The sequence below is a fragment of the Mytilus galloprovincialis genome, chromosome 12 (assembly GCF_965363235.1).
Source record: "Mytilus galloprovincialis chromosome 12, xbMytGall1.hap1.1, whole genome shotgun sequence".
Taxonomy (NCBI): Eukaryota; Metazoa; Mollusca; class Bivalvia; order Mytilida; family Mytilidae; genus Mytilus; species Mytilus galloprovincialis.
The window spans coordinates 34,615,814-34,687,902 of NC_134849.1; the positions used below are offsets into that span (position 1 = coordinate 34,615,814).

Consider the following 72,089-nt stretch of genomic DNA (forward strand, 5'->3'; position numbering starts at 1 on the left):
GATTTCGGATTAATACTAAACAGTTGCATCGGAACACGAGAAAACCCGAGACGGATAAATACTATATCAGGTATAATAACAGGAGTTGCAGTGGTGTTATCAATTCCAGCGTTTGTATTTTATGGTTTGAATGAAAAGGAAACCACCATTTTTGGTTTGACAGGTAGAGACTGCACTATTTTATCGGAGTATCAAAATTTACTCACTGCTGTTTCATACTCCGGCGTAGTTATTCTTCTCAGTACTATTTGCGTCATTGTATCTGTAGTGATATATGGAAACATATTGAACGTGATATGTACTCAAATGAAGAAAGAGAAAAAACGAAAAGAAAAACCAAATCACTACCATATCAATCAGTCAACGTCCGACCTGAAATAATTTAATACGCAGGCTATCTCAACAATTAATAATAATGAGGTGGAACTGAGTAATGTTCAAACGGAAGTGACTGGCAAATCGAAAGATAAGTCGTCAAAAAACCGGCAGCAAATACGAAAAGGGGAGACGAGACGACTTACTATAAGCCTAATAGTGGCAACTGCAGTTTCGTACACAGGATATTTAATTGATGTGTTCACAATATTGGTTAAAATAACGAATCCTAGATTGTACGAAAATAGTCTCCGACCAGCAACTGCGATCCTTCTACGTCCGTATTTTATAAACAATGCATCTAATCCTATTGTCTTTTGTCTCATTGACAAAACTTTCCGAAAGGAATGCTTGAAATTGTACAAGAAAACAATATGTGCTAAGAAATTATACCAAATGTATTAATGACAACATGAACAAGATAATGCATATAATTTGTTGACAGTCTATAAAAGCCAGACTGTATTTTACGTTTATGCTTAGATAAAAATGGAAAACTGCAGGCTATATTCAAGTGGACCTAATCTTGGAAAAGGATAGGGCTTACCCCGGAGCTGTACAACAAACTTAAACACTAAAAAGCCAATGGCCCATGTTTAAATACCACATTTGAAAAAAAACCCAACTAAAGTGTACCAACTTTATTGTTAATGCCAAAATAGATTATATATCGCTTCTCCAAAAACAATAAAAAATTAATCAGCATGAATTTGTATCCTGAAGCTACCATACACGTTGTAGTTTAATTGTTATGATCATGTTTAATTGCTATGTTTGGAATATCTGGGAAATCGCTCATCAGCAAACCTCGAGTGAATCCGCTTCTCTCCATACATACGGATTCGGTCGGGTTCTGACGAATGCCGATAGTGCAATTGATTTGCAGCATATTTCTTTAGAACACTGAATGCGAATAATAAAAAAAAAAAATAAATAAATTTAAACTTTAGTGTACTATGTTCAAAATTATACAAAACTTAATGAGCTCTAATACGTATATATATGATATTTTATAGTGTGTCTTTCTATGTTGTGATGTTTCACTATTGTTTGAGGTAAAGGTGAAGGTTTGGTACCATTAAAACATTTAAACCCACTGCAAATGTTTGCCTCTGTTTTCAATCAGGAATCTGATATTCAGTAGTTGTCATTTGTTGGTATGGTTCACAAATGTTTCTCGGTTTTTTTTAATATAGATTAGAACGTTGGTTTTACACTAGTAACTTTTGAGGCCCTTTATATCTTGCTGTGTGGTGTAGCCAAGGCTCTGTGTTGAAGATCGTATTTTGACCCATATTAGTTTACTTTTTGACTTGGATGGAGAGTTGTCTCATTGGCACTCATACCACATCTTCTTTTATGTATCTAACTCTTTAAATATTGAAAAAAATATGTTGAGGAGGACTTTAATTCACTGTAACAGCTTCTGATGTACTCAGTTTGACATTATCTAACTTGAAAACTAGAGGCTCTAAAGAGCCTGTGTCGCTCACCTTGGTATATGTGCATATCATAAACGAAGGACACAGATGGATTCATGACAAAATTGTGTTTTGGTGATGGTGATGCATTTGTAGATCTTACTTTACTGAACATTCTTGCGGCTTACAATTATCTATATCTATAATGATCTTGGCCCAGTAGTTTCAGGGGAAAATGTTAGTAAAAATTTACAAATTTTATGAAAATTGTTAAAAATTGACTATAAAGGACAGTAACTCCTTAGGGGGTCAATTGACCATTTTGGTCATGTTGACTTATTTTTAGGTCTTACTTTACTCTACATTATTGCTGTTTACAGTTTATCTCTATCTATAATAATATTCAAGATAATAACAAAAAACGGCAAAATTTCCTTAAAATTACCAATTTAGGGGCAGCAACCCAACAACCGGTTGTCGGATCCATCTGAAAATTATAGGGCAGATAGATCTTGACATGATAAAACAATTTTAACTCCTTCAGATTTGCTCTAAATGCTTTGATTTTTGAGTTATAAGCCAAAAACTGCATTTTACCACTATGTTCTATATTTAGCCGTGGCGGCCATCTTGGTTGGATGGCTGGGTCACCGGACACATTATTCAAAATACATACCCCAAAGATGATTGTTGCCAAGTTTTGATTAATTTAGCCTAGTAGTTTCAGAGGAGAAGATTTTTGTAAAAGTTAACGACGACGGACGACGGACGACGCCGGACGAAGCCGGACGCCGGACGACGCCGGACGCCGGACGCCAAGTGATGGGAAAAGCTCACTTGGCCCTTCGGGGCAGGTGAGATAAAAAAAAGGGGGGGGGGGAAGATACCAGAGGAACAGTCAAACTCATAAATCGAAAACAAAGTGACAACGCCATGGTTAAAAATGAAGAAGACAAACAGACAAATAATAGTACAAAAGAAACAACATAGAAAACTAAAGACTGAGCAACACGAACCCCACCAAACACGGGGAATGATATCCGGTGCTCCTGAAGGGTAAGCAGATCATGCTCCACATGTCATGTTGCTCATGTTATTTACAAATCAGCTATATAGTTTAATTCGGTAGGTCAAATTCATGAAAAGGGAAGGGGACCATAGTTACGACGTAAGAAACATATCCGATATCATCCTTGTGAGCAGCAACCCTCTATCACGGAAATCAATGATAGGAAATACAAGCGCGGGAAAATCGTATCAATTTGGAGATATATATTCCGTATGCAGGCGCTGCATGCTGGAATATTGCTACATAGAAATTAAAAGTTCACAATTTGGAAGCTGAAATCATCTCTTCTGTCGTAAAGTTTTGTTTTCAACCGACCCTCATTGTCAATTTCTAGATGTAAATATAAAAAAGTAGATGTGGTATGATTGCCAATGAGACAACCGTCCACAAGAGACCAAAATGACACAGACATTAACAATTATAGGTCACAGTACGGCCTTCAACAATGAACAAAGCCCATACCACATAGTCTGCTATAAAAGTACCCGAAATGACAATGTAAAACAATTCAAACGAGAAATCTAACGGCCTTATTTATATAACAAAATGAACGAAAAACAAGTATGTTACACATAAACAAACGACAACCACTGAATTACAGGCTCCTGACTTGGGATAGGCACATACATACATAATTTAGCGGGATCCCAACCCTCCCCGTAACCTGGGACAGTGGTATAACAGTACAACATAAGAACGAACTATAAAAATCAGTTGAAAAAGGCTTAATTCATCAGATGGACAAAAATACAAGTGGACGTGGCTGGGTACTTGTACATCCATACAACAAAAAGACACTAGGAAAAGATCTGAGAGTACTCGCAGTTATCTGACAGCCAGTTCAAAGCCACTAACAACTAAAGAAAAAAAATCATGCATCTAAGACTAAATTATCAATCCGTACACATCCAACATCCAATGGATTTAGTGTAAAGACGTCATAAACAGTCAGAGTAAAACATAACCTTGTGCAATACCAAGTTACAGGTATCGACAGATTGTAGATCCACGAATGTGTATGATGTCCACCTGTCCTAATTCAGGAATCTGATGTTCAGTAGTTGTCGTTTATTTATGTAATTTATACGTGTTTCTTGTTTCTCGTTTTTTTATATAGATTACACCGTTGGTTTTCCCGTTTGAATGGTTTTACACTAGTAACTTTGGGCCCTTTATATCTTGTTGTTCGGTGTGAGCCAAGGCTCCGTGTTGAATGCCTTACTTTGACCTATAATGCTTTACTTTTATAAATTGTTATTTGGATGGAGAGTCGTCTCATTGGCACTCACACCACATCTTTCTATATCTAGTAATATTTAGTCTGCTTTTAATTTACTAATAACAAAATAAATATTTATACCAATAAAAACAATATTCAATGATCTTATTACAGTGTTAAATTGGTAGCCTTTTAGAACGATTTTATTTGAAGGAGCGATAAGTTTACAAGGATCATTTCTAAATTTCCGCGTACGGTTAACAACGTTTCCGTAAAAATGAGGATGTGCTACCCCGTTTGAAATTCGGTACAACAAAACTTCAAAACCAAATCTTTATATCTTTTGCAAAATTTATTACCGTTTAAATTTGATTTATTTAAAGTAAGTTTTTTTGGGTAAATTTCAGCAGTATATTGAGAAAATTCTAGATTATTTAACGAAAAAATATGATCAAGATAACGATAAGTTTTGTTAAATATATCAATTAAATGCAATTTCGACGGGTCTTTACTGAGTTAAGTCAAAAACTGTGATTCGTAACAGTATAAAAAACAAGTCTGTTATTAAAGGGACACAAGTAGTGCCCATAGGGATACCTACAACCTGTCGATAAACTTTGTTGCCGAAACGTACTTACATATTATCAAGGAGAATTTTTTTTTTTTTTAACTACATAATAATTTTATTCATCAAATATTGCTTGTTACATAAACCATCAAGATTCCAAGCTTCTCTTGACGTACCCTGTTACAATCCACTGACTACCCAGGGAATAATCAGCTGATTAAATTAATTGATAAATAAATTATCAAGGAGAAAATTAACAGCTTCAACCATCTCATCACACCTTCTGTAAATATATCTATCATATTTACCTTTCTCATTAACGAAGAAGGCTTTAAATGAGTTGCAGCAAATATATTTGCATTTATTTGTCTATACCTCTAGCCAAAGTAGAACAAGCAAATGCACAGCAATACGTACATTTAACCTACGTTTAAAAGAAGTCTGAGTCCGATGAAATGATAATAAAAATAAGCAAAATGACAATGATGCATTTATTAAAGGACTGCTAGCAGTTACTGACACACCAGCCCCAGACCTCAATTAAACTGATTGGAAGATTATATCTTCATCATATGAAAATCAAGCACAATTCCTCCCGTTTAGTATTACAATTATGGACCCCACATTAAACCTTACAAAATACAAAAATACCCTGATAGAGACAGAAAATGTAATTTACACATGCATGCTAGTGAATTGTGATTATACAATAAAGAATTTGGTCTCAGTGATAATTCTGAAAGTATTATAGAAATTGGTCCAAATGATAATCAGGATGATGCTGACGTTGACATACCAATTATACTTACCAGGAAGTGTACGTTGTCTTGACAACAGATTATATCCGAATTTCTTACCAAAAAAAGCATGGGAAATTAGCAGAACTTGCTGTGGGAGATAATATCTATGTACCTTTCACTCAGTTTGATCATGCACCAAATGATCCTCAAAAAAATCTTATCAACATTGCCATAAAAGCACGAGGTTCGGCTAGCTACAAAACCAGGTTCAACCCACCATTTTCCCCCTTACATGTCCTGTACCAAGCCAGGAAAATTGAAAATTTAGTTCGTTTCTGCGTGTGTTACATTGTCGTTTGTTTTTTGTTGCAATTTAGTGTATTTGTTGTTTCGTTGTTTTCTTCTTATAGTTGATATTATGTTTCTGTCGGTTTTTGTTTGAAACCCGGATTTGTTTTCTCTAGATCAATTTATGACTTTCGAACAGCGGTATACTACTTTTGCCTTTATTTATGGGTATTTATTGAATCTGAAGAATTTGGGTACCTCATTTGAACCGCTGTAGAAATTTCAATAGGACATTTGTTGAGAAATCAATTTGAAGCTATTAAAGACAATTCTTTATTCGCAGCAACGGTTCCTGAGCTTGAAATGTTTAAACCTTCCGTTGCCTTAACCAAATGTAACAAAACTTATACACAATACACAAAACAATCTTAAATTCTTGAATGCTTCTTCTGTATGTAGAAGTTGATATATTTACAATTGGTGCAATGGTAGAAGGTCAATGGTGCTATGGTGTATGGTGTAAGGGGAATTGTGTAATGGTGTAACGTGTATGGCAGCACCATCTCTGTTAAAAAAAGGGACAAAAGATACCAGAGGGACTGTCAAACTCATAAATCGAAAATATGGCTAAAAATGAAAAAGACAAACAGTCAAACAATAGTACACATGACACAACATAGAAAACTAAAGAATAAGCAACACGAACCCCACCAAAAACTTGGGATGATCTCAGGTGGTCCGGAAGGGTAAGCAGATCCTGCTCCACATGTGACACCCGTGGTGTTGCTTATGTGATTACAAATCCGGTAAATAGTCTCATTCGGTAGGTCACACTCATGAAAGGGCAGGGGATTGTATTGAGGACGCAAGGAACATATCCTGTATCATTTATGAAACGGTTATTCCATAACGCTCAACCAACTCTTGATTGGTGTCCGGAAAATTTACGAAGGGATGATTTCAACTTCACCATTTGAACTCTTTGTTTAAAAGCTTCATTTTGAGCAGTAACCCTCTATCTAGAAAATCATGACAGGAAATGCAAGCACGGGAATATCGTATCAATTAGGAGATACATTCCCCGTATGCAGGTGCTGCTGGAATGTTGCTACTTAGAAATGGAAAGTTGAAATAATCTCTTTTGTCGTAAAGCTTTGTTTTCAACCGACCCTCATTATAAATTTCTAGATGTAAGTCAAGATATGAGGCAGACTTAACTGTATCTGTAGTATCCTTTATCTGTAGTTCGATAGGATAGATGCTCTCAACATAGTCCCCAAATTTTGAATTATTTAGTAAAAGAACATCATCTATTTAGCGGAAAGTAGAGTTAAAGGATATTGCTAACGTCTTACCTTTCTTCCTAAAAGTTCCTGTATGAAGTCAGCCTCTTAATAATAAAGAAACAAGTCGGCAAGAAGAGGGTCACAATTGGTTCTCATTGGAATGCCGACATTCTGTTGAAAAACATGTCCTCCGAACGTAACAAATATGTTTTCAATCAAACATATTGATAATGTCATTTACAGAGATTTTTTTGTTTGAATCAGAGTGATCCTTTACAAAGTAGGATTTATCCCTCCATAAGACAAGATACTTGTATCTACTTTGGCCATTCTTTTTATGAAACAAAGCAATACCAACTCTTTCAATTTGTCTTTTAGTTTGAAATGTGGAATACTTGTGTAAAGTGTAGAAAAGTCAAATGTTTTAATACTATAACAAGATGAAAGAGAGTTAGATAACATCTAACAGATCTTTGGAATTTTTAAGTATCCACATCTGATTCACGCCACCTCTAGGATAGGCATTTTCACAATAAATTTGAAACCCGTATTTGATTGCTGATAAAATAGATGTTATTAATTTAGAAAGAAGTTTCGTGGATTAACAAATCAGTGTAAAATGTTAGGTGTATGGTGCAAAGGTATAACGTGTATGGTGTAATGACACAGGGTGGTTGGTGTAATGGTGTATGGTGAATGGTGTAAGGTGTAAGCGGGAAGTTTACATCATCCAAGGACTGTACTGTAGACAACTTCTTCATTTATTCTATAACAAAATCCATACTATGAATTATTGTACAAGTTAAAAGTGAAAGTTCGTCCAATTCTGTATAAATTTTAATTTCTACAACCACTTTATGTACACATTTATAATTTGCACAAAGTAAAAATACAAATTATATTTTTGTACAAAATGGTAACTTGTACACATCACATCTTTATAAATATGTGAATTATTTTTCAAAAAAAAAAAATAAAATAAAACCGGTTTAAAAAAAACCTGTAACAAGTAAGGAATACGACAGTTGTTATTCATTCGTTTAATGTGTTAGAGCTTTCGATTTTGGAATTTGATTATGGTCGTTCCGTTTTGAATTTTCCTCTGAGTTCACTATATTTGCTATTTGTCCTTTCCCTCCAACTCATTTTCTTCTATTTCTTTAATACAATATGTTTCAATACTAATTAAAGAAGGTGTATATGGTTTCAATTAGACAAGTTTATACCAGAGTTTAATGAAGTCGCCGTACAATGTACGCTATCAAAAGGCCATAAAAAAGCAAAGGAAATGTAAACCATTTCAAGTCAGAAAATGAATGGCTTGATTTATATACAAATTTGAAGAAAAACAACACTATTCCTGAATTGCGACTACTGACTTTGAACAAGAAGTTACCGAATGTTGGGAGTTCTACATGATTTCAAGCGCTCTGCATCCTAAATAACCTGAAACATTGTTGCACCAATACAATCAAGAACCCTTTTAATAACAGTGATAAAACTCTTGATTGAACACACTGACATAGGTAAAGTGTGAAAGTTTTTGTTCATAATCATTACAGTTTTTCGTGTTTTTTTTTCTCTGAAAATGAACTCAAATGTGTTATCATATCGTATTCGTAATCATCCATTAAAGTAGGTAATGTTAATCATGTGAAAGACAAATTTAGATTTTTGTTAGAAAAAGATTATACATCATTGAGACAGCAAATATTCAACTTTAAAAATATCTAAAAAATCATCATTATTCAGCTAACAGTCTTCACCTTCTTTTGCAAAAGGCTAAGACGTACGTGTCAATGGTTTTTAACTTTGTAATTGTTTTGGCTTTATAACTTTTGTAATCTGAGCGTCACTGATGAGTCTTGTGTTGACGAAACGCGCATCTGGCGTATCAATTTATAAGCCTGGAACCATTGATAACTATTGTCACATTTAATGCCTGTTTCGGTAAGCATTGGTTGAATAGAATGAATTTGGAAACAACAAGATTCATTCAAAGTTACAGATCAAATAAAATATTAATGAATTTATTAAATGTGGTTACCAATATATATATAGATAATTTCGAAGGTCGGTGGAACACCGTCTTCCTCCGCCGATGAAAACTGACTGCCGCAAAATAGACCAAAAGTGGCGTTAAAACACTAAAAATCAATCAATCAATTAATCAATCAATCAATCAATCTATTTCCCAATGTTCGTTCCCGTCAACCAACTCGGAGTTATAGCAATTTTTCTGTTTTTTCATGAGGAAGAAAATGACAGAAATCATTAACTAACTACAAGCCATAATATAAGCAAACGAAAACCTACCATAAAGTTTTAGAAATAAGAAAAATGACCTGAGTCTAATGTAATTATGTCCATGCTAGATGATATAAAACTATTTGTACTTTATCACTTGACAACATGAATTAATACGCACAACATCAAAATCTTACAATCCGCCAATAAATCTGACACGATTTCATGTTAATAGTCACATTATATTGCATTTTAAAGTTTACTTTTTTCAGAGATCCTTGCTGAACTTGAGTTGAGGTAATAGTTATTTTATTTACGGTAGTTGAAATGAAACGTAAAAACAAATTTAAATAGGAGAGTCACGTATTAAATGGCAAAATCAAGAGCCAAAACACATCAAACGAATGAAAAACAACTGTTTACTTGTTAGTAATAAAATATATGATAATTCAATCATTTTGTTTTCGAAATCCCCTCCTTCACGATTTAAATTACCATATGAGGAAACACATGCATAGAAAAACATGTATCTTTCTTTAGATAATAACATGGCGAAATAATTCATACAAGAAATATGTAAATATCTTTTATTATATCTAGATCTTCCGTATCATCATCACCGACTTCTTTGCGTAACGACCACTCATATAATTCCAGTCGCATTGGTCTATTGTTGGGTTGTTTAGAGCACTGTAAGAACAGGCTTTAAACCACCATGGTCCATTACTTTTGGCGCAGTTGGAACTGTGTAAATCATTATCCTTGTCAACAGTAGAGAATTTCATTCCATTGCTGTAGTTCAACGCATCTCCTTGAATTGAAATATATATTACGTTTATATTCCAAGAATCACACATAAAAACTTTAAAGTCAACGACATCATTTGCACTAAAAATGCTCACATTTTGTAATTTATGTTACAGTAAGTGTAGTTGTATCTTCAAGTTCATCGGAGTATGTGTATATATATAGAAAGGTGTGGTATGAGTGCCAATGAGACAACTCTCCATTCAAGTAACAAATTGTAAAAGTAAACCATTATAGGTCAAAGCACGGTATTCAACACGGAGCCTTGGCTCACACAGAAGAGCAAGCCATAAAGAGCCTAAAAAAATGACTAGTGTAAAACAATCCAAAAGGGAAAACCAACGGTCTATATAAAAAAAAAACAAGAAACACTTCTGAACCACATCTAAAAACGACAACTACTGAACATCAGATTCATGACTTTAAACAGGTGCAAACAAATGAAGCGAGTTTAAACGTTAAAAAAAGGAATCAACCTTAACCTTTATCTGAAACAAAGACTAATATCACATCATAGAAAGATACACTATAAAACATCAATTGCAATTGCTTAACTCATTCAAATGACATATTAACACAAATGAACATACACTGAAAGGATAAATTTGATCATTTGATCTATGACACAATTTGAATACAAAATCATTAAACTTAGGGATTAGTTGATAAATAAATTCAGAAAAACCTTGAACAAAAAATGCCGTTTTTTAGAAAATGAAATGAACATAGGGAAATGAAACAATTTTGTTGTAAGGTATTCAGTACTAGTATAACTGGAGAAAGGAAATATTATTTACAAAATGAATAGTTTTGTTCTTCATAATACGAAAAAAGTAGTGAACATTTATACTAATTCTATAGGTATACCAAACATTTATCAAAGCTGGAACATACTAAAACATAGACAAGATATAACATTAAATAAGTAAACATTAAATAACAATTTTACCAACATTTCAAATTAATAAGAAAGTACGATTTGATAAGAGTTTATTCACTTCTTTTAGAAACTGCTTTTGGTTAAAACACTGTCAGTGATGACAATTTATTCAATTGCAAAATTGCTTTATAGAATTTTGCGACATTGAATCTCTAACAACATATTGTCTAAAATACATCACCACTATAACTTCCAAACTTCAGCTAGTATGTTGACGTTGAATCTCTAACAACAGTTTTCTCACCTGCATCATAACTTTAACACCGATCAAAAGCTTGTTTTGTTATGGTACATCTCTATTTTTTTTATCTAAGCTATATCCCTGATAAAACCCTCGATCGTCAACTTACCTTGTGATCGCGAATCCTTAACAACAATTGTCTTACCTGCATCACCGCTATAACCTCCAATCTTCAGCTTGTACTGAGATGATGCATCTCCAACAACAAATGTCTTATATTTAGCATAATACTTCTTGTTGCTTTTATTAGTGAGGTCTATTCTCAGTTCGTATGTACCACTTGACGTCAGACGGTGAATAAATGTGTTGCCTAAATAGAGACGTACACATATAACTTATAAGCAAGATGTTTTTATTTTACGATTAAAACATGTTTTTGAGTACTAGTATATGACATGCGTTAACGTTAGACGAATTGATGAAGTTTATAGGTAATTTTTAATTAATTGGTTAGGATAGTTTTACTGGTAACATTTAAAAAAAAGTGAATCAGAACATGTCACCTGTCGAAAGAAACAAGATTGCTACATGTATGGCTATCTATTTTTCACACAGTTAAAAGAGTTTGTTTGCAAATTAAAGAAATAAACTTTTTTCTACCAGAAACACAACAAGTCTATCAAACTATTATAACCGCTTATTACAAATTAAAAGTTGGTCGGGAGAATTGGCTTCGTAGACGCTTTTATCATTTGGTGTAATACTTATTGGTTATATGTTTTAAATATACATACCAAGCCAATATTCTCCGTTGACGTTACCGAATCCGTTTTCGTATTCTGTCCAAGTTCTCTTGAATTTAACAGAACCGTCATATCTTTTCTGGATAACCTTTAATGAAGTAGAAAAATGTAGTAAGATAAGATATTAAGCTAGAATATCCAGCAAAAGCAAAGAATTGAATATGTTATGAAACTAATTCCTATCGACATTTTGATAACAACCACAATTCACAAAATGTAACAGAATGAAGAAAATCAGAATATTTAGCTATATTTAAATTCTAATGTCGTTTGAAAGATCTTATTGTGTGCTGTCTTTTTGAATGTTGTGATACTAGTAAACAAATCGCCAGTGAACTGAGAGCTAATGTGTATTGGCCACTTACATGACTAATGATAATAATTTCGTTTCACTACAATAAATGAGTGTCTCATTTGAAAGATCTTGTTGTGTGTTTATCGGACAAACAATTATCATAGTTGACTTAGTTTTTCAGATTTACTTTGTATAGTTTTATGATTTATGAATCACAGTATTTCAATGTTCACTAGTATGTCGAATCTTCACTGTAAAATCTTGTTTTAAATCGCTGGTACTTAAGTTATGCTGCGTTTTATTGTTTAATTCATACTCATAACACAATACAAAATTCATAGTATAGAAACATACTTCATTGTAAGCCTGATGAGAACAAATTTGACATACATTGATTTAAGAATTGAATGCTTCATTTTTCATTTGGTTGTAAAAGTGTTGACCGAACTTCATTTTCTATGAAGCGCGGAAGCGCATCATTCTAAAAATGGACGCATGGTCAACGCTTTTACAACCCTATGAAATTACTAAAAAAAGCATTCAATACTTATCATTACATTTTTTCGCTATGATCATGAAAACACGACTCCTATATATCCTATTTTTCCTTGTATTGTCATATGCACTTTATTGTGGAAACGTGTGTCATCATGTATGTTTCAATTCAAGCAATTCATTTTAAAATGAAGAATGACGCGAGATTGCTACTATCCAATCAAAATAACGCATAATAATGAAACATACATCTAATGTAATTATATTATATTTGAAAAAGAACGTACTGTCCATCCTCCACCGTCTGTATCCATGTCACAATAAGCTTTTACTCCTTCTGTTTTCGTAGGGAATATTTGGTAGACACCAGAGGTTGCTTTATATTTCTTAATCTCAGCGCAGTCCTTTGCAGACCCTTCACATATCCCTGCAATTTATAGTCCCGACAGTTTTACATATTTGATAGAAACAAACATCTCTATTGAACTTAACAACATTTATTTTCATATTTAAATAGCTATCAAAGGTACCAGAATAAGCAATTGAATAATCTGAATTTTCCTTATCTGTATTCTCCTATCTTTCTTTTAACATGCACTGTAATAAAAAATACATATTGACACAATACATATCAATGTTTTCTATTTACCTTTGACTTCATGTTTTAACATCCTGACTATCCTTGAAATTTCCTTTTCGCCACGAGACTCTATAAAATTAATATATAAAATGTTAGCCAAATCTGTTGATTAATTATTACTCAATTTAAGCATGCTTTTTTATGCCTTTTGTTGAGAAGTAAATTTACATAAACACATTGCATTGCCTTTTTTTGAACAAATTCCTGATATAAAGCCTCTACATCAACGACTTGAGTATATTCAGTCCTGTCTACTGAAATGTTTAAAATATTTTTATATTGTTCCCATTGTTGTTACCACAATTCCGTCCTCTATTCACAACGACGGGAGACACTTTTGGAGTTGAATGCTGTATTGTTAGTGTTATATTTTCTTACTGTGATATTTCCAGTTTGTTTTACCTCTGAACTTAAATAACCTTTTGTGTCATTCGATCCTCCGGGAAAGTTCTTTTTTATATTTTGGTATCTTTCCCCTCTGTTTTAAACCGTCAACCTTTTCTCTAACTTACATTCGCAGCTAAATATTAATATGGTGTCTGATGAATAACACTAACACTACCGATGGTTTACACCGGATGCTAGCATATTATTTCATAAGATATTAGCTTGAAATTATATGAACACGTCGAAGAGCTGTTTACATGTATACGCAGGATGGAGCTAATCCCAAACTGTTTTTAACAATAAAAAATATATTTGTGAAAGTATGGAATGATTTGCTACAAGACTTCTGATACATTTCGGGTTATAATAAAAATTGTTACTATTTCAATTAATGGGTCGTCAGTGGTGTTCGTTATAACATTTTTTTTTTATCATCCACAGGCTAACTCTGTTTCTATTTCTAGTGCAAAGACTTCTTTACGTTTGCTCTGATGCAATATTTCAATTTGTTGATCTACTTTTCTTATGTATAAACCTCTAAGAAAAATATGTTTATAGTATATATATATATATATATGTATATGTAACGCTTACAAAATTAAACTGACCTTCTAGGATCCATTTTATATCATTCTTCAACTGTTTGTTCATCTTTACTACATCTTTATACACCGCCATATCTATTAAAAAGACAGTATTTGAATATGACACAAATACAGTTATCCCTTTTAATCTGATAAAATTTGTTTTACATAAGTGATTTTTTATCAAGGCATTGCTCTACTTGTTTAGTATCAATCAGGTCGTGAGTAGATTTTAAGTGTTTTTGTTTTGGTATTACAGAGTTTTTGTATGGTTGTTTGTCAAAGAGAGCGAATATACAACCATGGCAAAGGGATCAATTGAAAATCAGGAGGCGTCAGACAAACAACTATAATGTATGACAGTGCTTGTTAAAGTTAATTTGTAACTTAAACGCACGTCTTGTGCACACAATTTTAACTCTGGTATTTTTTTATGAGCACGGTATTAACGATCATAAACCGGGTTAAACTCCTGTACTACAAGGGGTAATTAGTACCTAGTCAAAATATGCACTCATTGTGCTGCTCTGGTTTTTTTTTTATTAGCGATAAACACTCTGAGGCTGACCTTATGAGCCGAATATATCTCTGACTTTAGTCGGTTGACTTAATGTACTTTTGTTCGCCAGTGTCAGTCTATTCGGAAAGACTCCATGTTTTCCTTTAAATGCCTTGTGTTAAATGTTGTCGTTATGTTGCATACGTTTTGATCGTATGCTCAAATTTTATTTTATTGATCCTTTCTCATTTTCAAAATCTCTTAATTTGGCGCTTTCGACAAGATATTTTAAAGTAAAACAATAAATTAAAACATATACACATACAAAAATATCATATACTTACTTTTGAGTATAGATTGTGTATCTTTCTTAAGTTGTGTAACGTCTCTGTCTTCATTTTCATGCAGACATATTCCTATCAATTAAAGTAGTTATGATATTTCAATATGAAATCAAGCTTAAAGCGTTTATTTTGATTTAAATAAAATGATGGAAACAAAATTTTAGTATTTTGAATATTTTTGTTTTTTATATATATAATACTTTGTAATCTTATTTAAACAACCTCCGTTAATGTAATTATATTTGTGACAATTTTTTTAGAGAAGAACTTTTTGTTTGTCACCCTAAGTGTAATAAGTCAATGATTTAAAAAGCAACATTAAACGCAAGCCTAGGATATCAGATGGAAAATATAAAGCTCAAACATATCAAACGAATTGAAAACACTTGTAATATTTCCGACTTGGCATTCAAAATTGTAGGAATAGACCCCAAATCTAATATAATTACATGTACGTCATGATGGATCAATTAAGCGAAAATAAAAACATAAAATAGTAATGTTTTTTCTTCTGTCACGTGTTTTAAGATAAAAAATTAAACATCTGTACAGATGTTCAAAAATAAAGATTAACTTTAAAAATTAGAATATAGTTATATTTGCAAAGCAAAGGAGTTTCTGCATGTTTCAGGTTTGACGCAATGTTGTTTAAACTTTGATAAAATCCATGATGCTTGAGCTGTACAATATGCATGCTTCACATTGGAATAAACATTAGAGGGTTTCTCGAAAGATGTACCACTAGTTATGAACATACAAAAGGATCCAAAAACGGTAATTGTACCTTGTAATTCGTGTAAAATATCATCAACTCTAGTCTTCTCCTCTGATTCTCTATATGTTCTCAAACCTGAAATTAAATTTGATATCTAAAAGTGTGTTTTGTATTTAAGTTATCTTCACGTGCCATGGATATGCCATATCGGAAACGTTTTTAATCAATCCAAATCAGATTCGTTTACTTATGTTACTGCCTAATTCAAAATGTTGTCAATATTTATTTTCCTTTATATTTTTATCTATTATTGACCTGTTGCACCCATAACAAGATACCGTTTAAAATTATTTTTAATCATTGTTGTTAAATTTGTTAAGCCCTAGCTACAAATGTTCACATAACTTTAAATTTTTTTTCATCCGTCTAATTACAAATAAGCATTTGCACATGTTGTAATACACCCCATACAAGTTATCGCACCACCCTGACTTTTCTAACATATGCATATTTTATCAAAGGCTGTAGTTGATACTGAAGATAGAAAATAATGAACTTTCGATGCTTATAAATAGAATAGATCCATCGCTTCTTCCCAAATGACAAATACTGAAATAAGCAAATGTAAAAAAAAAAACAAGGCTTTGAGCTTAAGTAGTAAAAACAGTTACAAAAGCTGAATTTAAACACGAAGGAATTAAATGACAGTTGTAAATAACTGCAGTTTATTGATTTTGCCTGTTTAAGATGTATCGATACTTATTACTAAAAATGGCGAAACCAAAGTATTTAATGTTATTTGATATCATATTTTTACTTTTGTATCTTTTACTTCCCATTTGGTATTTTTATTCATCGTCTTGTAATATACCATAATAAAAACTGTAATCAAAACAAATTCGTGAAATTTAAACAAAAAATAAAATTACCAAGTGACGTTGCTCAACTACAAAATGTATGTGCATTCTTATTATATGATAACAAATATAATTATCCTACCTTCTCTGTCTTTTGATTCCAAGGAAAAAGTTACGACGAACAGAAGTGACAACACGATAGGCATCTTGAACATATTGAGAAAATGATGTTCCTCAACAAACGAGACAGTGAAATTGTTGTATTCAAATAAAGAAAAATATCATTTGATTTAAAATGATTTTGTTGCATGTTAACTTTTTTCAAAACGTTTTAAATTTCACATGTATCCAGATGGTGCATTCTTTTTTACATTTACTCAGCAAAAAAAAAATCGATTATTTGAAAGTTTTGATTGCAGAAATAACATTACAAATAATTTTTCATGATTTTTAAATAATATAAAAATTAAGGAATAAAAGTACAAATTGTCGGAAGCATTTAAGTTTCATTAATAATTCTTGCACAATCGCCTTCGTTCATATCTTTTAAGCACAATAGTCAACACTTCTGTGTTGTAATGAAGTATAATCAACTGTTTATAAAACTTCCAAAAATCAAAAATAGAAAACTGTTTTGATAAGCGAATACTCATTATCGCTTTTCTTTAAAGTTATATTGGAGTGGCTTTCGTGTCGTTGACAAACCTCTGAATACCATATAATGTTGACAAGGACGAGAAAAAAAAACCCAGAAAAAAACTTCATAAGAAAACCTCATAATAGTAGAGACTAAATATAAATATACAACACAAAAATGCAATGTAGACAATTCTAACATGACGTCCTCCAAACGCTTTGAGTACACATCCGTGGTAAAATATGAATATATTATATTGATCGAGCTGTTCCGATCGTACTCATATGCTAATTTATGAATGAGCTTCACGACGTCATAGAACAATGACGTAAGAATATAAGCATTATACGTGAAAATACACGCTTGTGAAACCGAAAATCATCACAACAAGGAAACGTAAACACGCGATGCTTAAATTTGTTATAAGCCATATCTTTTTAATACATTTAAGACATACAAGTACATTATCATTTAAATTCAGCAAAAACTATCTGAATACGTTATTGTAAATAGTTTAAGCATGTCACTAACTCAGTTTGCTCCGTTCTTTTACCGCCAATTTTATAGTGTGTTTATTTATTTGAACGGCTTTTTCAAAATTTTCCTATTAATTCTGCTCATATGAGTATACACATAAATCATCCAGAAAAACGAAATAATGTTAATCAAGAGAACAGGATAGGATTTTGATAATAAGATCATTGGTGTATTGGAAATTAGAATGAGTGTCTTTTTCCAAATTTTCATTTTTTTTTAAATCCTATCAAAACAATAAACAAGCCAGTTTAAGGAGTTTGTAACTTCAATTCCCAGTTTTATTCAAAACACTTTGTTTCTTGAGACGATGTGGTCATTTTTAAATTGATAATTGTGAAAAATTAGAATAACAACTTACCAAAAGGACTACGCTGGTTTTATCTACATCTAACCCATAATCAAAACAATTTACATGATAATGTAAAATTTTAAATTAAAAGCGTTAACCTGATTATCATTAAACATCGAAAAGTCTAAAGTTTTGATATATAACTACTAAATAAGGATGATTGTGGTTGCATATTTTGGAGAACATCTTTAATAGTTTGCAAGAATCCCCAACTGAATGACACCATTGGTTGGATATACAATGAATTTTAGAAAGAATGGCGGTAGGTCGAAGATCTTGATGTCCAGGTAATTTTTTTTAAAAGTATAACTAGCGAATATTAAGATGGGAGATCTTTATTGTTCTCTTTTAATATTAATAACAAAATAAAAATGTTCAGATTTTAAAAAATCTCCTCTTTTCGAAACAGATAAAGGGTTTATATGACATATCTAATAAACATACATAGTGCATTTGTAATAGTTTTTTTTATGTAGTTTTTGAAAAAAAACCACGTACCAATATTTTTTTTGTGAAATTTCTGGAGAGAATCATTACGGCCAAATTATAATGGCTTATATGTTTTATATGGTACACGGGAGATAATCAAATATGAATCCTAATTGATCGTCTATTAATAATAATAATTGAAATGCGTTATATCTAGGAAACAAACGTTAAATTAACGGTTAAGTATGAATCAAATATTATTATATCGGACGTTCGATCGTCCGAAATATTCAAATAGTTTTCCTTTTCATCTAGAAATCCAACCACAAAGCACCTACTGGTTAGGAAAGATATGTTAGGGATTAAGCACTACAAAGCTAACATGGCTAATGAATGAACTGTTCTTACACGTAATTTTCTACTTTCTGCAGCTTTAAACACCTACATGTATGTGACCCATATTTATTAGATATATTTTCATAAAAGCATGACTTAAACTTTATTTATAGAAAAATATCGAAGGAATTTTATCGACTTTAATTAAGGTCCCCAATGACCTTAAAAAAATTTCTGGACTTAATATTTCAACTATGTTTTATTTATATTCTTTAGAAAATAAGACTTCTTTAAATTTCACGTGTTAAACTTGGTTGTCAATGATGAGAATTTACGTTATTTAAGAATTGTACTGAGATCTAAATGATTTAAAAAAAAAGCAATCGGTATGATCGCTGGTTCTCATGAAGGATTATCAGATCAAGGGCCACATATTTTGACCCGTTGTGTTACTCCTGAAAATCGATTATTAATATCACGTGATGAGCGATACGCAATATATGAATGATAATAAGCTCATATTTAACAATAGGCATTCAAACGTAGAACAAACAAAAGTTCAAATATAATTTACTCATAGAAAAGTGAAAAAATGCATGTACATGTAGCATTTAAATGCAGAAAACAAATATTTGTAAGTCGCTTTCTCCGAAAATATAGGTAGTATTCAATTCCAAAAAGCAATCCTTCTTTCGCTATGGAAACATAAGAAATAAAATCGATTTAAAAGTAAATTTACATGGATCTTTTAATTTGTTTTTTATATATATATATTTTAATAACGTTTTGGCTTCATCAATTCAAAATGGAAGCCTTTTCAAAGTATGTTATAAGTCCGCTTCGAATATCAATTAAAGTTCTAAATTATCCTTTTAGATTCGAAATCATTCTTATTTCCTATGCTCTTTGGTAATTTTAAACTGGGTAGGCATTATAGTTGTCAACATTTTAAACCTAGCATATGCTATATTCCAAGGTCTTTAGATTAGTTAGTCATTCCATGAAAAAATCCAATCAGTTCTTGCTATTCCTGATAAACACTTGAGCGCATGTAAGTTCGGACAAGCATAAAACAGTTATTTCAGATCTGAATAACAGACAACATATTTTCGCCTGTTTAATCTCCATACATCGATTTGGTTTATAACTATCAAAAATGAGAGCTATGCGTAGACAGTATTTTTTTTAATATATGTACTACTTTCTTTTATGTCCTTTCTTACCGTTAATGTTTCCATATTTTTTGCTTTATTGTTATCAACAATTCAATATTTATATAAAAATAAGAACATGTGGTATATAAAGACAACAGTAGTATACTGTTGTTCAAAACTCATCAATCGATTGAGAGAAAACAAATCCGGTTTACAAACTAAAACCGAGGGCTACATATCAACCATAAAAGGAAAACAACGAAAACACTAGAGTGCAACAAAAAACAAACGACAACGCAACATACATAGAAACGAACTTTTAGATAGCAACTGCTATTTTCCTCACTTGGTTCAGGACATTTTATGAAGACATAGTGGGTTGAACCTGGTTTTGTGGCTAGCCACACCTCGCGCTACATTGCAATGTTAAACGTATCGCTTAAATGACAACATTCCATGACAGGAATACAGTACAAATGAATGCAAGAACATTTAGGACAGAGAAATACATAAATAAGTATTTCGACAAGTTAACCACAGAGTATGAATAACAATGTGTCTCGTGACATAGATGATTGCATGATACGGATGCTTAATTAACGTATTGTCTGTTTTGTTAATTAAGAACGACACAAACCGTGCACATATACTCTTTCAAGTTAATGTAAAGGAATTTACGGAGAAATGACGACACACTTCTGTGCTCAAAGCTTAGTTCCAAGTTGTATGGAATTATTGAGATGTCAATTATCTGAGGTAAAAAAAATACCAAAAGGATGTAGAAAAATCCTTAAATTAGACCATTCATTTTCTCGTTTTAATTTTTTGACATTTTTCATTTCGTGGCCTATTATTGCTGAATCTGCGGAATCAACTTTGCTCATTGTCGAAGGCCGTACGGTGAACTATAGTTTTTAATTTATGTGTCTTTGGTCTATTGGGTAGAGTTGTCTCACTGGCAATCATATCATATCTTCCTTCATATCTTGACAAGCCCAAAATAAAAGAACAACACGACTTCATCAGCACATGCTCTCAGATCTGAGTAAGAGGTTAGATATTGCAAGTTGCAAGGCTTTGAATTTAGAAATAATTTCAAGATTTGATTTTTAATTGAAATTTATTACTAAAAACTTAAGGGTAATTCACTCTGATATCTACCGACTCTCTTCTACTTTTACATCGCTTATAAAGGTCAATGTTTACTGAGTCCAAAAAGGCATAGCATATCGGTGCAAGCAAATTACATTTAAAAAAGAAGTAAAACTGTTTTCATCTACGAAATGTTCCTGAAAAATATATATACCTTAACACGTACCTGACAGTAATTCTGACGTTGTTTTTAACGTAAATCGTTTTTCTACAGATTGTTGATACAATGTGGTAGTATATACTAAAATAAAATTTTGAAGCTCGTCTGGCGTTCGAAATTATTACCATCGTTTCTCTGATAACTAATACATCTTCAACATCGAAACGTTTAAATTGTAGTGCAAGATTACAGGTCACAACCACCTACAAATAATCTTTTTATGGAACGCCTGTGATAGTAGTTTTGTCCGCATTTGATAGTAGAATGATATTATGACGCAAGGTGTGTTGGTACGTCAGTTTATATCTACGTCTGTTTATTCGTTGGTGTGTCAGTTTGAAGTTTTGGGTTAAGCATTATGTTTTATTTATAGAAAGTTGATACGTAGTACAATTTATTTGTTATGATGTGAATTTGTAAATAGTGCTAAAACACGATTATCACCCCTATTTTATGATTCACTGAAAATGTGAACTTCATAAAACACATGTTAGATGTTTCGTGAAAAGAATTAATTATGACGTTGAAGTCATATCATTTTAGAATTTTCTATATATGAGTAAGATTTGATCTACTCCGTATAAATGCAAAATTAAGAGATTGACCACATTTTCAAATTTCGCCGACGAAAACAATATAGTGCAAGTGGGGGTATGTCGACATATGGAAACACATGCTTATATTTAACTGATGCTTAAACCTTAAATATTGAGATTTCATTTTTACTGTGTAGGGAAAATTTCTAGTCGTTTTTAAAATTCTGCTCAATAGAAACTGATTCATTCTTATACTTACTTTATAACATTATATAAAAAAGAGAAATCCCGAAAATACTGAAATCTGAGGAAAATTCAAAATGAAAAGTCTCTAATCAAATTACAAAATAAAAAGCTCAGTCACATCAAACGAATGTCATATTCCTGACATGGACAGACATTTTCCCATGTAGAAAATGGTGGATTAAACTTGGTTTTATAGCTAGCTTAAACCTCTCACCCGTATGACAGTCGCATAAAATTCCATTATATCATGTATATATTTACAACGATATTTGAACAAAACAAACAGATATGAATAATACTGTTGATTTTACAGAAAAATAAGATTGTGCCACAAAAAAAAATGCTATTAAACAAACGAAAAATAATAGAATCATTTGTACCCGAACTCTATAACACGAAATTACCATTTTAGCTATTGTTATCAAAATGAACTACTTGAAAGCATTGTTACAACAAAGAACAGGAAAAAGGAAAATATTCTTACGTAAAAATATTATCTTTATTCAGAAAACTAGTATAAAAAACAGGCTTAGGGTGATTAGTTTTTTTAACTTTAGGAAAAATGATTGCATCCAAATTAAAAACAGCGTACAGGTTTGAAATGTTCATTGATTTCTACTATGGTTTGATTCCAATTGCATCGATGGGTTTTTGGTAGACGAACTGGCATATTCAATAACTGACATGATACCCTTCTGTTAATTAGTCGATTATTTCCTCATTGCAACCATTTTTGCTCAAGGGGTGTTAAAACTTACAAAAGAGGGGCGAAAGATACCAGAAGGACAGTCAAACTCATAGATCGAAAATAAACTGATAATGCCATGGATAGAAAAGAAAAAGACAAACAGATAAATAATAGTACAGAAGACACAGCATGAAAAAAAATAAAGACTAAGCAACACAAATTCCATCAAAAACTAATGGTGATCTAAGTGTTCCACATGTGACACCCGTCGTGTTGATCATGTTATTATAAAAATATTCAATACGAACACCGAAGTCTAGTATGCCATGTAATTATAGAACTGATGAAAGAACAGTTAATTGATAACAGTGGATGTGCAAGAGGTATGGATTAACAAAATTGTTTGCCAATGGCGAATCATTTAGGGCAAGTAATTTTCTTTATAAAAGTGTGGTAAAGTTGTCCAAATATCAGTTTGGAATCAGTCTAAAACTCTAGATTGTCTGTGAGGTATCACTGAGTTGCATTTAAAACAGTATACAGTTATATATTATTGTAATTTTATAGACTAAAAAACATGATGGAGGTGGTGGTGAGTGGAGGTGGGTTATGATTTTCCTAAAATATATTCTGATCCCGAATTCGATGAAGAAAATGTTTTGTCCAACCCCAGATGACAGTACAAATATTTTTAATCTAGATTTTCCATATAAAGTGTTAAATTAAAAAAACTTCTGACTTAGAAAAAACCCCATTTCCCCACTTCAAGTTGACTGGTTACTCTCAAAAACTATATTGTTATTGATGCACAATCTGTAGGGCGTGACGTAATATGAACAATCTTATTGCTTATTGTTGTACATGTATATAAGAACTCTCTACTTGAACAATATATCAAATAGGGATACATCATTTATCATCCGTACATCGACAACAAATATTATTCATGTATGTGATTTGTCAAATATGATTTGAACTGGTATATCATATAAAGTTATAACGTATTAGGACAATGGTGAACATTTCTTGATCTTACTAAATTAGGCTTTATTCAATTTATTTTGTAGAAAAAAATTTGTTTTAAAAAAGTAATTCAGTCTAAGACAATAAAGAGAAAGAATATGGCATGTCGTTCTGTATTTCGTGCCGTAATTATTTAAAAAATTAAAAAATTTAATTGTTATTTTCGAATCAATATAAAACCAAACGATTATTTATACGTGAGGATGATTTATTAACTATCAACTTGCATAAAAAAGCGAGGTTAAGGTCTATGGATACGAAAAGTCAACTATGATCACATTTATGTTACACAGTTTTAAACAACAGTTGATCAAATGTACCTGCAGTTAATTGTTAACCTCAGATACATCTACAAATGCACCCTAAATATGCTAATGAGATATGTTGAACACATGTGAGTGTATAATTCTATATTATGAATGTGTGTTTTTAATAACTCAATTCAGTTTGTAACGTTAATTTAGTGTATGTTTTTCAGCATTTAACCCATTTTTCAGCACTGTAAGGTTTTTTCGTGGAGGTAGTTATATTTTTATTAGGAGGTCGAATTCACACCATCAGTGTAGACAAGATAATGATATAGAAGCTGAGCAATTTTAAAAACCTCTGGAGTTTCGAGATGATGTAAAAAAGTCATTTCGCCGATTGGTCTACGGTGAAGGTTGTGTTCATACAGGGGAAATGTTCAAATCCAGCGGACAAACAGCAGTTTTGGGAGGTTGTTGATTCGATCCCAACCTGTTCAAATGTGTTGGATCAAAGTCAGAATTATGGATAGCGGTATGATATTTCGTCTTTCTGAGAACTGTTGTGAACTTCATCTTGTGAACTAGCACGTTAAATATCTGGCTAAGCATTGGTGTCTACCGTAAATCAGGGTTCTTTTTAAATTATCATTTACATGTTCCCGTCCTAAAAACATTTTATATTTCCAAGGACGTTTGTTTTACATACACAAATTTTACATTGGCTAATGATAGAGGTAATCTTGTAACAGTTTTGACAACCGCAATACATATATCTGTTGGTGATAATACTGAATCATGTAGCGTTAACTTATTTGTCATTGGATATCGATAACTGTGATTTTACTTTCACTCAGTCTGTCAGAGGCCTTCCAGTTGGGATTTATAATAAAATAGTTAAGTTCATCCATGTGCATGCGATTTCAACATTTAAATCAACACAAAAGGTTTAGTCCTCATGCTAGTTATTCGTTTTATTTGATTTTTGCGTTTAGAAGCTTTTTTTTGGCCCCACAGTTTACAATAACGAAGTGGTAATTAAGTAATTAACGTAAAATTCACCTTATCTAACCCAGTAAATTGATAATCTGAGCGTATAAAGAAATGGTCTCATCCTAACTGTTATGAAAACAATTCTATATGAATTGGAATTTTTTAGTTAAAACAAATATTATACCCCACTGAACAAACAGATATTTTTTATAAGTTGTTGAAATAAAAGGATATTAAACAGCTGCATATATTTTATCCTCTATATGAATTTCAGAATGGCTTTCAATTTTACAAACGGAACTTCTATGAAATTGAGTGAAATTGAAAACCAAAGATTCCTGGACAGAGGGATTCCAGCTACAATATTTCTGTTCTTTCTGTCAGTCGTTGGAACAATTGGCAATATTCACACAATATTGATATACATGTTTTCACCGATCATGGCTAAATATTCCGTTCGACTATTTATCATTTGTCTTGCCTCTAATTATTTAACAGCATGTTTGTTTTTTATGCCTTTTGAGATTTTCGATATAAGATACAACTACACATTTATAACTGTCGGTTCTTGCAAATTATTCAGATTTCTAAATCACATGGTAACAGTGGCCTCCGGCTGTTTATTGACTTCAATTGCTATTGAAAGATATAAGATAATTGTCAAAAACTTGCCCGTAGTTTTTGCTTATTTGCAAAGGTCGAAGTAATATCTGTCAGTCTGATAGGACTATCCACGATATTTTCAATTCAAGCAGTAATATTTTATGGTCTAAATCAAAAGGAAACAGACAGTTTTGACCTTACCGGCATGGATTGTACAGTTTTATCAGAGTATCAAAGTATACGCAAAATAGGAGTTCATTACAGTACATTTGTAGTTATATACTCAGCTAGATTTGTCATGTGCATCTTTCCTAATGAAAGAATACTTTGTAAATTTTGTAACTAAGGTTATATATACTATTTCAAATGGTGAGGAAAAAGTGCACATGAAACTTTGTTACAATAAAAAGAAATAGGCTACTGATTCATTACACAATCTTTGAAATGCGATTCAACTAACAATTAGCCTAATGATAGCAACCGCCATTTCCTATATAGGATATATATTGTATGTGTTTACAGTAATGGCCAATATGCTTAATCCTAAAATGTATCAACATATTGTCCAACCAGTTTCCCAACTGCTATTGCGCGGATATTATGTCAACAATGCAGTCAATCCTATATCATTTTGTTTTTTAGACAGAACTTTCCTGCAGGAATGCTTGAAATTGTATAAAAAAGCATTTATGAAGAAAACTTTATCGGCGGCATAACACTGATGCCACTTTCTTTCAAATTAGATTTACTAAAGTGTGTGTGTGTGTTTTTTTTTTTAATTTGTTTAAAAGAGAATAGCCAAATAATATAAAATTTTCAAAATGGAGTATTTGCGACTGACAAAGCTTGAATTTTTATGTATGCAAATTGGTAATGATAACAAAAAAAACCCCAATAATATACTTTATTTGGAAACACTCAGACACATATTTACATGTGCAACAAGAGGCAAACTACATAGTCATTATATTATGGTTACTACAAAACAATTTAACATATAATCATATATTATGTTGCAATGCATATAATTATTCACACATTACAGATTCAAATAAAACAAACTGTGACGAAGGCAACGCAATCAAACAATATAAACAAATAAAATTTTACTAGAACATTATTTGATGCCTACAAATTTGACAATCATATATGGTGTTGACGAAAACATGCTGTATGGGTAACTATATCACACCAGAATGGATAGATGTATTAGTGTAACATTAATTAAAAATAATAAATTGTTTGTGTTAATTCTTTCGTGTATATGCCCATGGTGAAAAATGTATTGAAAAAAATATAATGATTGAAAATAACCGACAATTCCTGACTCGGGCCAGGTGAGCAAAAAAGTAAAATCACAACAATACTGAACTCAGCGGAGAACTCAAAACGGAAAGTCCCTTATCAAATGACAAAACCAAAGGCTCAAACACATCAAACGAATGAATAACAACTATCATATTCCTGACTTGGTACAGGCATTTTATCATGTAGAAAATTGTGGATTAAACTTGGTTTTATAGCTAGCTGTACTTCTCACTTGTATGACAATCGCACATAATTTCATAATATTGACAACAATGTGTGAACGAAACAAACAAAAAAGACATATATAGTACTGTTTTTTACAGACGGAAGAAAAATCCTTTCGTGTATATGCCCATGGCTCATGTCTGAAAAATGTATCGACAAAAATACAAAACCTGAGGTAACTGACAAAAGTTAAGTCAATGCCACTGGACAAAACTACATCACCAAATATGATGATTGAAAATTACCGTCAATTCCTGACTTGGTACAGGAAGTTTGAGATTTAAATAAGCGTAATTTGAATGTAACAATTAGATTATCAATTCATGGATATTTTCACAACAACATACCTTCAAACATTTTTACTAAAATATTTTAAAAGTACAATTTTATTATTATAGATATAGGAAGATGTGGTGTGAGTGCCAATCAGACAACTCTCCATCCAAATAGCAATTTAAAAAAAAACCACCCCATTATAGGTCAATGTACGGCTTTCAACACGGAGCCTTGGCTCACACCGAACAACAAGCTATAAAGGGTCCCAAAATTACTAATGTAAAACCATTCAAACGAAAAAAACCAACGGTCTAATCTATATAAAAAAAAACGTGAAACGAGAAACACGTATAAATTACATAAAAAACAACAACTACTGTACATCAGATTCCTGACTTAGGACAGGTGCAATTATTTGCAGCGGGATTAAACGTTTTTATGGATCCAAACCTTCTCCCTTTTTCTGAAACAATAGCATAACATCACAACATAGAAAAACACACGATAAAATGTCAATTGGCAGGATTAACTCAATCAAAAAACGTAAATTAATGCACTATGAACGAATAAATTTGATCTGCGATATCTGTATGCAAACGCACAGTTAATAAAATATCAAGGACAAACATTCAAGGCCAAAAAGCTAACAAACAAGTCCAAACAAAGCCATGGCAAGACACCACTGCGAAATATTTCACCCTTCGAATTATTCACTTAAGAAAAAAAAGGTTTTAAAAAATACAGGCCTAGTTTATACAAATGTAGTAAGAAGAAGTGAAAATTAGAAGATATTCCAAATAATCAAAGCTGGTATATACATGTAAACAAGATCCATATGAATATAAAATAACAAAAAAAAAAGCATTATAAACAGTATCAACAGGTCGAGTTAACAAGAAAATACAATTTGAGAGTAAAAGCCAAAAACAATCAATATTAAAAAATCATGCATCAGAGACTAAAATCAACTAAAACACATTCCAGGGATTTAGTACTTTAACGTCATGAACAGTTAGAGAAGACTCTCATAGATATAAAAATTAACATGTCTGTGTCTCTATACATCCCGCCTCAAAAGCAGATACAATTTAGTTATGTTTTAATTTGGTAATGACAAAATCGATATTAGTGCCAATGTAAACTGTATTCAGATATCTAATTACAATATTGGTACGATAACCTTACTTATAATTATATTTCTTTTCGTTTTGAGATTTCTTTCTATTTCTGTTGCGCAATACTGAGTAATTCGGTTTTCGGACTTTATATACTGTTTTACGCGCCCTTTTCATTTCATCGAGAATTCACACACCAAACTTGTTCGACAACTTTATTACATTAAGATTGAAATATTATGCTTTGTATAAATCCTAATTCTTTGTATTTTCTTTTTGTAGATATTAGTAGAACATTTGAGATGAATATATAGATAATACAGTGACGCATGATATATGGACTTTAATATTCATTTGCACGGCATACATGTATTTTGAAATGTTATATTAAAACTGTTTGGTGTGTATCTCCTGCCATATTAGTCTTTTGTTGTTTCTTTATATAGCATAAGAAATAATTTATGTTCGGACGAGCAAAGCGAGGTAGAACATAAGTTTGTTTAAATATTCGATGAGTTTACACGGATTACATAGTGATTTCCTCGCTTTAAGTGCAATATTACCATAAAATTTAAGATGTAAAATACCATTTTTAATAAGTTTTCTACAGGTATAGCTAAATTTACCAATCAAATCTTTGTATCTATGAAAGAATTTAAATTAGTAAAAGTTTTAAGTAACTTATGGTATCGAAATATAATTACTGGTACGTAAACTGTAATAAATTATTTGAGTACTTTTTTTATTATTAATTTAACAGAGTAGTAAGATATCTGCAAAGAGATTTTGTTTTAAATTAAAACAAAACTAAAGAAGACTTATGGTCCTACTTCCTGTCGATATTCATCTATTGCAAAAGATCTACTTTTTAAAGTCAGGTTGTGACGTTTTTAAACTAAATTGGTTGGAAGTGTACTGACTGACACTTGCATGGAACACCATATCTAATAACTAGTTGTATTTGACTTTCAACTAGCTGACAATGATTACAAATAAAATTTCGCGGAAATCCCTTTGGTTATCTATCGACTCAAACATATTCCCCGGAATCGGCTCGAGCAGTTCACGGTTTAACTTTGATAGCATTTTAACCAGATAAGGCATATCGATACAGGTAATAAGATCATACAATAAAAATAATCAAAAACCGTTAAGCTGTTGATGAGGTAACTGCAGTAAGTCTTTTGATGAGGTAATTGCAGAGAGTCTTTCGATGAGGTAATTGCAGTAAGTCTTTTAATGAGGTAACTGCAGTAAGTCTTTTGATGAGGTTACTGCAGAAAGTCTTTTGATGAGGTAACTATAGTAAGTCTTTTGAAGTTCCAATGGAAATTTGCGTCAACAGATTGTTCATTGTTCAGGTTGGTACATATAAGAATCAAATTTGAAGGCATGCATAGAGTCTGTCAATTACTAAGAGTGGAATGGAATTACGTTTCCTTGTTAGTTGGTTCGTCATTTCATCTTTACATCGGCAATATCGTTCGCTGGTCCGTTCAACATCAGTTTGAATTGTTGATAAGTAAGGTAGTACTTAGAAACCTGATACGTTATACACATGTTAATTATGATGTGAACTTTTTAATTATTTTTTGATGGTTCACTGACCATGTTAAATTTGTACAAACTCATGTTCAATTTATTTGCAAAGGGAATTCACTATGTCGTTGTAGTCACAGCATTTCGAATCTGCATACACTTGTTTACTATAATTTGAACTACCATATATCAATTCGAAATTAAGAAATCAACATAATTTACACCCAACAAAGAAATACTGTACAAGTGGGGTTATGGTGTTATATGGAAACACATGCTGATTTTTAATTATTTCTAAAATCTTAAATGTGGATATCTTATTTTTCCTATATATTTATATAGAAACAAATTCTGCTAAACAGAAACCTTCCGCAAGCCTTTACTTACTTTATGAAAAAGTACATTACGATTGAATTTTTCTTTTGATTATACAGAAAATAAAATGTTTGTGACTAAAAATATCCCTTCTCACAAACGAAAGAGAATAGAAACATTTGTAATGTGTCAAAACAAATTGAAATTTAAAATTTAATTTGAAATCTGTTCAAAAAAAAATAATGAAGTAAACAATTATATATACATTACATTTGGCAGAAAAATAAGAATGATGTTAGGCATGTGCTTGAAATTCCTTTGTAATTATAACAAATTTAGAAGTGGTTATATTGCTGTGCACTTTCAAAACACTTGGAAAAGGAAAGACAATGATAAAGAACAGTAATAAAGGAGAATTTCTAGCGAAAAAAAACCCCAATAACTTTATATAGAATATTAGAGATAAATTTAGGTCAATTAGGTTTATTCACGTAAAGAAAAATGTCCGTATTCAAATATGGAACAAATTTCAGATTTAAAATGTTCTTTATTTTTTTTATTTGATACGGCTGATTTGATTTGAGCTGCAATATTTAGTTTTATGTAGACGAAATGCATGTTTTATAACAGTGTGAGACCTTTTATAGTTATTTTCCCTATTTAACTAGTGGCAGGTTAATTTCAAATTTAAATCAGTTTGGTATGTAAAGCATCGAGTTAAAAATGCCATCTTGCTGCAGTTATAAGTTGTGGGTGACCAATTACAATTTCTCAATCACATAACTTTATAAACTTGGTTAATTAAAGTGTTAAAAACAATGAGAATAAAAACATCTGTTTTATTGTTTACGAGTACAATGGCTGCATGTGCATATTATAAGTTATCATGCTGTGACCCAACTAACATTGTTATTTAGACGGTGTCGAAAATTGTTGAACGGTGACCGTCTAAATAATCATGCTAGTTGGGTCAAAGCATGATAACATTTTTGTGCGGTTATGCTAACCGTATTGGGTATATAATATATGAAACGTTTAATACACAAGTGTACTAGATTTCACTACGCAATATTAACATGTTAACTCCGCCCAATGACCTCACTCTTAATGTGTATCGTGTAACCTGATGATCTATTGATTTTCCATGTAGTGCAAAGTTCATGTGTTTTAATGATGGAGTCTGGTAAAAGACGATTTGTTGATACTAGTGATGAAGAAATTGAACAAAAACGTTTGAAAATGAGTGCTGACAAAACAATGAAGCAGAATATAGCAGCAGTCACTATTTTCAGGGAGTATTTAAAAGTAAAGAAAATGGATCCTGAATTTGAACAGTATGACATCTTAAAACTAGATGAAGTGTTGGGTCATTTTTATATGGATGTGCGTAAAGCTGATGGAAATCGTTACAAAAACAAATTCACTGCAATGCTTGAGATACTCATTGAATATATATTTAAAGGCTCCACCGTACAATAAAAAATTTGACATTGTGAATGATGAAAGTTTTATCGCTTCCAGAATTTTTTTTAAAGCGGCAATGCCAGAACTTAAACGCGTGGGATTAGGAGACGTCGAGCGTTATCCGTCTATTAACGAAGCTGACAGAAGGAAAATGTATACCTCAATATATTTATCACCAAATACTCCATTTGGACTTCAAAATAAAGTTCAGTTTGATATTCGCCTGTATTTTTGTAGACGGGGAATGGAAAATATGCCACAAATGACAAAATCCACGTTCTGCAAAAAAAAAAGATCCGAAGACGGGGCTTAAATATGTTGTTCAAACTTAAGATGAGTTGACAAAAAACCATCGCAGCAGTGACAAAGAAACAACTTCAGGAATAATACCAGAAAATACCGGTTCTGAATATTGCCCCGTGTCCTCCTTTGAACAGTATGTAAATAAAATAAATCCAGAGTGTGACAAACTATGGCAGAGACCAAAAGATCAGTTTTGGGAAGAGGACCTTTCATGGTATTGTAACATACCTGAGCAAGAAGTGCTACTTGTCTGAAATTTACACTAACCACTCAATCCGTGCTACCGGGGCTACTGTTGTAGCTAAAAACTCATATTGCAATGCACAGATCATGGCCGTAACTGGACATAAGTCAGTAGCATCCCTTTCTTTGTATCAGCGGGTTGATAATGATGATAAGATACGTATGGGACAGACGTTAACAGAAAGCATCACTGAACCTTTTAAAGCATTAGCCTTAATTGCTGGTGAAACATCTTCAAATATTCGTGCTTTACCAAGCTCAAGTTGTACAGTGCCTCCCAAAACTTTAGCAATTGGTCCTTCTTCTACATTTCTTCCTCTACCGAATATTACAACAACCAGCACCACACTTGTGAGCACAGAACGTAGTTCCGTTACTTATAACGTTGGACAAACGACTTTGTATTCATCTGCTAAGGAATACAAAGCGCCGCCGTTGCCATTTAGTGGTCCTTTGCCATGCAATACGCGTAAGCCAAAACATTTAAGTACAACCCAACAAGGAAACAGCACACAATCATTTAATGAATCAATGCAAGGTGTTAATCTAAATGAACTGTTTAACAATTTTACTGAAACTGCCGTAAACATAAATCGTTCTACACTTTGTCCACAAGTTTTCAACAACTGTTCCGTAACTATTGTTTATAAAAAAGAATGACTTCATTTTTTAGAAGAAGAACAGATCTGATAGTTTTAGAACATATTATTTACCGTTTGGTTTAATGTGATCTGGAGCATTTCACTTTGTTTCATTCCATCTTATATTTTTTTCTTCTTATTTATATTTTTAAGGGTTTTCTGGACGAAAAACCTTTTTTTCTAAATCTATTATTACTGTTAAGAGATGTATAATAAATATATTTTATTTGAATTTCTCTAGATTGATAAAGCCATTGATTGCGTCATGCATGTATAGATGTCAACCAGTGATAATTTCCACAAGCGGACAGGCTAACAGGTCAACTGGCCTTATGTAGGGCAACACACGAAGGTTATCACAAGACAGCGTGTAACTTACTTTGTTCTTTTTATAGCACACATGATTTCAGGTCAAGAGTTTGAGCACATTGGTTAAAGATCACTATATTACAACGCGATTTCTGATTGGCTATAGGCACATGTTTTGTAAGAAGGTTTCTTCTATTGGGACAATTTGATTGGGTTGTGTACGGCGAACATTGTTATTTAGCAGATGGCAAGGCAGCCAGTAGAATTCAAGTTTACAACTGCATAACCGCACAAAAGAACTTATCGAGTCGATATTTATTTATTAAACTCAGTTGATATTTAAATAATGTTTAACTAGTTCTATTTCAGCAAATTATATCACAAAACAAAAAAGAGAGTTTTTTTAATTTGAATTTCAATTAGGTGTTGCAATATTTTTTCCATGTGTATATTTATTTTACTATGTGTATCTATATAAGAATCGATTTTTGAATAAAATTGATATTTATAACATTTATTAATAAAGTTCACCAAAGAAATATTTGGCTAAACTTGATATATTTATTTGTTATAAGAACACTTTACATGTACGTAGCTTTATTAACCCTTTTATCAATACATTAACATCATCATTGCCGAACAAATAATTCATTTGAAAAGGTCTTCCCGAATCGATTGGAAGTACACAGAAATATTTGCCACTGGTCTTTACTCAAACAACGATTCCCTTATATATACATTGCTGAAAAAAGTGAGGTAATTTGTTTTGTTTGTCTTTTATCTCAGATCGATTATAAAAATACACTTAGAAATAATAATAAAACAACATTACCCCTCCCTTTGTGGAATACTCCTTAGAGAAAAAAAAACAACATTTGAAACAAATACAAAAGATAGAAATGTAGTGATCTTTAACATCTCAATTCCTTTTCTTCCTATAAGCACGCTGATGCAGCTTACGTTTTTAATGTGTAATCTAGACATCTCTGGTATCTTTAAACTACTGTAAATCATAAAAATGGATTTCATTAAAGACCAAAAACCAAAAAAAAGGGGGGAGGGTGTCTGAGTCAGATTTTTTTTTCGCGCGAACGTTTTTATTCATTTTTTTATGCTAGCAATCAAATTGGAAAAATCCAACCCCCCTTTTTTATGTCAAATGGTCGTTACCCAACTGCTAAAACAGTTGCGAGAAAATATGCACTCGGTTCTCTAAAAGTTGCAATTTAGAATTCATAAAATCTAGTGTAGAACGCCATACAACCATTAAAATATACTTTATATATTACTATATGATGTATATTCTTTATGACCCCCGAATACGATGAGTTGATATCAAACAATGTCAACTCGCCCCATTGGCCAATTGGCCCACACTATATCGCCACTTTATAAAAAAATCGCCCCACTCTTGTTTACCGACTTGCACCAATTTTTAAAAAGTGTACAATCAAATTCAACAATCAGTCTGACAACTGACTTAATAACGAAAAGGGTTTAAACCCCACTGAATAAAGGTCTGCCAACTCGCCTCATTTATTAAAATATCTTGCTACCGTTAAGTATGTTAATTTACTGATAATTCGTATCCAGTCGTCCTGGTGTAGTAGTGTGTGTCGTGGCTTCGTATGCTAAAGGTCTTCAGTTCGAATCCCAGCATATACCCTGGATTTTTTCTACGTGAATTTTGATAGATAGTCTTTTCCGTTTAATTAATGATAAGTTTTATAATGGATTTGACATTCCCGACAAAATGTTACAGAACAAAGGAAAGCATGCATAACAAAGAAACTCAAACTGGGGTGATCCGGCTCAGATCATCCCTGTTAGAACAAAGGAGCTGGGATATAAACGTAATGAAGATTTAAATGACATAAAGTTTGCACATGTGAACAAATCTCATGTACAGGTAATTAAACAAGTTGTATAGATGTGAACAAATTTAATGTGAAACCAGTGTACATTACATTAAACTAATTGTAAAAATGTTTACTGTACATGACGTTTGGTGTGAACATGGCCTTAGTCTCTTTTAAAATTATTGTGAAACATATTTACCGAGTTGAGAGAGGCACAAAAATTCGGCGGAGGTTTTGAAGTCCTTAAATAATAAAAAAAGAGTAAAAAATACTAAATTACAAATGAAATGCGATACTTAGAGAATAAAGAAGGACAACCAATGAACAAAAGACAAACCCTAGAACAGATAAAACAATAAAGACAAATAACACTGAAAACTATTATTAAATGAACACATTGAAACATGGATACCCAAAAAACAGAGGGTGAACAGAACTTGCTTATTGTAAGGCATTCGAAGTTAAAACAGTTTGAAATGAAGAAAAACTTTTGTTTTTGAAATTTTCTACCTTAGGCATTTGCCTCAATTTACTTACAGCCCTCTTATGAAAGTGAGATGAATGTTTCTGTGTTGATATTCAAAATGATAACTTGTTCACAACATAAAAATGATACCCATATAAAAAAACTAATTGCAGTGATACTCTGATATAAGAAAAAATAGAAAAATATAACAGGAATAACTCTTTGAAAATGAAAGTTATATTATTATAAAATCTCTATTGCTCAACAAAACAAAAGGAAACACTTATTCAATAGTTTATAAAACACAAATCAGCAATCCTTAACTTATCTGGAATGGAGAATTTTTTAATCCATGTACCGATTTATATTTTATAATAAAGGAATTATATGATATAAACCATAATGATGCTTTATGTGGTCAAGAACATGAAGTGGATTAAGTAAGTAAGTATGGTATAAACAAGAAAGCCTTAACTTATTCCTGTTTATTTTTTAAGTATCTACATTGATGTATGAAAATAAGTAGATGTGGTATAATTGCAGATGAGACAATTATCCACCAAGGAACTTTGGGCGAAAATGTACTTATTTTCAACGAAATGTGCATCGCATCCAGTCGATAGTAAGATAAACAGGTATCAAAGAAATTAAGTAACTTCTGTCGAAAATAATCAAATTGAAGAATCTGCTGTATACTCATTTGGTGCATAAAAAGTGTACTACTGTTGCTTTTTTTTATTTTTATGTATTAATAAAACAAGTTATGATGTAAATGTATTTCTATGTAAAATTAATACAGTAAACAGTCTGGATGGTGTCTTTCCATTCTTCATTATTTAATTGTTGACATATTTTTTCTCTTCTTTAATTTTGACCCAATATTCTCCATTCGTTGTATTTTAGCACCCAATTATTCTCTATTCTGGAAACCCAATCCATACTCTCATACATTTCTCATTAGAATGATTGTAAGTACCTCTATGGTGAAATAATATTTAAGAAAAAGGGAAAAGTTGAGGACAAGTAAAGTCGTGAAATTGTTTTTTTTTACTAATTCACATTGTTTTCGTCACGGTTAATTGATGACTGTGCAACGTGTGTCAAGGAAATTAATTATGTTACATCGTTGTTTTTTTGTGTTTTGGTTAAAGATTGTGTTCGGTAACCATGTTCTTTTTTTATTTCTATTCTTTCAAAGCATAATGACAATATTACATTTATTAATTTACTGACACCCTAGCTACAGACCTCAATTCAAATGAATGGAAGACATGTCTTCATCATATGAAAATCAAGCAGAATCCCTCCCGATTAGTATTACAATAATGGACCACATAATAAACCATATTTACAAAATACAAAAATACCTGGATGGAGACAGAAAATATAATTAATACATGAATGCCAGTTAATTTTGATAGTACAATAGAATTTGGTTCCAGCGATAATTCTGATAGCATGTTAGAAATTGGTCAAAATGACAATCAGGATGATGCTGACGTTGAAAAACTAATCACAATTTCCAGAAAATGTGCATTGTCTGGACAACAGATTATGTCCGAATTTCCTTCCAAGAAAAAGGTAAATCACAAATATACTGAACTCCGAAGAAAATTGAAAACGGAAGTTCCTTATCAAATGGCAAAATGAAAAGCTCAAACACATCAAACGAATGGATAACAACTGTCATATTCCTGAATTGGTACAGGCATTTTCTTATTTGGAAAATGGTGGATAAAACCTGTTTTTTAGCTAGTTAAACCGCTCACTTGTATGACAATCGCATCAAATTCCATTATATTGACAACGATATGTGAACAAAACAAACATACATAAAAGTTAAAAATACAGCAGTCAACATTGCACTATTACTAATTACTTAAAAACAGACGGGAAATTATCAGACTTTGCTGTGGGGGTAATGTCTATATACCAATTTCTCAGTTTGATCGTGCACCAACTGGTCTTCGAAATATCTCAGGGGTATTTATTGAATCTGAAGAATTTGGGTACCACATTTGAACCGCTTTAGACAATTCAACAGGATATTTGTCGAGAAATCAAATTAAACTTACTAAATACACATCTTTATTCGCATCAACGATCCCTGAGCCTGAAATGGTTAAATTAGCCGTTTCTGTTCTTTAACTAAATGTTTCCTAAACCAAATGTAATAAAACTCACAAAATACACAAAACAGTCTTAACACCTTGCATGCTGCATCTGTATGTAGAAGTTGACCTATTAAAAAAATCGGTGCATATGTGGCCTAAAGATAGACACATTCTCCATTTGTTCTATAAAAAAAATCCATTCTATGAATGTTTGTACATGTTAAACGTGAAAGTTCGTCAAACTATGTACAAACTGTAATTTGTACAACCACCTTTTATACAAATTTATAATTTGCACAGTCAAAACACTAATTACATTTGTACGACATTTTTTTGTTGTTATAAAAAGTCTATACATCATTGAGACAGCAACTTTTCAACTAAAAAACTATCTAAAAACTCATCATAATGCAAACAAACAGTCTTCAACGTTATACCTACACATTCTGTTATTCAAATGTGACGTTTTTGTTGTCCCCTTTTTTATAATTCAAATGTGACGTCACTATTTGCGTTGAGGCCTTGACTAACTCGGGTGTGTCTACTTTGTGTAGGATTATGTCGGTTTATGTAATGTATCCGGTTGTTTTCTGTAATTAGTTAATACTTCAGTTTTATCATGCATATCTTTTATATAGTCATTTTATAGCATTTACTGTTTGCAAAAGTATAAATTATTCTAATTAATAATGATGTTCTTATTCCCAAACAGAAAACCCTAGCCGTTTTTGACACAATTTCTTTGAACTTGGTCCTCAGTGCTGTTCAACTTTGTACTTGTTTTGGCGTTCGAACTTTTGTATCTGGGCGTCACTAGTAAGTCTTGTGTGGACGAATCGCACTTCTGACGTATTAAATTTTAAACCTGTAGCTTTTTGTTAGTTATTATTCGTGTCCTTCTTTGTCCGATATGTTCTCCTATTTGTTTGTATTGAGGTTCTGTAATATTGTGTTGTCATTTTAATGTTATATTTAACATGGCCATCAAAGCGGGAGGTTTGGCACGCCACAAAACCAGGTTCAACCCACCATTTTTTCCTTTAAAAAATGTCCTGTACCAAGTCAGGAATATGGTCTTGTTACATTACAGTTTGTTTCTCTGTGTGTTACATTTTAACGTTGTGTGTCTTTTGTCATGTTTGTGTCGTTTGTTTGCTCTTAAATTTGAGTGTGAATTCATATTAGTATACCGTGTCTACGGTATTTTTCTATCCCGAATTCATGAATTTAGTTTTGATGATATATTGTTATTCTCATCGGATTTTTCTAATGCTTAGTTCGTTTCTGTGTGTGTTACAGTTTAATGTTGTGTCGTCATTCTCCTCTTATATTTAATGCGTTCCCTGTTTTTCGGTGTGCTCCCCGGATTTGTTTTTTTTCTCTATCGATTTATGAGTTTTGAATATCGGTATACAACTGTTGCCTTTGTTTATTTGTATGATTGTTCCCATACATATTTTACCAAAACGCTTAAATGTATACGTTTCAATTGTTACACTAAATATCAGTTTCGGTAAGCATTGGTTTCCTAAAATCTAAAATTGGAAACAACAAGATTAATTTAAAGTATCAGATCAAATAACATATTAATGAATTTATTAAGCGTGGTAACCTATATATATATATAAATAATTTCGAATGTCGGTGGTTTTCTCCGGGAACACCGGATTCCTCCACCATTAAAAACTGACTGCCACAAAAAAAGCCCCAAAAAGTTGTGCTTATAAGAGGCGTTAACACACCAACAATTAATAAATGAATGAATGAATGAATGAATCAATCAATTTCCAAATGTTCTTCCCCATAATCCAACTCGAATTTAAAGCAATTTTTTCTATTTCAACATTTGATCGAATACGGCAGAAATATACTAGGAACATAACTATAAACCATAATATAAGCAACCGAAAACCGACCATAAGGTTTTAGAAATGAGAAAAACATGACCTAATTCTAACTCAATTATGTCCATGATAGATGAGATAAAAGTATTTGTACTTTATCACTTTACAACATGAATTAAAATAAGCAAAACAATATCAAAATTTTACAATTCACTAATAAATCTGACACGATTTCATGTTTATAGACACATTATGTTGCATTTTAAAGTTGGGTTTTTTCAGAGAACCTAGATGAATTTTAGTAGAGGTAAAATTTGAAATGAAACGAAAAATCAAAAAAAAAATCAAATCGGAGAGTCACGTTCCAGAGAAAAAACACATCAAACGAATGGAAAACAACTGTTAACTTGATAGTAATAAATTATATAATAATTCAATCATTTTGTTTTCGAAATCCCCTCCTACATTTAAACTAACATATGATGAAACGCATGCACAGAAAAATATGTATCTTTCTTTAGATAATTACATGGCGAAATAACTCATACAAGAGAAATATAAATATCTTTTATGATCTTCCGTATCATCATCACCGTCGTCTTCACGTAATGACCACTTATATGATGCCAGTACCAATGATCTCTAGATGGCCTGTTTAGAGAACTATTAGAACAGCTTTTAAACCACCATGGTCCTTCATTCTTGGCGCAGCTGAGACTGTGTAAATCATTATCCCTGTCAACAGTACTGAATTTCATTCCGTTGTGGTAGCTCAACGAATCTCCTTAAATTGAAATATATATTACGTCGTTTATATTCCAAGAATAAAACATGAAAAAATTTGCCTGACCGTTGACGATATCATTTGCACACTAAACACGTCAACATTTTTTCGTATGTAAAATATGTTACCGTAAGTGTAGTTGTATCTTCAAGTTCATCGGAGTATGTGTAGTTTATTTTTTTCTTCAAGAAACTGCTTTTGTTGAGTCAGTCAGTAATGACCATTCATTTTATTGCAATGTTGCTTTACATAGTGTGTATGCTTAGGATTGAAATTTTACTAACTATCGTGCATGTTGACAATATTAGTCTCTGCCATAATGCACGAGGACAGAACATTTAAAAATCCCAAACACAATACAAGTGATGAAGAAATGATAATAAAAAAAACTGAAATTAGAGCGAAACTCGACAAGAAAATATAAATATATAGAATCGTAATTCAATTGGAAGAAACATATTTATTAAATAACAATATTAATGTAAAGAGACAATTATTATATTCCGTTTAAATTGAGCTTGAATTATGATGTTGCATTGTTAACAACAATGGTCTTACCTGCATCACCGCTATAACCTCCAATCGTCAGCTTGTACTGTGAGGCTGCATCTCCAACAACAAATGTCGTGTATGTAGCATATTTCTTATTGTTCTTCTTATCAGTGAGATTTATTCTCAGCTCGTATGTACCACTGGACGTCAAACGGTGTACATGTTTGTTGCCTTAATAATTACATTAAATGTATGTATCATTATAATACGTTATTTTAATTGGCTAACATCAATCTCGCGTTATTTTGAAATTAACATTTATTTCTAAATGAATTATTTATAACATTCCTGATTACACACGTTTCCACAATAAAGTGCACGGGTAAATAAAAGAAGAACTTGATTGTAATCGTGTTTTCATGATCATATACATGTAGCGAAAAAAATGTAATTATAAGTATTGAATGCTTCTTTTAGTAATTTCATATGGATGTAAAATTGTTGACCGTGCACACATTTTAAGCTTCATATAAAATGTAGTTCGATCAACGCTTTTACATCCCAATGAATTTACGAAAAAGAAACATTCAATTTTTTAAAAAAGACGTATAACCATGAACAAGTTGTTTTCATACATATGTTACAATTAAAAACATCGTTTTGAGTATATGACAGGCGTTAACGTGAGACGAATTGATGAACTTTATAGGTTGTTTATAGTTATTCGATAATGATAGCCTTACTGGCAACATTTCAAACAAATAGTGAATCAGAACATGTCACCTGTTCCAAGTTACAAGATTGCTACATGTATGCATATTTATTTTTCACACTAATGATAGTAAAAAAAAGATCGTTTTCTAAAAAAAAATAATAAATCTATCCAATTATCGACATCGCTTATAATGAAATACAAAAATGTTGGTCGGGAGAACTGACATCGAAGACGCTTTAATCGTATGTTATAATACTTATTGGTTATATGTTTTAAATATACATACCAAGCCAATATTCTCCATTGACGTTACCGAAACCATTTTCACATTCAGTCCAATTTCTCTGGAAGTTAACGGAATCGTCATATCTTTTCTGGATAATCTTCAAAGAAGTTATGAGATAAGATATTTAAACTAAAATATCAAGCAAAAACAATAGATTTAAATATGTAATGAAACTCATTCCTATCGACATTTTGCCATCAACCACAATTTACAAAATGTAACAGAATTCAGAAAATCAGATTGTTAATGTTTTTTTTTTTAATTCTAATGTCGTTTGAAAGATCTTATTATGCACTGTCTTTTTGAAAGTTTTGATATGAGTAAACAACTCATCAGTAAACTGACAGATTGTGTTGTGTGTTTTCTTGTATACTAGTATACAATTTAATGATAAACTGAGAAGAGAGTTAAGGCCCCTAATGGGTGTCTTTTATATCAGTATAAAGACGTAACAATACGCATCAAAGATTTGATTTATTTAGATAAAAAATATTTGATATTCTTAATGTGATTTGTAATACATAAATATAATTTACAACCCTTAATGAACTTTGTTTGACCTTTTTATGTTATTAGAGTCATATGAAACCGCAAATTAAAAAAATGATTCAGATGTTTTTTTTATAACTAAATGGATAGTTTTCATTATAAAACTTATGTACACATACTTTTTTCTGAAGACAAATTTAGAAGAAGCAATTCACTGTCATATTTTCCGTATGCAAGTGACCTCTGCATGACACTTCTTTGTAGAAAGTTCTTTTATTTGTCCAAATTTAGAAGAAGTAATTAACTGACATATTTTCCGTATGCAAGTGACCTTTGCATGACCCTTCTCGTAAAAATCCTGTGATAGCAGTTCGCATTTGTCTGTCATTGAAATAAACTATTATCTGATTGTACATATTATACATGTTCTCAATATCCATTCTTCGTTGTTGATTGTTTACTATAAGGCGGTAATCGGTAAACTACGGCTTATAAATACGACAATTGATTAGCTGCCATATTTTCACACCATAACAGACAGAGAAAAAAAATTGACGATTATACGATATGTTTGCGTAAAAAAAGATACAATTGTGCACTGGAGACTAAGTTTATGATATATACATGTATTGTTGCAAGAATTTCATATGACTTTAATATACTTATCGGACAAACAATTATCAAATTTAATTATGTTTTCAGATTTCTTATCATTCTTTATGTAGTATATTAAACATGCAATATCGAAAGACAGTAGGAGTTTAATTTTCTTTGTTTTGAACCGCTCGCACTTATTCTATTGTTTAATATATACTCATAACATAATACAAAATTCTAGAATATATAGAAACAGACTTCAAAGTGAGCCTGGCGAGAACAGTTTGCTCTACATTGATATCATATTTGAAAAAGTACGCACTGTCCATCCCCCACCGTCTGTATCCATATCACAATAAGCTTTTACTCCTTCTGTTTTCTTAGGGAATATTTGGTAGACACCTGAGGTTGCTTTATATTTCTTAATCTCAGTGCAGTCCTTTGAAGACATTCCACATATCCCTGCAATTTATTGAACGTATTTATTTTCATTTTTATTCTTCTTTTTGTAAACAAAAATTATAGATATCTAGAGTTTCTTTATCTTTTTTTCTTATCTTTTTTTCTTCTGTCTTTCTTTTTTACCTTCATAATAATAAAAAGACATTTTGACATAATAAAAAGTCGATGTGTTTTAATTACCTTTGACTTCATGTTTTAACAGCCTGACTATCCTTGAAATTTCCTTTTCGCCACGAGACTCTATAAAATTAATATGCAAAATGTTAGCCAAATCTGTTGATTCATTATTACTCAATTTAAGCATGCTTGTGTATGCCTTTTGTTGAGAAGTAAATTTACATAAACACATTGCATTGCCTTTTTTGAACAAATTCCTGAAATAAAGCCTCTCCATCAACGACTTGAGTATATTCAGTCGTGTCTACTGAAATGTTTATTTTTTTTATATTGTTCCCATTGTTGTTACCACAATTCCGTCCTCTATTCACAACGACGGGAGACACTTTTGGAGTTGAATGCTGTATTGTTAGTCTTATATTTTCTTACTGTGATATTTCCAGTTTGTTTTACCTCTGAACTTAAATAGCCTTTTGTGTCATTCGAACATTCGGGAAAGTTCTTTTTATATTCTGGTATCTTTCCCCTCTGTTTTAAACCGTCAACCTTTTCTCTAACTTACATTCGCAACTAAATATTAATATGGTGTCTGATGAATAACACTAACACTACCGATTGTTTACACCGGATGCTAGCATATAATTTCATAAGATATTAGCTTGAAATTATATGAACACGTCGCAGAGCTGTTTACATGTATACGCAGGATGGAGCTAATCCCAAACTGTTTTTAATAATAAACATTATATTTGTGAAAGTATGGAATGATTTGCTGCAAGACTTCTGATACATTTCGGGTTATAATAAAAATTGTTACTATTTCAATTAATGGGTCGTCAGTGGTGTTCGTTATGACATTTCTTTTTATCATCCACAGCCTAACACTGTTTCTATTTCTAGTGCAAAGACTTCTTTACGTTTGCTCTGATGCAATATTTCAATTTGTTGATCTACTTTTCCTATGTATAAACCTCTAAGGAAAATATGTATATTATATATATATATATATATGTATATGTAACGCTTACACAATTATACTGACCTTCTAGTATCCATTTTATATCATTCTTCAACTGTTTGTTCATCTTTACTACATCTTTATACACCGCCATATCTATTAAGAAGACAGTATTAGAATATGACACAAATACAGTTATCCCTTTTAATCTGATACAATTTGTTTTACATAAGTGATTTTTTATCAAGGCATTGCTCTACTTGTTTAGTATCAATCAGGTCGTGAGTAGATTTTAAGTGTTTTTGTTTTGGTATTACAGAGTTTTTGTATGGTTGTTTGTCAAAGAGAGCGAATATACAATCATGGCAAAGCGATCAATTGAAAATCAGGTAGCATCAGACAAACAACTTTAATGTATGACAGTGCTTGTTATAGGAATTTTGTAACTTAAACGCACGTCTTGTGTACACAATTTTAACTCTGGTATTTTTTGATGAGCACGGTATTAACGATCATAAACCGGGTCAAACTCCTGTGCCACAAGGATCAATTAGTACCTAGTCCAAATATGCACTCACTGTGCTGCTCTGTTTTTTTTTATTAGCGGTAAACACTCTGAAGCTGACCTTATGAGCCGAATATCTCTGCCTTTAGTCGGTTGCCTTAATGTACTTTTGTTCGTCAGTGTCAGTCTATTCGGAAAGACTCCATGTTTTCCTTTAATTGCCTTGTGTTAAATGTTGTCGTTATGTTGCATACGTTTTGATCGTATGCTCAAATTTTATTTTATTGATCCTTTCTCATTTTCAAAATCTCTTAACTTGGCGCTTTCGACAAGATATTTTAAAATTAAAAAAATAAATTAAAACATAAAAATATCATATACTTACTTTTGAGTATAGATTGTGTATCTTTCTTAAGTTGTGTAACGTCTCTGTCTTCATTTTCATGCAGACATATTCCTATCAATTAAAGTAGTTATGATATTTCAATATGAAATCAATCTTAAAGCGTTTATTTTGATTTGAATAAAACGATGGAAATTTTTTTTTAGTATTTTGAATGTTTTTTTTCTACATATAATACTTTGTAATCTAATTTAAACAACCTCCGTCAATGTAATTATATTTGTGACAATTTTTTTTAAAGAAGAGCTTTTTGTTTGTCATATGACACCCTAAGTTTAATATATCAACGATTTAAAAAGCACTTTAAACGCAAGCCTTGAATATCAGATGGAAAATTTAAAGCTCAAACATATCAAACGAATTGAAAACACTTGTCATATTTCCGACTTGGCATTCAAAATTGTAGGAATAGACCCCAAATCTAATCTAATTACATGTATGTCATGATGGATCAATTAAGCGAAAATAAAAACATAAAATAGTAATGTTTTTTTTTCTTCTGTCACGTGTTTTAAGATGAAAAATAAAACATCCGTATAGATGTTCAAAAATAAAGATTAACTTTAAAAATTAGAATATAGTTATATTTGCAAAGCAGAGGAGTTTCTGCATGTTTCAGGTTGAAATATTTTTTAAAAGCGATAATCTTCTTGACATATATTTCTCCTCTTTGATCAGCAGTATATTATTTAATAAAAAAAATATTGACGCAATGTTATTCAAACTTTGATAAAATCCATGATGCTTGAGTTGTACAATATGCATGCTTCACATTTGAATAAACATTAGAGGGTTTCTCGAAAGATGTACCACTAGTTATGAACATACAAAAGGATCCAAAAACGGTAATTGTACCTTGTAATTCGTGTAAAATATCATCAACTCTAGTCTTTTCCTCTGATTCTCTATATGTTCTCAAACCTGAAATTAAATTTGATATCTAAAAGTGTGTTTTGTAATTAAGTTATCTTTACGTGCCATGGATATGCCATAGCGGAAACGTTTTTAATCAATCCAAATCAGATTCGTTTACTTATGTAACTGCCTAATTTAAAATGTTATCAATATTTATTTCCTTTATATTTTTATCTATTATTGACCTGTTGCACCCATAACAAGATACCTTTTAAAATTATTTTTAATCATTGTTGTTAAATTTGTTAAGCCCTAGCAACAAATGTTCACATCACCTTACATTTTTTTTTCATCCGTCCAATTACAAATAAGCATTTACACATGTTGTAATACACCCCATACAAGTTATCGCACCCCCTGACGTTTCTAACATATGCATATTTTATCAAAGGCTGTCTTTGGTACTGAAGATAGAAAATAATTAACTTTCGATGCTTATAAATAGAAAGGATCCATCGCTTCTTCCCAAAAGACAAATACTGAAATAAGCAAATGTAAAAAAACAAGGCTTTGAGCTTAAGTAGTAAAAACAGTTACAAAAGCTAAATTTAAACACGAAGGAATTAAATGACAGTTGTAAATAACTGCAGTTTATTGATTTTGCCTGTTTAAGATGTATCGATACTTATTACTAAAAATGGCGAAACCAAAGTATTTAATGTTATTTGATATCGTATTTTTACTGTTGTATCTATTACTTCCCAATTGGTATTTTTATTCATCGTCTTGTAATATACAGTACTTACAACCTTAGGCGTTACTGTTTTAGCGATCAATCAGCGGTCATCGATCAGTCACCGATCAGTCAAGTTCGCGTCAAACTCACGTCAGCAATCCATCAGACTTATAGTAAAAGTAATTGACTGATCGGACTGATCGGACGGATAGTACAAAATTAAAATATTATCATTAAAGAATGGTCTTTTTCATTTTTATTTAGGTTATATTATATTTTCAAACGCGGCAAGTTCTAAAACGGTGTCTATATCAGTCGCGATCATAAAAACATCTTAAAGCAGAATGTCAACGCAACATCAGACAGGCTCACAGCAATTATGTTAAAGACATCATTAGCCCGGAAGCGAAGCAGAACCCCAAAAAGTTTTGGTCCTTCGTGAAAAGTGGGAAACAGGAAGCCTCAGGTGTGGCTCCACTTAGGAACACCGATGGATTGATCCACAACGACCCGAAGATAAAAGCTAATATCCTCAACAACCAATTTAAATCTGTCTTCACAGAGGAGGATACAAACACAATGCCAGATAAGGGACCTAGTCCCTATCCCAAAATGGCACCAATTACCATCGGAACCACAGGTGTGGCCAAGCTTCTTAAAAATTTAAACCCACACAAGGCAACAGGACCGGCTCGATATCGTCTCGCTTCCTTAAAGAGTTATCATCAGAATTAGCGCCTGCTCTTGCACACATCTTTCAATTCTCAATTAATGTTGGGCAAGTTCCAGATGACTGGCGCATGGCACATGTGGTGCCCCTCTTCAAGAAAGGAGACAAGAGTACTGCGGCAAATTACCGTCCTGTGTCTCTAACAGCAATTTGCTCCAAAGTGATGGAGAACATACTCCACTCGAAGATAATGGAACATCTAGAAAAACACTCCATTTTAACACCAGCCCAACATGGATTCCGCACAAAACGCTCATGTGAGACTCAGCTGATTGCCACTATTCATGAACTGGCAAATGGACTATCAGATGGCCAACAAATCGACGCAATACTATTAGACTTTGCCAAAGCCTTTGATAAGGTGTCACACAAGCGACTTCTCCATAAGCTCCAATACTATGGAGTAAGTGACTATACTCTCAAATGGGTTGAGAGCTTCCTGAACAGTAGGAAACAACATGTCCTAGTGGAGGGAACAATGTCAGACGAAGCAGAGGTAGTTTCTGGTGTACCACAAGGTACAGTAATGGGACCCCTGCTCTTTCTTGTCTTCATCAATGACCTCCCTGAATCGGTTAACTCGAGCGGGAAATTGTTTGCTGATGACTGCCTGTTATATCGTCCTATTCGATCCACTAGCGATTCCAACAAGCTACAAGACGACCTTGATAAATTAGAAAAATGGGAAAATGATTGGCAAATGGCGTTCCACCGCAAAAATGCACCACCATCCATATCAGCAAGAAACGCAAACCCACCATATGCGATTACCATCTGCATGGCCATACCCTTGAAAGCGTCCCAGGCGGGAAATACCTTGGCTTATACATCAGCAAGGACCTGTCTTGGCGTGAGCACATTAACCAGACCACAGCCAAAGCCTCCAGATCTGTTGGATTCCTGCGAAGGAACCTCAGGAGTTGTCCTCAGGAAGTAAAAAGTCAAGCCTACACAACTTTAGTAAGACCCGTCCTCGAGTACGCCAGCGCTGTCTGGGATCCCTACCAGCAACAACAAATCCAACAACTGGAAAACGTACAACACCAGGCTGCTAGATTCGTAATGGGAGACTTTTTCTCGAGGGAACCAGGTTGTGTGACTAAAATGACCCAGCAACTAGGTTGGTAACCACTGGAACATAGGAGAGCCAGGAGCAGAGTCATCATGTTTTACAAGATAATAAACCATATTGTAGAAGTTCCTGTTCACCATCTGCTCAGCCATCATGATACCAGAACCCGTGGTTCCGTGTCAAATAACATCAGACAGATAAGGACCAGACTGGACTGCTTTAAATATTCATTCATCCCAGCCACCATCATATCCTGGAACAACATACCTCCAGATATCCGAGCTTCCCCGTCTGTGGAACACTTTCGACACGCCATCCAAGATGTCAGCGTGTCGACACTACTCCACATCTAAATTACAGTACCGTTTTTAACTGTACATACAGATCTCTTTTTAACTGTACATACTTGAAGGTTTTTAGCTGTTCACTCACGCTGGAGTATATACACTCAAATATGAGTCCACTCCTTGACGGGAAGATAGATAGATAGATATATTTTGATTTGATTATATTCCAAAAATACTCGAGAAAACGAAATGAAGGGATCAGTTATTGAAAGTTTTAGTCTATCATTTTCAATATTTTAAATTTTTGTATTCTTATCATCATAGAATTTAGTAAAAACACTTATCACAATCACGGCCTTTCTATATTCTTGTCACAATCAAAGCCTATAAAATAACAAATTACAAAATATGCTGGGTTTTTTTTAACAAGAAATATCAATAATTTGCAAACAACATTACATTATATTTTTCTGATAGTCTTTTTTGCCATAAACAATAAAAAGAACAAAAATCCATAGGTGGTCATAATATTCTATGAAAATGAAGAATAATTTCAAGTTTGTTCAACAAAAACAAAACGTTAATTTTAAGCAGATTTATTCTTGAATTATTCACATTTTGTACAAAGTACATATCAAATCTATTTATAACAACTCATTGCAATTGAAGTTACAATATTTTGAAATATGAGAAGGAATATTTGCATTTTCAAAGGTACATAAATCCAATGGCGGTCAATAATTTCAATAAAATATAGAAATATTTGCATTTTAGGCAACGCCTACAAAAATTTAGTATCTTTTTCATTAAAGTAAACATAATTTATGAAAAACAACCAATCATGATGAACAAAAAGTACTGAAATCATATGGCGGTTAATAATTTGTATCAAAATAAAGCAATAACTGCATTCTTATTCCACAAAAAAAAAAGTTTAAGTATTTTAATTCTTATTATATCCTATTCTAATTAAAAGACTTGTCTTGAGATGTTAAAAATAACTGATTTTCAATAAGATAGTTTCATTTTTTATAAAAAGAAGAATATTTTGGGTTATTTTAAATAATGCGAATAAAATTTTAGTATGATTTTTCTGACATTCTTTTAATTCTATTGAAAACTACCTACTCTAAACTATAAAAAGTACAAAAATCCAATGGCGGTCAATAATTTCAGTAAAATGAAGAAATATTTGCATTTTAGGAAACACGTACAAAAATCAAATACCTTTTTCCTTAAAGTAAACATATTTTATGAAAAAAAAACCGATCCTGATGAACGAAAAGTACTGAAATCATATGGCGGTTAATAATTTGTATCAAAATGAAGCAATAACTGCATTCTTATTCCACAAGAATAAAAGTTTAAGTATTTTAATTCTTATTATATCCTATTCTTATTGAAAGACTTGTCTTGAGATGTAAAAAATAACTGATTTGAAATAAAATAGTATTATTCCTAATAAAATCAAAAATAGTTTTGGTAATTTTAAACAATTGAGAACAAAATTTTAGTATGATTTTTCTGACATTCTTTTAATTCTATGAAAAACAACCTACTCTAAACTATAAAAAGTACAAAAATCCAATGGTGGTCAATAATTTCAGTCAAATATAGAAATATTTGCATTTTAGGCAAAGCGTATAACAATTTAGTATCTTTTTCCTTAATGTAAACATATTTTATGAAAAACAACCAATCCTGATGAACAATTGTACTGAAATCATATGGCGGTTAATAATTTGAATCAAAATAAAGCAATAACTGCTTTCTTATTCCATAAAAAAAGTTTAAGTATTTTAATTCTTATTATATCCTATTTCATTTAAAAGACTTGTCTTGAGATGTTAAAAATAACTAATTTTAAATAAAATAGTATTATTCCTAATAAAATCAAAAATAGTTTTGGTAATTTTAAACAATTGAGAACAAAATTTTAGTATGATTCTTCTGACATTCTTTTAATTCTATGAAAAACAATTTACTCTAAACTATAAAAAATACAAAAATCCAATGGTGGTCAATAATTTCAGTCAAATATAGAAATATTTGCATTTTAGGCAATATACGTATACCAATTTAGTATCTTTTTCCTTAAAGTAAACATATTTTATGAAAAACAACCAATCCTGATGAAAAATTGTACTGAAATCATATGGCGGTTAATAATTTGTTTCAAAATAAAGCAATAACTGCATTCTTATTCCAAAAAAATAAAAGTTTAATTATTTTAATTCTTATTATATCCTATTCTAATTAAATGACTTGTCTTGATATGTTAAAAAATTAACTGATTTCAAATAAAAAATTATCACTATTGATAAAACAAAGAATAATTTTGGTTATTTTAAATAATGGGAATACAATTTTAGTATGATTTTTCTGACATTCTTTTAATTCTATTGAAAACTTTCTACTCTAAACTATAAAAAGTACAAAAATCCAATGGCGGTCAATAGTTTCAGTAAAATGAAGAAATATTTGCATGTTAGGCAACGCGTACAAAAATTAAATACTATTTTCTTAAAGTAAACATATTTTATGAAAAACAACCAATCCTGATGAACAAAAAGTACTGAAATCATATGGCGGTTAATAATTTGTATCAAAATAAAGCAATAACTGCATTCTTATTCCACAAAAATAAAAGTTTAAGTATTTTAATCCAATGGTGGTCAATAATTTCAGTCAAATATAGAAATATTTGCATTTTAGGCAAAGCGTATAACAATTTAGTATCTTTTTCCTTAATGTAAACATATTTTATGAAAAACAACCAATCCTGATGAACAATTGTACTGAAATCATATGGCGGTTAATAATTTGAATCAATATAAAGCAATAACTGCATTCTTATTCCACAAAAAAAAAAAAGTTTAAGTATTCTAATTCTTATTATATCCTATTCTAATTAAATGACTTGTCTTGAGATGTTAAAAATAACTGATTTGAAAAAAAAACAGTATCATTTTTGATAAAAAGAAATATAATTTTGGTAATTTTAAACAATTGAGAACAAAATTTTTGTATGATTTTTCTGACATTCATTTAATTCTGTGAAAAACCACCTACTCTCAACTATAAAAAGTACAAAAATCCAATGGCGGTCAATAATTTCAGTAAAATATAGAAATATTTGCATTTTAGGCAACTCGTACAAAAATTAAATACCTTTTTCCTTAAAGTAAACATATTTTATGAAAAACAACCAATCCTGATGAACGAAAAGTACTGAAATCATATGGCGGTTAATAATTTGTATCAAAAAAAAAAGCAATAACTGCATTCTTATTCCACAAAAATAAAAGTTAAAGTATTTTAATTCTTATTATATCCTATTCTTATTAAAAGACTTGTCTTGAGATGTTAAAATTAACTGATTTTAAATAAAATAGTATCATTTTTGATAAAAAGAAGAATAATTTTGGTTATTTTAAATAATGCGAATAAAATTTAAGTATGATTTTTCTGACATTTTTTTTAATTCTATGAAAAACAACTTACTGTAAACTATAAAAAGTACAAAAATCCAATGGCGGTCAATAATTTCAGTAAAATTAAGAAATATTTGCATTTTAGGCAACGCATATAGAAATTTAGTATCTTTTTCATTAAAGTAACATAATTTATGAAGAACAACCAATCCTGATGAACAAAAAGTACTGAAATCATATGGTGGTTAATAATTTTTATCAAAATAAAGCAATAACTGCATTCTTATTCCACAAAAAAAAAAGTTGAAGTATTTTAATTCTTATTATATCCTATTCTAATTGAAAGACTTGTCTTGAGATGTTAAAAATAACTGATTTTCAATAAAATAGTTTCATTTTTGATAAAAAGAAGAATAATTTGGGTTATTTTAAATAATGCGAATAGAATTTAAGTATGATTTTTTTGACATTCTTTCAATTCTATTGAAAACTACCTACTCTAAACTATAAAAAGTACAAAAATCCAATGGCGGTCAATGATTTCAGTAAAATTAAGAAATATTTGCATTTTAGGCAACGCATATAAAAATTTAGTAACTTTTTCATTAAAGTAAACATACTTTATGAAGAACAACCAATCCTGATAAACAAAAAGTACTGAAATCATATGGCGGTTAATAATTTGTATCAAAATAATGCAATAACTGCATTCTTATTCCACAAAAAAAAGTTTAAGTAATTTAATTCTTATTATATCCTATTCTAATTAAAAGACTTGTCTTGAGATGTTAAAAATAACTGATTTGAAAACAGTATCATTTTTGATAAAAAGAAATATAATTTTGGTAATTTTAAACAATTGAGAACAAAATTTTAGTATGATTTTTCTGACATTCTTTTAATTCTATGAAAACAACCTCCTCTCAACTATAAAAAGTACAAAAATCCAATGGCGGTCAATAATTTCAGTAAAATATAGAAAATAGTATCAAAATAAAGCAATAACTGCATTCTTATTCCACAAAAAAAGAAGTTTAAGTATTTTAATTCTTATTAAATCCTATTCTAATTAAAAGACTTGTCTTGAGATGTTAAAATTAACTGATTTCATATAAAACAGTATCATTTTTGATAAAACGAAGAATAGTTTTGGCTATTTTAAATAATGCTAACAAAATTTTGATATGATTTCTCTGACATTCTTTTAACTTTATGAAAAACAACCTTTTCGAAACTATAAAAAGTTCAAAAATCCAATGGCGGTCAATTATTACCATTTCCGTAGGAAGAAGTTCATGTTAACAGAGACATATAAATGTATTACAATTATGTATTATATGTCTCTAATGTTAACAATATTTAATAAAAAAAACTATATATCAACACAAACAAGTTAACGCTCAAAGCATCTTATACTGTTATACTATTTTTACTTTTTTATTGCAACCAATTTTATTATAAATTAACGTGTAAATTAATGTGTCTTCGTAGAGGTCCGCGTTCATCGATTGTAAACACTGTTGAGTTCAGTTTACATAAGAATTTTAAATATATACGCATCCGTTCGATCCGTGCATAAATTTAATTTACTAATCGATCGATGACCGTTGTCACGGTAACTCTCACATAGGTTATTTGACTTATCTGACGGATCCTATGGGTCACCGATCACTCATCGATAATTCAAACATCCGTCACCGATCATTCACCGATCAGTCAAGTTCACGTCAAACAGTAACGCATAAGGTTGCAAGTACTGCACCATAATAAAAACTGTAATCCAAACAATTTCGTGAAATTTAAACAAAAAATCAAATTACCAAGTGACGTTGCTCAACTATGTGCATTCTTATTACATGATAACACATATAATTATCCTACCTTCTCTGTCTTTTGATTCCAAGGAAAAAGTTACGACGAACAGAAGTGACAACACGATAAACATCTTGAACATATTGAGAAAATGATGTTCCTCAACAAACGAGACAGTGAAATTGTTGTATTCAAATAAAGAAAAATATCATTTGATATAAAATGATTTTGTTGCATGTTAACTTTTTTTCAAAACGTATTAAATTTCACAGGTATCCAGATGGTGCATTCTTTTTTACATTTACTCAGCAGAATTTTTTTTTATTATTTGAAAGTTTTGATTGCAGAAAAAAAGCATTACAAATATTTTTTCATGATTTTTAAATAATATAAAAATTAAGGAATAAAAGTACAAATTGTCGGAAGCATTAAAGTTTCATTAATAATTTTGCATAATCGACTTCGTTCACATCTTTTAAGCACAATTAGTCAACAATTCTGTGTTGTAATGAAGTATAATCAACTGTTTATAAAACTTCCAAAAATCAAAAATAGAAAACTGTTTTGATAATTAAGCGAATCCTCATTATCGCTCTTCTTTAAAATTAAATTGGAGTGGCTTTCGTGTCGTTGAAAAACCTCTGAATACCATATAATGTTGACAAGGACGAGAAAAAAAAACCTAGAAAAAAACTTCATAAGAAAACCTCATAAAAGTAGTGACTAAATATAAATATACAACACAAAAATGCAATGTAGACAATTCTAGTATGACGTCCTCCAAACGCTTTGGGTACACATCCGTGATAAAATGAGAATATATTGATTGAGCTGTTCCGATCGTACTCATATGCTAATTTATGAATGAGCTTCACGACGTCATAGAACAATGACGTAAGAATATAAGCATTATACGTGAAAATACACGCTTGTGAAAACGAAAGTCAACACAACAAGGAAACGTAAACAAATGATGCTTAAACTTGTTATAAGCCATATTTTATAATACATTTAAGACATACAAGTACATTATCATTTAAATTCAGCCAAAACCATCTAAATACGTTATTGTAAATAGTTTAAGCATGTCACTAACTCAGTTTGCTCCGTTCTTTTAACGCTAGTTTATTTATGGTAACGGCTTTTTCAAAATTTTCCTATTAATTCTGCTCATATGAGTATACATACAAATCATCCAGTAAAAAGAAGTAATGTTGATCAAGAGAAAAGGATAGGATTTTGATAATATAATCCTTGGTGTATTTGAAATTAGAATAAGTGTCTTTTTCCGAATTTTCATTTTTTTGAAACCTATTACAACAATAAACAAGCCAGTTGAAGGAGTTTGTAACTTCAATTCCCAGTTTTATTCAAAACGCTCTGTTTCATGTGACGATGTGGTCATTTTTATATTGATAATTGATAAACATTAGAACAAGAACTTACCAAAAAGAACACGCTGGTTTTATCTACATATAATTACATTAGATGTATGTTTCATTACAATACGTTATTCTGATTGGCTAATTAAGCAGTTGTATCACTCAATAAAACTTCTCATTCATGATGACACGAGGTCCCACAATAAAGTGCACAGGTAAATGAAATAAAAACTTGATAAAAGGCGTGTTTTTATGATCCTATAGGTAAAAATGTAATTATAAGTATTGAATGCTTTTTTTTGTAATTTTATAGGGTTGTAAAAGCGTTGACCGTGCGCACATTTTAAGTATGAAGCGCTTCCGCGCTTCATACAAAATGTACTTCGGTCAACGCTTTTACACCCCAATAAATTTACAAAAAAGAGCATTCAATTCTTAAATAACCCATAATCAAAACAATTTACATGATAATGTAAAATTTTAAACATATATATCATGTTAAGGAGGGGTATTTGCGAAAAATACCAGTCGAGAGAATGTTAAATTTCACAAGCCATAAGGCGAAGGAAATTCATTCTCAAGACTGGTATTTTTCGCAAAAATACCCCTGAAGAACATGCTATATCTGTTTAATTACACCGAATTTCAATGTTCCAAAACGCATTGATGATCGTTACGTTATAAGTGTCTAGTCGGATAGAGTATTTTTGGCAAATACCACGACAGAAAGGGTAAAAAAGGCATATTCTTTTTGAAAATACCCCGGTGGCATTAAAAATTGAACGATATGCATTTGATAACAGTAAATTGGTGAAAAATACACTGGCTATTAACCAATCAAAACCTAGAATTTTTACATAAGGTGTTATTATAAATCAAAAGCGTTAACTTGATTATCATTAAACATCGAAAGAAAAAGTCTAAAGTTGTGATATTACGACTAAATAAGGATGATTGTGGTTGCATATTTTGGAGAACGTCTTTGATAATTTGCAAGAATCCCCAACGGACTAAAACCATTGGTTGAATATACAATTAATTTTAGACAGAATGGCGTTAAGTCGAAGATCTTGATGTCCTGGTAATTTGTCACTCTTTACATATATTTTTTAAAAGTATAATAAGCGAATATGAAGATGGGAGATCTTTATTGTTCTTTTTTAATATTAATAACAACATAAAAATGTACAGATTTTTTCAAAATCTCCTCGAAACAAATAAACGGTTTATATGACATATCTAATAAACATACATAATCATTAAAAAATTATGATAAAAGAGATGATTTTTCATTTCCTATTGTTAGTTGTCCATTGTTAGATAGTGACGTTCCCTTGTCACCATTTTATTGCGTTTATATATGTCAACTTGAACGATTCGCTCGAGTATGTAACAAAGTATTAGATTTTAGCGAGACAAATTTATGTATTACTGAAAAATTATTACACCAGGGTTTACGATATCACATACTAATCAAAACATTTACTAAATTTTATCATCGGTATAAGGAAATGATTCGTAAATATATAACTCAACATGCAGACTCCTTATACGTTCAGGTATTTCACATCCAATCTTTGATGGTAATATTCTTGAAAAAAGCACAAAAATGTCACTATTCACCTGAAAAGCTTATAACATGTACAAAACCTTTAAACAGACTTATTAAGAATAGTACCAGGATTATAATTTAGTACGCCAGACGCGCGTTCGTCTACATAAGACTCATCAGTGACGCTCATATCAAAATATTTATATAGCCAAACAAGTACAAAGTTGAAGAGCATTGAGGATCCAAAATTTCAAAAAGTGACTACTGGGCCGGTGATACCCTCGTGGACGAAACGACCACCAGCAGTGGCATAGACCCAGCCAGTGGTGTAAATAGTTATCAAAGGTACCAGGATTATAATTTAGTACGCCAGAAGGGATATATTTACGGTACTGTTGTCAGGTCATTAAGGATTGCATATTTTGGCTTTAATATTGATTCACTTATAGGGTCTTTGCATCGGAACTAAACACATTAAAAAAAAACAGTTCTCGGCATGACACGGGTTATGTTCTTCTCATATATTTTATGATGGTATGATACTAAACCCTTAACAGGAGGGATTGTGTCTGATATTGATATGATGAAGACATAATCTTTAAACAAGGTTAGTTTAAATGAGATTTGAAGCTGGCGTTTCAGTTAAATGCTAGTAGTCCGTTGATACCTATGTATTATTGCCATTTTATTTTCTTATTTTTGTTACATATTCTGACATCGGACTCAGACATCTCTTGAACTGAATTTTAATGTGCGTATTATTATGCGTTTACTTTTCTACATTGGCTAGAGGTATACCAGGGGGGGGGGGTTGAGATCTCATAAACATGTTTAATCCCGCCGCAATTTTGCGCCTGTCCCAAGTCAGGAGCCTCTTTCCTTTGTTAGTCTTGTATGATTTTTAATTTTAGTTTCTTGTGTATAATTCGGAGTTAAGTATGACGTCCATTATCACTGTACTAGTATACGTATTTTTTAAGGGACCAGCTGAAGGACATATACGAGTGCGGGAGTTTCTCGCTACATTGAAGACCCATTGGTGGCCTTCGGCTGTTGTCTGCTCTATGGCCGGGTTGTTGTCGCTTTGATACATTCCCCATTTCCTTTCTTAATTTTATAATGCATGTTTATTATTTTTTATGTAGTTTTTGAAAAAATCCACGTTTTAATATTTTTTTGTTGAAAATTTCTAGAGAGAATCATTACCGCCAAATTATAATGGTTTATATGTTAAATATTGGGATAAACAGGAGATAATCAAATCTGATTTGTGATCGATCGTCTATTTGAAATGCGTTATATATATATACGACACATACTCAAAGTATCTGTTAAGTATGATTCAAATATAATTATATGCAGTAGAAAGTAAAAACACAAAAATACTGAACTCCGATGAAAATTCAAAAAGGAAAGTCCAAAGTCAAAAGGCAAAATCAAAAGTCCAAACACATCAAACGAATGGATAACAACTGTCATATTCCTGACTTGATACAGACATTTTCTAATGTAGAAAATGGTGGATTGAACCTGGTTTTATAGCTAGCTAAACCTCTCAATTGTATGACAGTCGCATTAAATTCCATTACATTGTCAACGATGCATGAACAAAACAAACATATTCAAAGAGTAAAAATGTCAAAAATAGGGGTACAGCAGTCAATATTGTGTTATCATCTAAATCTTCTCCTTCTTCTTCTTCTTCTTCTTCTTCTTCTTCTTCTTCTTCTTCTTCTTCTATATGTATAAACTTCCAATTATGGAACACCGGATCAGATATTATCCAGAAGGGAGTTAATTAAAACTTATAATGTATGCACTAAAAGTTTGCCACATATAACATAAAAAAATTAAGATTCACTGTACACGGATAAAATCTAAACTATTTAGGGACTGATAAAATAATTTACGCAATTAAAAGGTAAAATATCTAGGCCTTATCAAAATTTAATTTTTAGATTTACTGTACACAACTAAAATCTAAAAATATAGGGTGCTTTATACAATGGAAAGCGCAAAAATCCAAAGTTTACGGATTGGAATATAAATGTAAATAAAAAAAAAAAAAAAAAATAAAAAAAAATGGACAGAACCACTTAAGCTTTATACAGTAAAAATAAGGGGGACACCCCTGCCTCTACCTTATCACATATGTACAAACAGCTCATATCACAAATGTTCAATATTTATGGTTTTACTTTCATATACAGTTCATCGGACGGATTCACAATTTCTGCAGAATACAAGTTCTCTCGGTATGCAGCCTATAGCACATATCGTTAGACATTTCTTGAATTTTGTCTAAATCGGTACGACTGTTAATATCAGGCAATATAAATGTACTGTCAATAATCAATTTAACGATATCTACTTGATTGTTAAATCTTTCAGTCCATCCTGACGTGCCAATAAAAGAGATCACTAAGGCCTTTAGATTATAGAATAATCACTATAAAAACAACAAATGTAACGAAGAAGCACAAAAAGGCATACATCAAATTTAACATACTCATTTTGTTTATATCTTATACGACTTTGTTTATCTATGTAAAGTCTACCCGTAAAGGATGGAAGATTTTCAGTACTGGTGTAAAATTGCGAGTTTGAAATTCGCACAGGAAGACATAAAATAATTTTGTCGTTCAAAGTATGACGGCATACATAAATGCAGAGTCACGTAAAGTAGATATAACAAAAAACAGATTTAACAGTGAAAGTAATAATAATAAATAAAATAATTGTGTGGTTTAACATATGACGGGATACATAAGTACAGTTTCACGTCAAATGTATATAATAAAAAACAGACTTCACAACAAAAGTAGTATTATTGAATAAAATAGTTTTGTCATTCAAAGTATGTCAAGATCCATAAGTAAAAGTAATATTAACGGTAACGGTACACGAACCATCTGCGTTTAATCAAGAAGATAATTCTAGATCATATGCCATGGAACAACGTGTGCGTTCATTAGAATTTGAACTACTTAAACAAGATAATAAAATTTCAAATTTAGCTGATAAATTCATTGACTTTAAAATAGATAATGGACGTAAACAACCGAGAACAAGAAAGAAGAAACAAAAAGTGTTTAATAATCAAACTGCTGACCAATCTAAGTATGAAAATCCTTCAAATGTCTCCTGTACAAACATTTTATTTGACTCTGAACTTGAAATGCATGATTACGAGGCAGGAGATGAACAATCGCCCAGTCATAGTATATCGTATACTGAACAGTCGCCTTTTTTAGACCAAGCTCGTGCGCCGAAAAGACATCTGCCACATATGAATTATTCTCCACCAAAGAAACCAATGTACCACCCTCCTCCGACAAGACAGAGAAATCAGAATCATGTCCGTCAACCAAATGTCCTTCGACAATACCAAGTGATCCCGAGATTTCAGAACCTGAGTCAACAATCTCACCCATCGAATCAGTCAAGAATTTAACTACACATATGTTAAATATTTTATCTTTTAACATTGAAGGTCTGACCTCTAACTTAGCGTATCTTTATAAACTTATTAATAGATCTGATATCATCTTACTTCAAGAGCACTGGCTCTATAGCCATGAGAAGGATAATTTGTATTCTAATTTTACCGATTTTAACTGTCATATAAAATGTTTTGACGATGGAATTATTGATGATGTAGTTGATAGAAAACGTGCGCATGCTGGGGTCGCAATTTGTGTAAATAATAAATATAGTTCATATTTGGAGAAACTACCTGATGGAAGTAATAGAATTGTTGCAATACGTTTGAACTTTGAAGTACATCTGGTGATAATTTCTGTGTATTTACCTTCTCGTAGTAGTAATTATAGCCGTGATGACTATCTTTCTGTATTAGACGAACTTATCGAAATTGTCACAAAATATAGAGATTCCGCTAATATTTTAATTGGTGGTGATATGAATGCCTCAACTTTCAGGAACCATCCTAGAGATAATGATTTTAAAAACTTTTTACGTAATAATAATCTACGTATTCCTGACAACTGTGTAGAGTGTAGTACATTTTATCATTTTAACAATCGTGATGAGTCACAAATTGACTATTTTATTCAGAATTTTGATATTATTAACACATACTGTACTTATAGCCGTGAATCAGCTAACACTTCTACTCATGATCCGATAATGGTATCAACTATTATAAAAACTTTAGATAAACCAAATACTATTCCAAAAAGCAAACATTTGCAGCGTATTAACTGGAATAAGATTGATAAATGTGAATATCAGAGATTATTGGAATGTAACTTACTGTCAAAATTAACTGAAATAGATAATCTATCAATTAAAAATTTTGATGAATTTGTGATCTCTGCTTGTGAGATAATTACTCAAACTGCCGATTCGCTTCAACCTCCTAATAGTAGAAAGCGTGGGAAAAAATAATAGATACTGGACTCCGAATATGACAGAAATATTAAATCGTAGTAAATATCATTATTGGATGTGGAGACAAGAGGGAACATCAGATAAACTGAGCACTCATTATCAACAAATGAGAGTACTTAAAAAGAAACTTAGATCAGAACAAAGGAAAATAGAATCTGCTAAGAGACAGTCTAAATTTACTGATATTATGTCGCTATCTGACAGAAATGATAAAAATTTCTATACTTTAATTAACAACCAGCGTAACTTGCGCTCTTCTGTGACATCTATTTTAAAATATGACAATAAAATAATTAATACTGAGGAAGAAATTTTAGATACCTGGGCTTCATACTATGAAAAGTTAGCCACTCCGGTCGATAACCCAGACTTTGATAATACATATAAACTTATTGTGGAACAGGACATATCAGCTTTGACCGATACTTATACTGATAATAGAGATACTCTGACCCCAATCTCAGAAAAGGAGGTGGTACAAATTATTAATTCACTTAAGAATGGAAAGGCGCCTGATGCCTCTAGAGTAACCTGTGAACATTTAAAATTTGGTGGGAAAACTCTCTCTTATGTTTTAACTTCTATCATAACATTCTCATTTTCAAACCATATTATTCCAACCGTATTTAAAAATGGACTTGCTTGTCCTGTTTTCAAGAAAAAGGGGAAACCGAAAGAGGATCCTGGTTCCTACAGGAAGATTACTATTACTAATCCCGTTGGGAAATTAACTGAAAAATTACATCTTGTCAGGAATAAGGACAATATCTCCAATATACAAAGTCCGTTACAGAAAGGCTTTACTCAAGATGAAATACCTCTTGTTGCTGCTCTTATTCTTACTGAATTACATACTGAGGCTAAAGAGAACGGGAATCCACTTATTATTGCGCTCACTGATGCTAAAAGTGCTTTTGATGCGGTCTGGCATGATGGTCTTCTTCGAGAAATGAATAAAGCTGGTCTTTGTGGAGACAACTGGCTTCTTTTTAAAGACTGGTATAAAGGGCTGAACTCTAATATCAAATGGCAAGGACAAACGTCCAGAACATTCCTAGAATCTCAAGGTGTCCGACAGGGTGGTGTCTGGTCCCCTACCGCTTATAAGATTTTCATAAACTCTCTTCTTACTACACTCGAAACCTATCGTATAGGTTCTCATATTGGTTCAATTTACGTAGGAGTCCCGACAGTCGCAGATGATGTCACCTTAGTTTCAAACTGTCCATACGAAATACAGTCTATGCTAGATTTACAAACTTTTCACGCTAATAAATTTCGTTATCTTATTATTAGTCAAAAATCATGCGTTCTTAACTACAGATGTGCTGACTCTTATGACTGGTCTATTAACGGTGAAATTTTGGATACTCCGGAAAACGCTGTGCATCTTGGTATTCAACGTGATAAGCTTTCCCGTTCAGGCACTAAAGAAGTTGTCCCTGGTCGCATTCAACTAGCCAGACAGACTGTCTACTCACTGATGGGTGCTGGACTTTATGGACTAAATGGAGTCAATCCTAAGGTTTCACTTCATCTTATCCGCTGCTATGTGATTCCCAGGCTTTTATACGGACTAGAGGTCATACTGCTTTCAAAAACTGATATTAGTAATCTTACAACATATTTTGTGAAATTATTAAAACGTATTCAACATTTACCTGACCGTACAGCAAATGCAGCAGTTCTATTACTAATTGGATAAATTCCTATTGAAGTGGAAATTCACAAAAGAATTCTTGGTATTTTTAGAAACATTATTGATAATGTCGAACGTGACTTAGCATTCCGTCAACTTGCAATGAAGTCTGAATCATCAAACAGCTGGTTTCGTAAAGTAGTTACAATCACAGAATTATATGATCTGCTGTCACCTCATGATCTACTTGTCAACCCTCCTTCAAAGTCAAAATGGAAACAACTGGTTCACTCCACGGTAAACTACTACTGGATAACCAAACTAAAATCTGAAGCGTCCGAAAAATCATCTTTAAATCTTTTAAACTATGCTGATGCTGAATTTGGAAGCATTCATCCTATTTGGAATACTTGTGGATCTGAACCTTACTCTACCTTACGTGCCTGTATTAAATCCAAGTTACCATGTAATACATATACTCTTAAATGTGACAAGTCTAAATTTAGTAAACGACAAATAAGTGCAATATGTCCGCTATGTGGAACTGAGGAAGAGAACCGGTTACATTTTATTTTGAGATGCAGTAGATTAAATAATGTGAGAAACAGTTTTATACAGAGTCTGAAAACTTTTATTAAAGATGTTGTATCTACTAAACTTTATGATGAACTATTTTGTTCTGAAATCAACACTTTACAGTTAATAATAGACTGCAGTGTATTTCATTTTCTGACTAGAGGTGATATTTTTACAGTGGAGTGCATTACTAGAGGACTATGCTTTAAGTTACATCAGGTGCGATCGACTTTATTGAGGTAGTACTAATAAATAAATATCAACCAGCTTAATGAATAAGTGCGCAAATGTGACAATTGTTAATTTGAAATGGGATAACGAACATTTTTAGTCCAATGACTTGCGCTCCAGTTTCGGTCATGTATATATTCATGGGATGTATTTATTCTCGTGTGTAAATAGAGGTGGTGGTTAATGTGTATAAACAATCAATATTAGTGCAATGGATTAACTGACAATTTAAATGATAAATGATATTCACACTGAATAGTGGGTCGTCTGATATAGGCGGAACAGTACAGACTAAAGTAAAAGTAAAGCAATATTAATAAATGAAATAATTTTGTCGTTCAAAGTATGATGTTTTACATACGCACAGAGTCACGTCAAATGAATATCTAAAAAAACTGACTTAACAGTAAAAGTAATATTAATAAAGACAAATAAAAGAATACTATAACACGTTATTAAGATGATATCCAACGTCAGTACGCAAAATCTATACTTCAAGACCATCTTGTATTATTTGTGAAGTTGATACGGAATATTTATCAACAAGTTCTTGATAACTTCCGATGAACTTTTTTTTAGAAAAAGGACAAGACGTTCTTTGACATACCCCTGGTTCATCAACTTTCTGCTCAGACACTGGTGACGTTTTACAAAGTCTGAATAGGAGCTGCAAGCTCTTGAATACCGAAAAAGTTGGGAAATGTATATTCCATATGCAGGTGAAGTTAGTATATTACTACTAAGGTGGGGGAAATTGATAATTTCAAAATTAAAATCGTCTCGTTTGTCAGAGATTCTGGTACTGAGATGACTGTGTATGTCAAATTCGAGGTATAAGTTTAAAAATGAGGCGGAGGAAGCCGTGTCTGTAGTCTCTTTAATTTCTAGTTCTGGTGGGTATATTAATGGAACCCAAACAGAAAAGTTCGGATTGTTAATGGAAAGAACATCATCAATATATCTGAAAGTGAAATTAAATAACCTGGCTTCTTTGATCTTCTTGTTTTTGACAAGTGTCTGAAGGAACTCCGATTCATATGAAAATAAGAAGAGGTCGGCAAGGAGAGGCGCAAAGTAGTTTTCTTTTTCATTTAGAATTCTAATCACAAAGCACCTGCTGGTTAGGAAAGATATGTTACGGATGAAGCACTACAAAACTAATGATCGAATCAACTTTTTAAAATCTGAATTGTCATTTGCTGCAGCTTGAAACACCTACGCGACCTATATTTATTTGATCTGCATGACATTAACTGCATTTATAAAAATTATCATTGAATTTATTACTAAAATCTTCAGGGAATTCATTTTGATATCTGCCGACTCTCTTCTACTTATGAGAGTCAAATACAGTTTACGGAAACACTTTTAAGTATTTGTTTTCTTCTGCCAAATGTTACTGGAAAATATATATACCTAGAAACATACCTGGCAGCCATTCTTATGTTGCTTTAATGTAAATCGTGTACAACAGATTGTTTATACAATGTGGTAGTATATACGGAAATACGATTCTGACGCGCGTCTGGCGTGCGAAGTTATTATCATCGTGTCTCTAATGATTAATACATCTTTAAAACCGGAACTTTTAAATTGTAGTACTAGTATACAGGCCACAACCAGCTATACGTTATCCTTTTAGGGAACGCCTGCGATAGTAGTTCTGCTCGTTTTGGAAAGTAGAATGATATTATGACTCATGGTTTGTTGTTCATCTGTTCGTCCAATGTCAGTTTGAACTTTTGAGTAGTTTAGCATCACATTGATTTGTTAGACACTTGATACGTAGTACATATGTTTGTTATCATGTGAATTTTGTAAATAGTGCTAAAACACGGTTATCACCACTGTTTAAGGATTCACTGAAAATGTGAACTTCGTAAAACACATGTTTGATGTTTTGTGAAAAAGAAGAACTATGACGTTGAAGTCACATCGTTTTGGAATTTTCTACATATGAGTAAGATTTGTTCTACTTCATATAAAGGCAAAATTAAGAGATTCCACACATCTTTACATTTCACTGACGAAAGAAATTTAGTGCAAGTGGGAAAGTCGACATATGGAAACACATGCTTATATTCAATTAATGTTTAAACCTTAAATATTGAGATTTCTTTTTAACTATGTAGGAAATTTTCTAGTCATTTTTAAAATTCTGCTCAATAGAAACCTAATTCATTTTTATACCTAATTTATATATATAAAAAAAGTGAAATCACAATTATACTGAACTCAAAGTCAAAGTCCCTAATCAAATGGCAGAACCAAAAGCTCAAAAACATCAAACGAATGTCATATTCCTGACTTGGACAAGCATGTTTTCATGTAGAAAACTGTGGGTTAAACTTGTTTTTATAGCTAGCTTAACCATTAACCTGTATGACAAACGCATACAATTCCATAATATTGACAACGATCTGTAAACAAATCAAACAGAAATAAATAATACTGTTGTTTTTACAGAAAAAAAAAAGAATAACAACTATCATATTCCTGACTTGGTACAGGCATTTTATCATGTAGAAAATTGTGGATTAAACTTGGTTTTATAGCTAGCTGAACTTCTCACTTGAATGACAATTGCACATTATTTCATTATATTGACAACAATGTGTGAACGAAAAAAAAAAGACATATATAGTACTGTTTTTACAGAAGAAAAAAGAATATATTCATTTGCACCCAAAATACATAATACTAAATTTCCCTTTTAGCTATAAGTTTTGCAATTATGACAAATTTTGGAGTGGTTATATTGCTCTGCATTTCCTAAACATTAAAAAAGGAAGATACTATCAATCTTCAAATAAGAAATACTTGGAATTATTGTTACAACAAAGAACAGATAAAAGGAAAATATTCTTTCGGAAAAATAGTATCTTAATTTAGATAACTAGTATAAGAAATAGGCTAAGGTCGATTAGTCTTTTCAACTTTAGGAAAAATGGTCGCATCCAAATTTGGAAGAACGTTCGGACAGATGGTTTGATTCCAGTTGCATTAATGAGTTTGTGGTAGAAGAAATGGTATATTCAATAACTGACATGATATCCTTATGTTTTCTAGTTGATTATTTCCTCATTGCAACCATTTTTACTCAAGGGGTAATCAATTTTACAAGAGATCGATAATAAACTGACAATTTCATGGATAAAAAAGAAAAAGAATGACAAATAATGGTACACAAGACACAACATAGAAAACCTAAAGACCAAGCAACACAAATACAACCAAAAACTAGGGGTGATCTAGGTGCTCCACATGTGGCACCCTTCGTGTTGCTCATGTTATAATAAACCTGGTAAGTATATTCAATACCAACACCGAAGTCTATTATGGCATGTAAATAAAGAACTGATGAAAAAACAGTTAATTGATAACAGTGGATGTGCAAGAAGTATAGATGAACAAAATTGTTTGCCAATGGCGAATCCTTTAGGGCAAGTAGTTTTTCTTTATAACAAGTATGGTATAGTTTTCCAAATGTCAGTTTGGAATCAGTCTAAAACTCCTTTTAGGTTTTCTGTGAGTTATCACTTAATTGTGTTTAAAACAGTATACATGATTGTATAGACTGAAGAAACGACAACCGTATGCTTGTATAAAAGACTAATAATTTTACCCCAATTAGGTTTCCTATTTTGACTTTTTTTTAATTTCAAGGGTTGGGAGTTATGGTTTTCCGAAAAAAATATTCTTATCCCAAATTTGATGAAAAAAATGTATTGTTCAACTCAAAATCACAATAAAAATATTTTGAATCTAGATTTCCCCTATAACTAAAAGTAATAAATTAAAAAAAATTCTGACTCAGACAAAAAAATTATTTCCTCTCAACCTTGAAGTTAAATGGTTGCTCCTAAATCACTTTATTGTCATTTGATACACCATCTAAAGGGTGTGACGTAATGTAAACAATCTCATTGTTGTACATGTTTATAAGAGCTCTCTACTTGAACTTGAACAATATATCACATAAGGATAAACCATCTATCATCTATAGACGTACATGTACATAGACAACACAGAATATTCAGGTATGTTTTAAATGTCAAATATGATTTAAACTGATATATGTCTTAAAGTTATCACGTATGAGGACAATGGTTGAAATTTCTTGATCTGACTGAAAAAGACATAATTCAGTTTACTTAATTATGTTATAAAAAAGCAATTTTGTCTACGACAAAAAAGGAAGTCTATGGCATGTCGTTCGCTTGGAAACTGTACTTATTGCAACCATTATTCGAACAAAAAAATAAAAATTGATTGTTATTTTCGAATCACTTTGAAACCGATCGATTATTTATGCGTGAGAATGATTTATTAACTATTCACCTGTCATCATAAAAAGCGTGCGTAATGTATGGATACGAAAGTTCAACTATGATCACATTTATATTACACAGTTTTAAACAATTGTTGATCAAATATACCTTTGGTTGTTTATTCATAACCTCAGATACATCTACCAACGCACCCTAAATATGTTAATGGGATATATTGAATACACGTTAGTGTATAATTCTACATTCTGAATGTGTGTTTTTATTTACTAAATTCAGTTTGTAAATTTAATATCTTGTATGTTTTTACTTAATATGTCAATGTATAATTTCAGGATTGATCAGCATTTCACCTGATTGTCAGCAGTCTTTTCGTGGAGGTAAGTTAGTTTTTATTATGGGCGCACTTGGCATTAGCATAGCTCAAATTCACACCTTCAGTGTTGACAAGATAGTGATACAGCAGCTAAACAATTTTTCCAACTCGGTCACCAAAACCTCCGGAGTTTCGGGATGATGTAAAAAAGTCTATTCCACCGATTGGTCTACGATGAAGGTTGTGTTTATTGAATCAAAAGTTCAAACCCGGCGTGCAGCAGGCTTGGAAGGTCGTTGATTCGATCCCCATCTGTTCAAACCGGAGGTTTGTTGTAGATCATATTCTAGTAACGCAGCAATAATGTATAAGAACAAAGATGTGTCGGATCAGAGTCAGAATAATGGATAGCGGTATGATAATATGTCTTCCTGTTGTGAACTTCATCTTGTGAACTAGCACGAAAAGTATCTGGCTTAGCATTGGTGTTTATCGTAAATCATTTACATGTTCTCGTCCTGAAAACCATTTGATATTTTTAATGACGTTATACACCAATTTATCCTTGTTTATTCTAAAAATAGCAATTTCAGATAAGCTAATGATAGAGGTATTCCCGTAACAGTTTTGACAACCGCAAACCTTATATATGTTGGTAATAATACCGAATCATTTACCTTTAACATTAACGGATATCGACAACACTGATTTTACTCTCACTCAGTCTGTCAGAATCTTTCCAGTTAGGATTTAAATAGAATAAAAGAGTTAAGTTCATCCATGTGCAGGCGATTAAAAGGAAAATATTTAAGTTTTCAACAGATAAATCAACACACAAGGTTTAGTCCTCATGCTAGTTATTCGTTTTATTTGATTTTTGCGTTTAGAAGCTTTATTCGGCCCCACAGTTTACAATTACGAAGTGGTAATTCAACGTAACATTCACCTTATCTGACCCAGTAAATTGATAATCTGAGCGTGTAAAGAAATGATCTCGTCCTAACTGTTATGAAAACGATTCTATATGAATTGGAATTTTGATTTAAAGCAAATAAAACTGAGAATGGAAATGGGAAATGTGTCAAAGAGACAACAACCCGACCAAATAAAAAACAACAGCAGAGGGTCACCAACAGGTCTTCAATGTAGCGAGAAATTCCCGCACCCAGAGGCGTCCTTCAGCTGGCCCCTAAACAAATATATACTAGTCCAGTGATAATGAACGCCATACTAATTTCCAAATTGTACACAAGAAACTAAAATTAAAATAATACTAGACTAACAAAGGCCAGAGGCTCCTGACGTGGGACAGGCGCAAAAATGCGGCGGGGTTAAACATGTTTGTGAGATCTCAATCCTCCCCCTATACCTCTAACCAATGTAGAAAAGTAAACGCATAACAATACGCACATTAAAATTCAGTTCAAGAGAAGTCCGAGTCTGATGTCAGAAGATGTAACCAAAGAAAATAGTATACCCCATTGAACAAACAGATATGTTTTTAAGCTGTTGAAATAAAATGATATTAAACAGCTGCATACATTTTATCCTTTATATGAATTTCAGAACGGCTTTCAATTTTACAAATGGAACTTTTATAAAATTGAGTGAAATTGAATACCAAAGATTTCTGGACAGAGGGATTCCAGCTACAATATTTCTGCTCTTTTTGTCAGGAACAATTGGCAATATTCACACAATATTGGTATACATGTTTTCACCGATCATGACTAAATATTCCGTTCGACTATTTATCATTTGGCTTGCCTCTATTGATTTAACAGCATGTTTGATTTGTATGCCTTTTGAAATTTTCGATATTAGATACAATAACACATTTTCAACTGTCGGTTCTTGCAATTTTTTTTAGATTTCTAGATCATATTGTATCAGTGGCCTCCGGCTGTTTATTAACTTCAATTACTATTGAAAGATATAAGACAATTGTCAAAAACTTGCCTGTAGTTTTTGCTTATTCACAAAGGTCGAATGTTATATCTGCCAGTCTGGTGGGATTATCCGCGATATTTTCAATTCCTGCAGTTATATTTTTTGGCCTAAACGAAAAGGAAACATATAATTTTGGCCTTACTGGCATGGATTGTACAGTTTTATCAGAGTATCAGAGTATACTCAAAATAGGAGTGTATTACGGTACATCTGTAGTTATATACTCAGCTGGCTTTGTCATGTGCGTCTTTTCTTATGGAATAATACTTTGTTAAATTTGTACTCAAAAAGATTTGATGCACTCATTAGGAAGGAAACCAGATTTGTCTTCGAACATACAGTCAGAAAAATTTCGGAGACCACTAAGGTGATATATACTATTTCAAATGGTGAGGAAAAAGTGCACATTAAACTTTGTTACAATAAAAAGAAAAAGACTACTGGTTCATCAGACAATCTTCGAAATGCAATTCAACTAACAATTAGCCTCATGATAGCAACCGCCATTTTCTATATAGGATATGTATTGTATGTGTTCACAGTAATGTTCAATATGCTTAATCCTAAAATGTATCAACATATTGTCCAACCAGTTTCCCAACTGCTATTCCGCGGATATTATGTCAACAATGCAGTCAGTCCTATCGCATTTTGTTTTTTAGACAGAACTTTCCTGCAGGAATGCTTGAAATTGTATAAAAAAGCATTTATGAAGAAAAATTTATCTGCGGCATAACACTGATGCCACTTTCTTTCAAATTAGACTTACTAAGATGTGTTTTTTTTTTTTACATTTGTTTAAAAGAGAATAGCCAAATAATATAAAATTTTCAAAATGGCGTATATGCGACTGACATAGCTTGAATTTTTATGTATGCAAATTGGTAATGATAACAACAAAAGCAATAATATACTTTATTTGGAAACACTCAGACGCATATTTACATGTGCAACAAGAGGCAAACTACATAGTCATTATATTATGGTTACTACAAAACAATTTAACATATAATCATATATGTTGCAATGCATATAATTATTCACACATTACAGATTCAAATAAAACAAACTGTGACGAAGGCAACACAATCAAACAATATAAACAAATAAAATTTTACTAGAACATTATTTGATGCCT

At 31.7% G+C, this 72,089-nt stretch overlaps 2 protein-coding genes across 2 annotated transcripts; both read right to left on the reverse strand.

Moving 5' to 3' along the window:
- Window positions 1-9,786: 9,786 nt before the first annotated feature.
- Window positions 9,787-17,024, reverse strand: LOC143055629 (fibrinogen-like protein A). The gene is made up of 9 exons (XM_076228795.1): window positions 16,903-17,024; window positions 15,973-16,038; window positions 15,189-15,260; window positions 14,370-14,441; window positions 13,384-13,443; window positions 13,022-13,161; window positions 11,936-12,032; window positions 11,347-11,511; window positions 9,787-10,024 (listed from the first exon to the last, which is right to left on the reverse strand). Exons 1-9 carry the CDS (start codon window positions 16,973-16,975, stop codon window positions 9,810-9,812), a joined length of 960 nt encoding a protein of 319 aa, XP_076084910.1. The 5' UTR covers window positions 16,976-17,024; the 3' UTR covers window positions 9,787-9,809.
- Window positions 17,025-40,411: 23,387 nt separating this feature from the next.
- On the reverse strand, window positions 40,412-54,759 carry LOC143053647 (fibrinogen-like protein A). Its single transcript, XM_076226435.1, has 9 exons — window positions 54,673-54,759; window positions 46,533-46,598; window positions 45,660-45,731; window positions 44,854-44,925; window positions 43,875-43,934; window positions 43,555-43,694; window positions 42,147-42,243; window positions 41,212-41,376; window positions 40,412-40,653 (listed from the first exon to the last, which is right to left on the reverse strand). Exons 1-9 carry the CDS (start codon window positions 54,743-54,745, stop codon window positions 40,412-40,414), a joined length of 987 nt encoding a protein of 328 aa, XP_076082550.1. The 5' UTR covers window positions 54,746-54,759.
- Window positions 54,760-72,089: the final 17,330 nt, after the last annotated feature.

What these genes read in the sequence shown, in the direction of transcription:
- LOC143053647 (XM_076226435.1), bottom strand. Translation starts at nt 54,745, where the DNA reads ATGTTCAAGATGTTTATCGTGTTGTCACTTCTGTTCGTCGTAACTTTT. An exon ending in TATAAAATGGATACTAGAAG is followed by an intron (nt 43,935 to 44,853) that starts GTCAGTATAATT and finishes TTAATTTTATAG; the next exon opens with AGTCTCGTGGCGAAAAGGAA. An exon ending in GTTAAAACATGAAGTCAAAG is followed by an intron (nt 43,695 to 43,874) that starts GTAATTAAAACA and finishes AATAAATTGCAG; the next exon opens with GGATATGTGGAATGTCTTCA.
- LOC143055629 (XM_076228795.1), bottom strand. Translation starts at nt 16,975, where the DNA reads ATGTTCAAGATGCCTATCGTGTTGTCACTTCTGTTCGTCGTAACTTTT. An exon ending in TATTTTACACGAATTACAAG is followed by an intron (nt 15,261 to 15,972) that starts GTACAATTACCG and finishes TTTAATTGATAG; the next exon opens with GAATATGTCTGCATGAAAAT. An exon ending in TACACAATCTATACTCAAAA is followed by an intron (nt 14,442 to 15,188) that starts GTAAGTATATGA and finishes TCTTTTTAATAG; the next exon opens with ATATGGCGGTGTATAAAGAT.